Raw genomic sequence first — 69542 nt, 5'->3', positions numbered from 1 at the left:
CTGTTCAAGCCTGCTCTGCACTGAACACGCAGAAGAGCACCGGCAGCTCCACCTGTGGCCCCCCTGGCCGGGCCTGGGCCACGGCGTTTCCAGCACCAGAGAGACTGATCAGAGACTGAGTGAGCCGAGCTGCAACCTGGGGAGGGGACTGTTCTGAGTTTGCTTTCTTTGGAGCAGTGAGAAGTTTTATTGTTAATATTGTTTGGTTTCTATTGTTTAATAAACAGGTTTCTTTCCACTTTTCTCCAAGGAGATATTTTCTCCCGAACCGGTTGGAGGGGGGAGGGGCAATTGAATCTGCTTTTGTAGAGAAGCCCCTTTGGGCGTTATCTCCCAAACTTGCCCTAAACCAGGACAAATACAGTTAGTGGCGCCCAACGCGTGGCTTGAGAAAGTGGAAAAAAACCCTTTATTGATTGCCGATTGGTTGTGCTTGCTGTGCAGTAGGTTAAAGTACCCAGTAGCCATGTTATTTGAATTTGTAATGTCTCTTGGGGAGGCTTTTATGTGGCTCTGGTCTCTAGACCTTTTTGAGGTTTCAATACCTTTCTGGTCACTAGGATTATTGTCCCTACCACGTAGTTTTTGCGGTAAAGGGGCACGGATTGGATTAGCTATTGTGCTGGCCTTGGTGATAATGCTTTATAGGGCGTTTACAAAGATACTGGCGTCTGTTTACGATATGTATGGTTTATGGTTTCTTCGTCCTACCCTGCATCCCAGTTCTAGCAGTATGTTTTGGGAATTTATTAGTAATTACACCCAGCTAGTTAGAGGAGGAGCAGGGAATGAGGCTTTCCAGCCTTTCCTTTCCTTCTTCTCCTTTGAATCTGTTATGTCACTTTTGGAGAATGTTCAGTTTCCCCTGAATGTTAAAGAGACCATCTTTCTGGTATTTAATCTGGTAGGCTTCCTCTATATGGTCTGCAGCTTCTCTAGAATGAGGGCCGAGATGTCTAGAAGAGCTGATGAGACCCCTGACCCAGAAGTAGACCCACGTGTGGAGAATCCTGAGTGGGGTGGAAAATGGGAAAATATGGGCCAAATCCTGAAAGAATTCTCTGACCCTATAGTCTGGGACTTTCCCCATGAACAAATTCAGAACCCAGCTGAGGTGGGGAAATATCTGAAAGAGAAATATCATGATGACCCTAAGGAGAAAAGGATCATTGCAGTGAGCTGGGCCCTGGCGTATGCTTATCGCACACTGCTAGATACTGTAGTGCAGCAGACAGAGGAAGGGGGGCAGGGAGATACATCATCAGCTATCCCAGTCGCTCAGGTTGCAGCCAACTCCCCAGGCTCAAAGCCAGCAGCTAAACCACATAGTGAGCCTAAGCCAGCAGTTAAACCAGACAATAAACCTCAACCAATAGCTGTTGCTACTAGCACTAGAAGTGGGAAGTGCACAGACAAGACCGATCGACCAGTGGATGATGATGATGATGATGATGCAGGAGAAGGACCCTCAACATTTCCTGACATAAAATCAGGAGTCAAGGCAACTGGCACAAGATCAGAAGCCAATATTGAGTCCTTCTCCCTGAAGGACCTGCGTGGCCTAAGGAAGGATTACACCCGACGATCTGATGAATCCATAATTAGCTGGTTAGTCCGTCTTTGGGATGCTGCAGGCGAGGCTACAATTCTGGACGGCACTGAAGCAAGGCATTTGGGATCCCTGTCACATGATCCTGTCATCGACCAAGGCATGATGAGGGGGGCTAACCCTCACAGCCTCTGGGCACGGGTCTTGGACAGTGTAGCACAAAGATACCTGTGTGCCGATGATCTCTACATGCAGCAAACACAGTGGAAAACCATAGAACAAGGGATTCAACGCTTGAGGGAAATGGCAGTGGCGGAGATTATCTTCTCAGATGACATAACAACTAGGAACCCAGACTTGGTACCATGCACATCTGTGATGTGGCGAAAACTGGTACGACTTGGGCCACATGAATATGCATCTGCTCTAGCTATTATGAAGCGGGATGACACAGATGAGACCGTGCTTGACATGGCAAGGAAGCTCCGAGCTTATGCAGATGCTGTACATGGCCCAACACATGCCAGAATCGCAGCGGTGGAAACACGTCTGCAGAGATTAGAAGATAAGATAGAGGAGAATCATAAGAAGCTCAGAGAGGAGATTAAAGAAAACCTTCTCCAAATCTCGGCAGTACAGATCAGAGGTTCTGGTACCCAACGCAGACGTTCCCCAGATGGAGAGAGAAGGTACACCCCACCAGCTGAGCTGTGGTTCTTCCTGCGTGATTGTGGAGAAAACATGAGGCTATGGGATGGAAAATCCACCGCTGCTCTGGCCCGAAGGGTGCGTGAATTGAAGGAAGACAGGGCTCAGAGAGGAAGTTCCACCACAAGGAAAGCAGCTCCAGTTGCCCATAGCCGAACTGCCAGGTATGATGATGATGATGACATGTCTAATCCCCTTGAAGGAACCTCTAAGACATATGCCCACGGAAAGAAGGATAACCAGGCTTAGAGGGGCCCTGCCTCTAGCCAGGTAGAGGCTAGGGAAAATCGTGTTTTCTGGACGGTGTGGATTCGTTGGCCTGGCACATCGGAACCACAAGAGTATAAAGATTTGGTCGACACTGGTGCACAGTGTACCATAATTCCATCAAGACACGTGGGGACAGAATCCGTTTCTATCGCTGGTGTGACAGGGGGATCACAAGACTTCACTTTGGTGGAAGCTGATGTGAGCTTGACTGGGAATGAGTGGAAGAAACATCCTATTGTGACTGGCCCAGAGGCCCCATGTATCCTGGGCATAGATTATCTGCGAAGTGGGTATTTCAAAGACCCAAAAGGACTGAGGTGGGCATTTGGGATAGCAGCTGTAGTGACAGAGGGCGTCCAGCAATTGAATACCTTGCCTGGACTGTCTGAGAATCCATCTACAGTAGGGCTTCTGAAGGGAGAAGAGCAACAGGTACCAATTGCCACTTCCACAGTGCATCGTCGACAGTATAGAACCACTCGAGATGCTGTGATTCCCATCCATAAGATGATCCAAGAGCTAGAGAGCCAAGGGGTGGTCAGCAAGACCCACTCACCCTTCAACAGCCCCATCTGGCCTGTGCGTAAATCTGAAGGAGAATGGAGACTGACGGTGGACTACCGTGCATTGAATGAAGTGACTCCACCACTGAGCGCTGCTGTGCCAGACATATTAGAGCTCCAGTATGAGCTTGAGTCCAAGGCAGCGAAGTGGTATGCCACTATCGATATTGCCAATGCATTTTTCTCCATTCCGCTGGCAGCAGAATGCAGGCCTCAGTTTGCCTTCACCTGGAGAGGTGTGCAGTACACTTGGAACCGGCTGCCCCAGGGGTGGAAGCACAGTCCTACCATCTGCCATGGACTGATCCAGAGTACACTAGAAAAGGGTGAAGCTCCAGAACATCTACAATATATTGATGACATCATTGTATGGGGGAAGACAGCAGCAGAAGTGTTTGAGAAAGGAGAGAAAATTATCCAGATTCTCCTGAAAGCCGGCTTTGCCATCAAGAAGAGCAAAGTCAAGGGACCTGCTCAAGAGATCCAGTTTCTGGGAGTGAAGTGGCAAGACGGACGGCGTCAGATTCCCACTGATGTCATCAACAGATAACAGCAATGTCTCCACCATCCAACAAGAAGGAAACACAAGCTTTCCTGGGTGCCATAGGTTTTTGGAGAATGCATATTCCTGAGTACAGTCAGATTGTGAGCCCTCTCTATCTAGTCACCCGTAAGAAGAACACTTTCCACTGGGGCCCTGAACAGCAGCAAGCCTTCGTCCAGATCAAGCAGGAGATCGCTCATGCGGTAGCCCTTGGCCCAGTCAGGACAGGACCAGATGTGAAGAATGTGCTCTATTCTGCAGCCGGGAACCATGGTTTGTCCTGGAGCCTGTGGCAGAAGGTGCCTGGGGAGACTCGAGGCCGACCACTGGGATTTTGGAGTCGAAGCTACAGAGGGTCTGAAGCCAACTATACTCCAACAGAGAAGGAAATTTTAGCAGCCTATGAAGGAGTCCAAGCCGCCTCAGAGGTAATAGGCACCGAAGCACAACTCCTCCTGGCACCCCGACTACCAGTACTGGGGTGGATGTTCAAAGCAAAGGTTCCCTCTACCCACCATGCCACCAGTGCTACATGGAGTAAGCGGATTGCTCTCATAACACAGCGCGCCCGTATTGGAAAGCTGAATCGCCCTGGGATTCTGGAAATAATTACAAACTGGCCAGAAGGTGAAAACTTCAGTCTCACTGATGAAGAGGAACAAGAAGTGACACGTGCTGAAGAAGCTCCTCCATATAACCAACTGCCAGCGGAAGAAACACGCTATGCTCTTTTTACTGATGGTTCCTGTCGCATGGTAGGAATGAATCGGAAGTGGAAAGCAGCTGTATGGAGCCCCACACGACAGGTTGCAGAGGCCACTGAAGGAGAAGGTGGATCAAGCCAACTTGCCGAACTCAAAGCTGTTCAACTGGCCTTGGACATTGCTGAAAGAGAGAGGTGGCCAAAGCTCTACCTCTATACTGATTCATGGATGGTAGCCAATGCTCTGTGGGGATGGCTGGAGAGGTGGAAAGAGGCTAATTGGCAGCGTAGAGGAAAACCAATTTGGGCTGTTGAAGAGTGGAAAGACATCGCTACCAGGGTAGGGAGGCTACCTGTGAAGGTCCGCCATGTAGATGCCCATGTGCCCAAGAGTAGAGCCAATGAGGAGCACCAAAACAATGAGCAGGTAGACCAGGCTGCAAAGATAGGGGTGTCCAAGATAGACCTAGATTGGGAGCACAAGGGAGAGTTATTCCTAGCTCGATGGGCCCATGATGCCTCAGGCCATCAGGGTAGAGATGTCACCTATAAGTGGGCACGAGACCGAGGGGTGGATTTAACCATGGACAGTATTTCTCAGGTTATCCACGACTGTGAGACGTGTGCTGCCATCAAACAGGCCAAGAGGGTGAAGCCCCTATGGTATGGTGGGCGGTGGTCCAAGTATAAGTATGGGGAGGCCTGGCAGATTGACTACATCACACTGCCCCAGACACGCCAAGGCAAGCGCTACGTGCTCACAATGGTAGAAGCCACCACAGGGTGGTTGGAGACCTATCCTGTGCCTCATGCTACTGCCCGTAACACCATCCTGGGCCTTGAAAAGCAAGTCCTGTGGAGACATGGTACCCCGGAGAGGATTGAGTCAGACAACGAGACTCATTTCAAGAACAGCCTTATCAGCACCTGGGCCAGAGAACATGGCATTGAGTGGGTGTACCATATCCCCTACCATGCACCAGCTGCGGGAAAAGTAGAAAGGTACAATGGGCTGCTAAAAACCACCTTAAAAGCCTTAGGTGGGGGATCTTTCAAAAATTGGGAGCAGCATCTGGCAAAGGCCACCTGGTTAGTTAATACCCGAGGCTCTACTAACCGAGCGGGCCCTGCCCAATCAGAGCCTTTGCATAGAGTAGATGGAGACAAAGTCCCAGTGGTACATGTCAGGGGTTTGTTAGGGAAGACAGTTTGGATCAATCCTGCCTCGAGTACAGACAAACCCATTTGCGGGGTTGTTTTTGCTCAGGGACCAGGTTGCACATGGTGGATAATGCAAAAAGATGGAAGAACACGATGTGTACCTCAGGGAGATCTGATTGTTGGGTGAGAACCATGTATAAATATCACTGTTTGCTGAATGTTGCCACCATTGTCTGTGTATAGCTGTATATTAGATGTATAATGTATGTGTTTGTAGAGTTAGAATATATATATTAGTTTTAGTAGTAAGGTGACGATATGGGGATAAGGGGTGGAATGTCCTGGGTTGACTATATGATGCTTTTATCCCCAATCGTCTTGTTCTGTTTATACTGAATAATAAGTTTTACACCTTTAAGACTCTCTTCCAGACAGTGAGGAGGGGAGGGAAGAAGCGCGCAGTTTGTTTTCAGACTGCTCTCACTCTTCCACATTCCTGCTCCTGGACTGTGTTGTCTGCGGATGGACAGACAGCCGGACAGAGCTCCTTTTTTCCCTTTTTCTTGCTTTTAGTTAGTTTTAGCTAGCTGAGGCAAAGAAGTTCTCTGCATTGTGATTTTTTTCCTTTTTTCTTGGACCTGTTCAAGCCTGCTCTGCACTGAACACCCAGAAGAGCACCGGCAGCTCCACCTGTGGCCCCCCTAGCTGGGCCTGGGCAGCAGCATTTCCAGCACCAGAGAGACTGATCAGAGACTGAGTGAGCCGAGCTGCAACCAGGGGAGGGGACTGTTCTGAGTTTGCTTTCTTTGGAGCAGTGAGAAGTTTTATTGTTAATATTGTTTGGTTTCTATTGTTTAATAAACAGGTTTCTTTCCATTTTTCTGCAAGGAGATATTTTCTCCCGAACTGGTTGGAGGGGGGAGGGGCAATTGAATCTGCTTTTGTAGAGAAGCCCCTTTGGGGGTTATCTCCCAAACTTGCCCTAAACCAGGACAAGGGAGCAGAATCCCAGGTATCAGCCATTGGTTTATGGGGAAATCAAAGAGTTTTGTACGGCAGCTAAAGACTATAGGCAGGACTCACGTTGTTTTAATGGCATAATGAGGGCCATGTTTACAGCACATGTAACCCCCTATGATTTAAAATATATTATGACCATGTTTCTATCACCTACAGAATACACCCTGTGGGAATGGGGGATGGAAATGTTTACTAAATCAATTAATAGCAGACTATGCTAATAATGGGGCAAGGGCGCAATTGACAATCAACCACCTAGCTGTAAAAAGGACAACACAGCCTGCCAGATGATCAAGCAGCAGGTATCCCCAGAGAAGTATTGGACGATATAAAAGAGATGGCTTTGAAAGCTTTAATCCAGGTACCGGATGGTAGCACCCCCAGTTTGGACTATGTAAATATAAGACAAGAACCCAGAGAGCCCTGCATGGAATTGATTGATCGCCTTAAACAGGCACTAGAGAAACAAGTCCGGGATGAAAAGACTCAAAATTAATTACTAAACTCATTGGGGGTAGTCAATGCCAACCTGGAATGTAAGAAAGGGCTGTGTGCCCTTCCACTAGAGATAGAACCCACACTCCTGCAGATGATTGAGGCTGTAATTGCCTCAGGACCACAGAAGACAGAGTGGCTGTACAAGCCCAGGCCATTGGGAAAGGAGTTGCAGAGGCCCTAGTGGCCATGCCATTCCCCTTTAAGGGGCCCTAGCAACAGTTACAGGGCCCAAAAATATGTTTCCAGTGTGGTCAACAAGGACATTTTAGAAAATATTGTCTCTGGCGTAGGGGGGTATCCGGTCCCTAACAGAAATCAACGTCAAACTAGGCAGAATTTCGCTTTTTGCAATGGCCCAGTGCAGGTTGGGATGATGATCCACCCTCACAGCTGGCCCAGGGCAGGCCAGGAGTGGCCTTGGTAGCACCTTGGTGGCACCTTGGGCTTGGCACAGCCTTGAGGAGGGTCTATGTTTTCAACAGAGAAACTCAAGAGATATCGATTGCTTCAAAGTATTAAAAAGACAAAACCCCTCTTTGGCTGTGTGCAGTCAGATCTCCAAGCAAAGCAGATCCCAAGTGAGTGAGGAGAGACAGGATGGGGCTGGGGAATGTGGAGCAAGGTTGTCCACACTGGGTCACAGCTCAAGGCACAGCTTCTCTGACCAGGCCAGAGCTCCTTTAGAGAGTCCCTGGATCAATATCAGTCACAGAATGCTTCAATCACCTCTTGTGTAATAAGAAAAATAATAAAAGACATCCTTGAAAATAGGAATACATATTTCCTAGAAAATCTTTGAAATATTTCTCCAAGAGGAAAACTTCCTGATGAACAGCACTAGACCAGAGGGAAATCAAGGCAGAGCCATGGTTTGTCAGGACTTTTTTGATGTTCATAAGGCCCATGGTGAATTTAGAGCTGAGCACTGGAACCTCAGGCCCTGAGAGGAGATTGTACAAACCTGTCCAGAAGTCAAAGACAGAAGAAAACCCCAATGTGTGTCAAAGCATGAATGGGTCCCACTAAAGTCCATCCCCAACACAGGCTCCTCATGGACTCCTTGGAGGAGAGAATTGGAAGCCAGGATGGCACAAAAACTTCTCAAAGACTCAGTGTGAAAAGGAAAATTCCAAGTATTTTAAAAACCTTGAGTATCTCAAAGTATTAATGAGCCCCACTGAGTGTCAGTACAAAGCTCTCAAGGGACTCATTAAAACAGATATTTGAGGCCAGGATGGCACAAACCTCTCCCAGAGTCTGTATCAAAAGGGAAACACCAAGTACCTTCAAATAACTGAAGTACCTTGAAGCATTAGTGAGCCCCACTGAGTGCTGTTACTGACAAAGCCTCTCCAGGGACTAATTACAGCAGATAATTGGAGGCCATGATTGCACAAAGCTCTCAGAATCCCCAAGGCAAGAACAAAACCCAAAGTCCTTTGAAAAATCTGCAGTCCCTGGGAGCATTCAGGAGCCCCCAGGGCCATTGCTGAGCAAGCCTCCCCAGGGACTCCTTCCAACAGATCCCTAAGGCCACTGGGATGTGGGCTAGGGGGGGATGCTGAGGGCAGGACAAGGGGCTGACACTGCCCAGCCTGGCTGGGGCTGTGCCAGGAGGCCCCAGGGCCTCAGGACAAGGTGTGTCCTCCCAGCCCTTGGTGGCACAGACCCTGCTGTGCCCCAGGGCACCAAGACCTGGCTTCTCTTTGTCCCCACCTGTCATCACTGCCTCCAGTTCTCTGCTCTGCCTGGGGCCTGGGGACACTTTCTCAGTCGTGTCTCTCAGTGGGACCCATTAAAAGTCCAAGAAACTTTGGAGTTGGATTGTGACTTGGAGGTCTGGAGAGGTTTCTTCAGCTGCCTCTCAGGGACTGATGTTCAGGGCCTGAGCACAAAGTCCCAGAGGATCATTAAAGTCCTTGTGCTGTGTCTGTGCTGCTGAGCTGGGTTGGGCTCCTGGAACAGAGGCAGCTCCTGGTAAGCAAGAAGAGCTTCAAAAGCACATTTCTCTTGATGAGCAGCTCTTCTGCCAGCCCAGCAGGGCTGGGGCACTGCCTGCAGCCAGCCCGGGCACAGCCCAGAGGCACAGAGAGCTTCAATCAGTCAGGGCTGGGAAGGTGCTGAGAAGTGCCTGGGGCAGAATCACTGCCAGCCCTTGGCACAGGAACCTCTGGCTGCAGGACAATGCAGCTGCAGCTCCTGAAGCCATCTCCTAAAGCTGGAACATCCCAATGCCTACAGACTCTGTGAGTACATTCTCTGATTCTCTTTTGTGCAGAGCAGCCAGGGGTGCCCAGGGCTGTCCTGCAGAGCAGGCTCCTGCAGCCCAGGATGCTGTGCTGGGGCAGGGACTCTGCTGCCTGCCAGGGACAGCTCTCAGCCGGCCCGGGGAGCTGCTCCCAGCACTGGGGGACAAGATCTGGGTGGAGGGAGACAGATGGTAAGGCTTGGAAGTGTTCTCCTTGTGTGGGGAGGATGCTGCATTTTTCAGGGCTGCTACCAGAACCACATTTAACTGCAGAACATTTCCAATGTAGGTTATATAGAGAGCAGAGCAAGGGAGGGACTGCATAAAAGGGAAAATCCTGCTTTTTTAATCTACAGGTCTGGGTTACATGGTTGGGAAATTGCACACAGATATTAATCTCAGTTCAGGGTGAGAAAAACTTTAAAAATTTTTTCTCAGATCTGAGAAAACCACGCAGTGACAGAAATCAGCACAGGACCCCTTAGAGACAGCATCAGTGATACTTTTCCAGCCTCCTCAATGTTGCTCTGATGTTGCCATCAGAGCCTGCAGAGCCAGAGCTGCCCCTGGGCAGTGCCAGAGCTGGGAGGGGTCTGCAGGGCAGATCTGAGCCCCCAGGGCTGGGCTGGGCTCTGGCAGCACTGGCAGGGCCCAGCCCTGGGCACAGGGAAGCAGCTGCTGGCAGGGACAGCTCCAGGCAGCAGAGCCCTGGGCAGGCAGTGGGGGAAAGTGCCCCCAGGCTGTGCTGGGATAAAGTCCTCTCCAAATGCAACTATTCCATGACTACTTTTTTTACAGATCCCCATGCCAAGGCACCACAAATGTCCAACAGCAGCTGCATCAGCCACTTCCTCCTGCTGGCATTGGCAGACACGTGGCAGCTGCAGCTCCTGCACTTCTGCCTCTTGCTGGGCATCTCCCTGGCTGCCCTCCTGGGCAACGGCCTCATCATCAGCACCGTAGCCTGCGGCCAGCACCTGCACACGCCCATGTTCTTCTTCCTGCTCAACCTGGCCCTCAGCGACCTGGGCTCCATCTGCACCACTGTGCCCAAAGCCATGCACAATTCCCTCTGGGACACCAGCACCATCTCCTACAAAGGATGTGCTTCTCAGCTCTTTTTTTTGTATTTCTTCCTGTCAGCAGAGTATTTCCTCCTGACCATCATGTGCTACGACCGCTCTGTGTCCATCTGCAAACCCCTGCACTACGGGACCCTCCTGGGCAGCAGAGCTTGTGCCCACATGGCAGCAGCTGCCTGGGCCAGTGTCTTTCTCTATTCACTGCTGGAAACAGCCAATACATTTTCCCTGCCCCTGTGCCATGGCAATGGCCAGTTCTTCTGTGAAATCACCCAGATCCTCAAGCTCTCCTGCACCAAATCCTACCTTAGGGAACTTGGGCTCATTGCAATTAGTGCCTGTTTGATATTTGGCTGTTTTGTGTTCATTGTTTTCTCCTATGTGCAGATCTTCAGGGCTGTGCTTAGGATACCCTCTGAGCAGGGAGGGCACAAAGCCTTTTCCACCTGCCTCGCTCGCCTGGCTGTGGTCTCTCTGTTTGTCAGCACTGTTATCTTTGCTCACCTGAAGCCCCCCTCCATCTCGTCCCCATCCCTGGATCTCTCAGTCTCTGTTCTGTACTCGGTGGTGTCTCCAGCCCTCAACCCCCTCATCTACAGCCCGAGGAACCAGGAGCTCAAGGATGCCCTGAGGAAAATGATGACTGTATCTTTTCAGAAACATTAAACTTGTCTTCTCCAGAACCTTCAGAATGTAATTCTTGACAATCTTGGCCTTTTTTTCCTATTTGTCCATTTTGTCACTGGGAATTTTTCCTATTATTTTTCTGGTGTTATAATGCTTTTTATAAGATACTGCAGTACTACTCTGAGTAGTAGTATTTCTACATGATATTCTCTTTTTTAACACAAAGGCTTTTAGGTGGCTTGTTCCTTGTGCATGTGAATAAAAAGAAGTGGCTGTCCTGAGCTGTGTGCCCAAGGCATTTCCTCAGCCCTTCTCTGGCTCTGCAGGGGCTGTTCCTGTGAGCAGAGGTGGAGGGAAGGGGCTCCCAGAACAGCAGCATGTCCAGGGACAATGGCCCTGGCTCTTTCCACATCTGCTCCTCCCAGCTCCACACTCCCCTTCCCAGCCCTGCTGTGGGTGCAAGGCCGGAGTGCTCTGGCAGCTTGGTCACTGTCCTGCTGCGTGTCCGTGCTGTGCCCTCAGGCAGGGACAGGCCATGGGCACTGCTGGGACACAGCTGGGCTCCAGCACAGCAGCTCCACCAGCAAAGGGCATCTCCTGAGCACAGGGCAGGAAGGCTTTGCTCCCCTCCAGAGTCACTCTCAGGACTCTCAAGAGGCTCCTTGTGTTCCTGGTTCTTCCAGGCCTCAGTGGGATGAGATCAGGGTCTGACCGGGGCCTTTGGGGACTCAAGTCGGGGTCAGGTTTTGCTTGTTGGTGGTCAGTGCCCATCAGATGCTGAATGGTCTGTGCTGAACCTTCCTGGGGCTCTGCAGCTTGTGCCAGGGCTGATGGCAGGAGAAGGTTTGTCTGGAGAGCCTTGGGAGCTGCCAGGAGAACACAGGGGACCTGCAGGGACAGTGTGTGCCAGGGACCAGCAGGGAGTGGAACTCACTGGGCACAGGCCTGGCCAGGCTGGGGTCACCCCGAGATCAAGGACTGAATGTCTGCTGTGAGCCAGGAGAGCTCTGCAGCCCAGGGACACAGCAGGCCCAGGGAAAGGAGTCTGGGCACTGCCTGGTCTGACCCTCAGGGAACTCCCCCAGGAGGATCCAGGGCAGCCCCAAGCCCCTCTGGCAGCCCTGGCACAAGGCAGGCACCTCTGAGCCCCCTCCATCCCCGCAGAGCCTGTGTGGGAGGGGGTCAGTGCAGGGAGCACCAGCAGCTGCCTCTGTGTGCCAGGCTGAGCAGCAGAGCCCAGCAGAGGCAGCCCAGGGCCCCGGGCAGCACAGCCCCCGTGCTCTGCAGAGCAGCAGCCCCAGCTCGGGGCTCTGGGCAGCAGGGCAGGGGCTGCAGCAATGGCTGCTCGGGCCAGCCCAGACGTGTTCCCCTGGGAAGGGCTCTGGGGGCAGCTGGCATGGGCCAGGAGCAGAGCAGGAGCCCGTGGGTGTGCAGAGGAGCCCTGGCAAGAGGCTGCCCTGTCCCTGGGCCAGCAGGAGCTGCCTGAGGAGCCGCGGGGCCAACTCTGCTGCTGGGCTGGGCAGCGGGGCTGGCCCTGGGGCTGCAGGAGCTGCCCGAGCTGAGCATTCCAGACCCAGAGTGGCTGTCCTTGACCTCCAGTGCCTCCAGTTCCTGCCACAGGGCCAGACCTGACTCTGCTGCTCTGCTGGGCTGGGGCAGGGGCAGGGAAAGGCTGAACGGGGCAGGGGCAGGGAAAGGCTGAACTGGGCAGTGCCAGGGAGAGGAAAACAATGGACCCTTGTTGCCACGAGTCCCCCGCAGTGTCAGAATGGTCTCCATGGTTCCATGAGGCCCCAGTGTCACAATGGCCCCTTGGATCCATGAAGCCCCACAGGGTCACCATGGTCCCCTGGTCACACGAGGCCCTGCAGTGTCACAAGGGCCCCTTGCTTCTGTGGAGCCCACAGGGTCAGTTTTGCCAGTGGGCAGGGTCAGCACCAAAGACACAGACACCAACTGAAAGAATTGTGTAATTTATATAAGGTAAATCTACAAAAATTACAAAAGTAAAGCACATAATTATTTGAAAATAATTAAAATAGGAGCGGCTTATCAATGCGCTCAATCATCACCACCAAAGACCAAAGATTGCAGCAGTGATTAAGAAAGATGCAGCACCAGTTCCCCTCAGCCTTTACCATCCCCCAGATCCACACAGCAGCTGGGGGAAGCTGTCCCAGCCAAGGGCTGCAGAGCCACTCCTGGACACTGGGAATTCCTGCAGGTGCCTCCAGCCACAGGTGAGGCTCCAACCTCGCTGTGAGAGGGCCCAGCTCTGACAATGCTGAATGAACAAACTGACAGCACTTCTACTGCGGGAACATCTGGTTTCATCCTCCTCTTGGGTTCCTCCCAAAGCCTGGCCAGGGCCCCAGGAGGAACCAAGGAAGGTGACTTTGACCATTCATTCCCAAACAAGGCCAGATGGGGCCTTGTCTGATTTTTAAATACAGAAAGGTAAATTCACATTTCACCAATGAATAGATACAGAGATCATATTGCTAAAAATTATTCATTAATGAGCAGATACAAAGATAATCTTTGGTTGGAAGGTTTATCTAGAGGTCAGCTTTGGCCCAGGGCCTGTTGTTCAGGCCTCAGTCAGGGCCTGGTGTTAAGGACTCAGGACTTTAATTGGGTCCTTTAACCTGCAGATGAACTACAACCTTTATAACAATTTTTTCAATAACACAGTTTAGATTTAGATATTAGGCATACAGGCATTGCCTCTTGTTCTTCAACTAAGTGCTGTTCAAGTTATTTACTCAGAGCTATAATTCACATTCCTTTTAAAACAACCCTCATTAGTTGCTATTCTCCGTTAGTTTATCAAATCCCATTTTTTCTTGAGACTGTGTCTCTATTTAGACAAGTCTCAGTACTCCATTTCCAGCACACAACAGCTCTAACATGGAATCATAACACACCAAGTGCTCACACTGCAATGACAGACACTGTCACAAATTCATTTTGCAGCAGCCTCCAATTTGGCAGCCATGAAGCCAATCCCACCCAAAAGAATTTTCTTCTTTTTTCCCCTCTTCTACTGTTTTTTCTGTCAAGGTGATTCCTGACTGTTTGACTTGAAACCCAGCACTGATAGCAGTGCAACATCCCTGTACCATTATAACCCAGGTTCCTCCTTGGCCATCAAGCAGATAATCCAAGGCCATCCGGTTCTGTGGAGTCCCCATTCGTGTTTGTTGGGGCTCACAGGATGTGCTATTGGATATTTTCATAGTATCATTTCCTATTTCTTCTAATAATCAATTTATCTTGTTACTGTAAACTCCGCAGTATAAGGCAGTGCCCATGGGGCAGAGCGTGAACTAGAATCTTTGGCTTTCTAGAAAACCAAGGCACTCCTTGGGGGAAAATTCTTCTCTGGGCCCCAGCTCTTCCTTGTGGTTGTTGCTGAAGGACCCTAAATGGTGGCCCTGCAGCTGGGAGTGGTGTGACACTGACATTGACCTGCCCCACCATCCCAAGTTCTACTGACATTGGGAGTGATGGTGAAGCACAGAAATCCTCTCACACTGTGGCCTCTGTAACTAGAACAGGGTTCAGTTTCTCCTGAAGGGAAATCTTAGTGAATCCTGTCAAACTGATCATTGTATTCTTGTGTTCCACAGCACAGTTTTCTGTAACCGTCCCTTGATTGACTCTGTTATGAGGCAGAGCCCATGGACAGAGTTCTGGCCACCCCACACAGTGGGCCCTCCAAGGGAGCCCCATTCCTCCCAGCTGCAGCTGAGAACATACTCAGCAATTAGCAACATTGAGTACTTTGGCTATTTTGATATTGAAGTTTTCATAACAATTTTGATGACCAATCCCTTGGTGAAACTCTAGAGATGTTTGTGGCAAACAAAGATTCTGGCTCACTCTCAAGATACAACTTACAGACATCAGCAGTACTTCAGTGCCATGGTTATTCATTCTTTTTCCTCAGTCTCATTTGGGATAAGAGCAATAATTCTGTTGTCCATGGAGCTGGCACCCTTTTAATTTCAGAATAATGCCCCCAAGTCCTTTGCTGTTCAGCTTTAGCACGGTGTCTGTGGGTAACAAAGCTTGGTGGGGCCCTTTCCCCTTTGGCTGGAAGGGGGCCAGATCCCAGTCCCTGAGGGCACCCAGGCTCCTGGATGGAATTTGTGTGCAAGTCCCTCAGTGTCACAGCAGCCTTCACATGGAGCCCTGTGGATCAGAGCATTTTCCAAAGGAGCCATTGGGGCAGACAAGGAGATTTGGTCTGGCAGCATGTGTAAAACAACATCATATCATATCTGCTTGTTCTCACACAGAATACTTGGCTGCAGGGACATTCCCATTGTTCCTGCCCAGGTTTCAGGATTCAAACAGTGCTGTCTTTCCCAGGAGCTGTTATTCCTTCAGCTGCCTCAGGAGGCCCTTTTGGCCTCTGGAACCACACTCTGCCTCCATTATTAGGACTGCTGCATCCAAACCCTTTATCTCCACAAATGGTAATGACTGGAGGTGGATGTCCTTTTTTCCCAATTGTTTTAAAACCTGACAATATCAATAATTGTGCTACCCTGCCACAGGATTGAATAATCCAATTTTCTTCACTGTTGTTTAACACATTTCCTTTAATTTCTCCTTGACAATCTGCATCAGTTCCTTCTCCCATGACATGAACATTTTCCAAGGCCAAGGTGCAAGTGGGCAGTTACCAAACTAAAATGTCCTGGAGGAATCTGAATTCCTGTTCCTGTATGGATAACTCTCATTTTCTTCTCATTTATGCTAATTAATTCCAAAGCAGGAAGGTCCAGCCCTGCAGCCTCTGGGCTGGCCCTGCCAGGGGCCATCACACCCACAACAATTTCCCAGGCAGTCCAAGTCTCACTGTCCATGGTTGTAGTTGCAAATTGGGTGCAGCTGTGCACAGCCAGGGGGTTTCCATTTCCCCAGTGGGCCACTGTTAAGGGCATGGAGCACATCTGGGAGATGGGTTCTCCATGGGGACAGGTTCCCATCTCCTCCTTTTTTCAACTGCTCTTTTAACAACCCCTTCACCCGTTCAACCAGTCCTGCAGCTTGAGGATAGTTTGGTACATGAAAAACCCTGCAGGCTTAATCACGGTATTTTTCACAGTAACAGACAAAGCATTCTGCATCACAGTATCAGCAAACCCTGTAAAAACAGACAATTTCATCCCTTCCTCCTTTTTTCATTGTATACAATCTCACAAAGTTTACCTCTGACATTAGGGTCCTGGCCAATCCTTTTCTGTAGAGTATTTAGTGTTACATCCCTGAGCAGCCAAAGCTAGCAAATTAGTATTGTCAGCACTATTTCACATTATTACTATTTTATACATAGATTTAGGTACTGATATAGAAATATAAATATAGACAGATAGGTATAGACATATATATAAAATATATATATCAATATATATATTAAGGTCTTATTATAGTATAAATATGTACATAGTTATTTATGATATTAATATTTCACTTGCACAAATGCATCGGAGCTCAAGATTAAAACCTTCTTCTGTTGCTCCATGTGGGAACATTCCAACAGGAATTGTTCCTTCTGAAGGTTCTGTTTCCAATGTACTGTTAACAAATTCATCTTTGTCTGCCCAAACCGACAAGTTCTTTCCTTTTCCGTATGCAATTTTTGGATACATTTTAAGACATCCAGGGGTTCAGCTTCTTTAAACCAACTGCCCCACTGCTCACACAGTGCTGCGACCTCAGCCCACTCCAGAGCCAGCCAACTCCAGGGAAGGGCTTCCCATCTGGGAATTTCTGATGCCACTGATTCCTCACATTTACATTTAACAAGTGACATTTTGCTGTGATCTGGCCAGACTCTGCCAGTTTTGTTTTACCAGTGGGCAGGGTCATCACCAAAGACACAGACTGCAACTGAAGGAATCAGTGTCATTTACTGCAGCTCAAAGCAGCAAAGAATCACAAAAGGAGCAGCTCAGCAATGCAGCCAATCGTCAGCACCAAAGATTGCAGCAGTGATTAAGAAAGATTCAGCACCATTTACCCTCAGCCTTTACCATCCCCCAAATCCACAGAGCAGCTGGGGAAGCTGTCCCAGCCAAGGGCTGCAGAGCCACTTCTGGACACTGGGAATTCCTGCAGGTGCCTCCAGCCACAGGTGAGGCTCCAACCTCGCTGTGAGAGGGCCCAGCTCTGACAGTGCTGAATGAACAAACTGACAGCACTTCTAGTGCGGGAACATCTGGTTTCATCCTCCTCTTGGGTTCCTCCCAAAGCCTGGCCAGGGCTACAAGGAGGAACCAAGGAAGGTGACTTTGACCATTCATTCCCAAACAAGGCCAGATGTCAGATTTCATAGTCTTGTCTGGCGTCTAAATACAAAAAGACCAATACATGTGTCACTAATGAGTGGCTACATCTATCACAGTGCTAATGACCATGCATATTTCATCAGTGAGCAGATACAAAGATAACCTTTGGTTGCAAGGTTCATCCAGAAGTCACCTTTAGCTCAGGGCCTGGTGTTCAGGCCTTGGCACTTCAGGGACGTGGTTTAGTGCTGGGCTTGGCACTGCTGGGTGAACAGCTGGACTGGATGAGCTCAGTGGTCTTTTCCCACAGAAAGGATGCTGTGATTCCATTATTATATCCGCTGCATTCAGCTAGGTCTATTTGAGCAGCATTACTTTGCTCCAAAAGTTCCCTCTTGCTCAGCTCCTGTGGCCTATGGCTGCAGCTCCTTCAGCTCCTGGTGCTAAGCTGCTCATGCTGAATGAGACGACTCAAAGAGATGAATACAGTCCATGCAATTCCTTCTGGGACACAGAGAGGGGAGGGTGTGGAAACAGGAGCATTTTTCAGTGTGGCCTCCTCTCTGCCTTCCACACCTTTCAGCACTTTGAACCAGCCAAAAGCTTTCTCCAAGAGTGCAGTGAAGCAGCTGTTCCTGGTGCTGGCTCTGGCTCTCTCCAGTCTCTGACCTCGCCTGGTTTTGTCCCTCTTGCTGTGCCCTCTGTTCCCCCAGGGCTCAGTGGCTGCTGCCCAGGACTCTGGGACTGGCACAGATCCAGTGGTCGAGACTGTCCTTTCTCTGCCCTTGGAGCTGCCTGGCCACAGCAGCCTTTTCCATCTGGAAGCTCCCCATGGACAGGGAGTTCTCTGTTAAAAACACTGGACAAAAAAGAAAAGAAAAAATATGAAAGATAAAACCAAAAAACAAATGTGTACTGAAAATCTTCGGTAAGTTTGGATTCAGAGGCAACTGATCTTTTTAAGAAGAGAAATCAGTTACTCTGTAAATGTTCTGATGGCATGGATTCATCTTACTGACCTCAGCATCCCTTTTTAAAAACATTCAGGGTTTTGTTTACAATATTATGTTATTCTAAATTGTGATGGAATCAATAGGAAATTGAAAGATCTATTATGCATTTATGCATTACTGTGTCTTGAGTGTAAAAATATTGCAGTTTGAAATTTGGATTTAAAGTGTTGCAAATGAAAGTTATAAATCCCAATAGATTGTCTGACAGCAGCTTTTCCTAGAGGATGTGCTGCATCACAAAGACTTCATCAGTGGGGTTTGGAGTGCTTGGATCTTTGTCCTGTGCCACTCTGGGATGTAATGGAATGGAACTTCACCTGCCACCAAAGCTCCTTGGACCTTGTGTCCCCCAGGCAGGCACAAAGTGTTTGTGCTGCTCCCCCTTTTACACAAACCCACAGAGAGCTGGGATTTTTCCAAGTCTCATGTCTGCATTGGGCCAAATTCCTAAAGAAGCAGCAGCCCATCCCAATGAATATGGCGAGTTATATGGATGGTTGTGAGCTCCACTTCCTGTGTAGAAATCCTGAAACTGCTTCTGAATGCTGCTCCTTCAGCTCTTGGACATCTTCTCACACAGAGCTGGGGAAAAAATCCCCTGGTCTCTGGCTAAAGGGTGAGTTATGCCAAAGTTAGACCTCTGTGCGAAGTCTCTATCCATTCCTATCCTATTGATATACCAATATGTGGGTGTGTGCATGGATTTGTCTTGTGTACAAAGGAAGGAGTGTGCAAGCAATATGACTGACACTTTCACTGTCCATGTTCATCCCATACCCATGGGTACAGAGACATTATGGAAACCCTGGCACAGACAGAGCCTTCTGTCCATGGATGCACAGACATCCAAGAGCCCCTGGCACACACAGACCCTTCTGTCCCTGGATACAGAGACATTCAAGAGCCCCTGGCACACACAGACCCTTCTGTCTCTGGAGGATGGACCGTGGCGGGTGGGTGCAGTTGGTGGTCATCGAGTCCCGGACAGCAGGCCAGACCCGGCTCCAGCCCTGCCAGGCCCTGCCAAGGTTCAGTACCAGCTCCTCTGGAATGGGAAAGCCCTTCAGCATTGTCCTAGCCCAGAGGGGCAGTGCTGGCCTGGCAGCACAGGTTGTTTTCCCCTCAGGCTGCAGGAGATGAGAACACACCACTTGCCAACACTGAGTGCGAGGCACAGCTGCGGGTGCTCCCCATGAACCTCAGCTCTGGGAGCACTGTCTGCCCCAAGCTCCAGGGGCTGCAGTGGGAGCCCGGCTGGGCTCTGCCCTGGGGCCATCCTGCAGGGACAGCTGGAAACAGGGAGCATTCAGCTGCCACAAACAGCCAAGCCAGGGCTGCAGGGCAGCTGCTCCAGCCTGGACTGCACTGCTGTATGCTGTGCTCTGGGGCTGGGGCTCCCCACACAGGGGACTGGACTGGTGTGCCAGAGGAGACAGAGAAGCTTCAGCTTCAGCCTCACTGAGGTGGCTGCGTGGGCTGGGAAGAGTGGGGAGGCTCAAGGGGATTCACAGAGCTCATCCTGCTGCAAGGATGAAGAAAAGGGAGTGGGAACTCAGCAGTGAGGAGAGCTGAGGGCTGGGGAGTGGCTCTGAATGACACTAAAATCCTACTGGACCTCTGAGACATTGCTGCTCCTCAGCCAGTGACAGCACGAGTCCCTAAACCTGGGGCTCGGCCTTCCTTGTGGTCAGGGGCAACACGGAAGGCCAGCAAGTAAAGGAGACTGCGATGGGCTGGGAATTCACTGGGGGAAAAAAGGGAGCAGTTGAGAAGTAAAAGGCAGGTGGGGGAGAGAACTGTTCAGAGAAGGGCTGAGCTACATCTTGAGCAAGCTGAAAAATGTCATTTGGAGTCATCCCAGATTGATTTGATTTCAGAAGGTATTGAACAATTTTAATTTTTGGGAGGTGTCATGTTTTCCCTTGGAGGTGTCCACGCTGCAAACTTGAGCTGCGTTGTCAAAATGCTCAAGCAAGTCTGTGCTGCAGGTGACACCATTTCTTCTTTGGCTGATTCCAGCCCGGTGCTGAGCTCCAGCAGAGCCCTGCCAGAGCCCAGAGCAGCCTCAGCATCCGCAGAGCCCGGCTGCAAGGAGAGAAAGCAGAAACTGCCCATCAGCTGATGGCTCCTGTCCCCTTGTCCCAGCTGCCCACAGTGCCCAGGCCGTGCTGGCCGGGCTCAGAGCTGTGCCCAGAGCTGCCCATCAGTGCTGTCTTTGGCAGCAGGGCAGGAGGGCAGGACATGTGCCCAGCCTGCAGCCAGCCATGGCACATCCAGCCCTCAGCAGCTGCCCAGAGCAGGATGCTCCTGTGCTCGCTGCCATCTCCCAAAAGCTCTGATCCCACCCAGCCAAGCAGACGGGCACCCACCTCACGCCATCCACGGCTGGAAGAAAAGCTGGTCCCAAACGATGTCCTCAGCCTGCTCCAAGGGCACGGCCCATCCACGCTGCAGCTGGTCCCAAGCACTTGCCAATCCAGACTGGACCACCTAGAATGCTTCCTCTAGAAAAAACAAGCAAATTGTTGAAAAGAGGTTAGAGACAAAAAGGGAAAAGAAGAAGAAAGGTCAAAACTCTTAGCTCTGTCAGGACCTTGAGGAAGGCCCAACCCCTACATGCTAGGGAAAAATCCAGCCATGGGTGAGGGAGGTCCACACTTTCTCTCTTTCCCTCTGCACTGGCCCCCAAAATAACCATGATCCCAAAGCAAACAAGGACAGTGGAGCAGCCCAAGGCCTTCCTTGCCTGCACAGCAAAGCAGCCCCTGCACAGGTTCTGGAGTCCCACCTCTGCTCCCACCACGGGGGTTTGTGTCGGGCTGGCTGCCCCAGCCCCAGCCCCAGCCCGGGGCACGGTGGGTGCTGGGGGCTGTTGGCAGGGCCAGGAGCCCACTCCCATTTCGTACCCACTCCAGCCCATCCCACCAGCCCTGCCAAAAAAGCAGCTGGGCAGCTGACTGAAGATTTAGTTCCATCTGCCCCAGCAAACGGGCAACCTTTGCTTCCCAGCCAGGCTGGGCAATACCCAAATCTGGGAGCATTTCCCCACGTGTGGACTCATCTGCAAACTCCCTGTGGAGTTTGGCTTTGAAGAAGGTGCCACAATCATAGTGCATCACCTTCAACTGCTGGTGGCCAGGTTGAGGAAGAGGTTGTCATCCTTCATGTCATCCTCGCTGTCTCCTGCAGCAGCAGCCCCACCCAGTACAGCTTCTCCAGGGGCTCCTTCTCCTTCCCTGGGGTGAGACCAGGCTGTCAGGGCTCTGCCCAGGGCCCCAGCTGTCAGGGAACCAGGACAAGCAAAACCTGCTTGGATGACAGCCACCAGGGCTGGGCAGAGCAGCTCAGCTCCAGCACAAGGGCTGCGTGTTCCCATCCCATGACCCTGGTGCAGTGACACAGGCTGGGTTCCTTTGCTTCTCATTGCCAAGGCATGTGTGCAGCTGTAACTTACCAGGGCCCTGGATCTAAGTGTGCCTGTGGCTTTCTCCCTTCTTCTAGGGCAGAGGAATATCCTGCATCCAAGGATGACTGAACACCACTTCTCATGAGGGTCTGGCCAAGGGGTGCATGGATAAACACCACCCGATCAGATTTTGGCACTCTGGGGAGAGAAACCAGAAACTGCCCGTCAGCTGGAGAAGGCTCCTGTTGGTTTTGCCCCACTATTCCCATGCCCAGGCCATGCTGGATGCGCTCAGAGCTGGGCCTGAACTTTCCCATCAATTCTTGGTTTTGGGGGAGAGCAGGGCATGTGCCACCTCCTCAGCAGCTGCCAGAGCGGAATGCTCCCGAGCCCGCTGCCGTCTCCCAGCACTGGTATTGCACCCATGCCCAGAGAAGAGGATCCACCTGGAGAGAGCCGTTGTGGCAGTGAGAGCTGGCCCCAGCTGAAGTTCCAGCCCCTCCTGAAAGGCATCTTCCCACAGACCATCTCGTGCAGCAGGATGCCCAGGGACCAGATGGTAGCTGGCTCGCCATGGTACCAGCCAAAGCGGGTCCATTCCGGGGGGCTGTATGATGGTGTTCCTGTGGAATACAGATGGAGTTCATCAGGGGGATGCTGCTGCTCCCAGAGCCTGGCCCCAGCATCCCTGGGCAGGCGAGGGCTGCATCAGTGGCACACAGGGTGACCACTGTCCTCTCACCAGCACCTGGGACTGGTGTACAAACTTGGGATTGCAAAAGAAGCCACTGGTGTGGGAAGGGGACAGTGGAAGCCCTGGCTAGGCCTGACCAAGACATGCAAAGGAAATACCCACTGCGTGCTGGGGAAAAACCATGCCCTCATTCTCCCTGCCTGCATTGCCCCAAACATATTATAAAGCCAAGACAAACAGAGCAAGTGGAGCAGTCCAAGCCCTTCCTCTTGCCTGCACACAAACTGGCTGGGACACAGGTTCCAACCTCCCTCTCTGCTACCCCCACCCACGGCTGTTTTTGTCAGGCTGGCTGCCCCAGCCCAGCCCCAGTCCTGGGCACAGTGGTGGGCAAAGGCTGCCAGCAGGGCTGGAAGCCGGCTCCCCACCCACCCCTGCTCTAAAGCAACTCAGCTGCAGATTCAATCCCCTGAGTGGCAGCAAAAGGGAGAATCCCCGCTGCCACAGCCAGCTTGGGCTGAGAGATGTTGGGCCATGAGATGCCAGGAGCGGGAGCACAGCCCTGTGTAGGCTCACCTGCAAAGTGAGTGTAGGCTGTGTCTTGCAGGTAGGTGCCACAGCCAAAGTCAATCAGCTTTGCCTGCCCGGTGGCCAGGTCAACCAGGATGTTCTCTGGTTTGATGTCGCGGTGCAGGACCCCGCAGCTGGTGCAGTGCCGCACGGCCTCCAGCACCTGGCGGAACAGCGGCCGCGCCACCTCCTCGCGCAGGAACCCCCGTGCCCGAATGAAATGCAGGAGGTCCTGAGACTGCTCTGGCCGCTCCAGCACCATGACAATGTCGCTGGGGAGCTCAAGCCATTCCAGCAGCTTTACGACACCGGGGAAGCCAGTGGACACCTTGTCCTGCAGCACAACCTCCAGGGGAGCGCTGGTGCCGTCGGGCTGCGGGAGGAGCACGATGCCATCAGTGGGGCTGATGCTGGGCCAGGGCTGGGCAACCCCTCAGCCAGCCCGGGATGCTCTGCGCCCTGCGCTGGCCCCACGCCCGCTCCCCCTCGAGACGTCCTGGTGGCTTCCACCATGCCAGGGCTTGGCTCATCCCCGCTCGGCACGGCCCGGCTTCTCCCACTGTCCCGGCTCACTCACCAGCTCGCTCCAGTGCCGGATGCGGTTCCGTGGCACCCTTTTGATGGCGACCTGCAAGCCAAGGGGAGCAGCGGGCTGAGCTCAACGCCCGCCCTGCCCAGCCCCATCCTCCTCCGCCCGCTGCCGGCCCCGCCGCTCACCGGGGCGCCGTCCGAGAGCCGCGTCGCCGAGCAGACGCTGCCGAATCCTCCGCGCCCCAGCAGGGAACCCAGGCGGTAGCGCTCCTGCAGGGCCTCCTGCGCCTTCCCTGCGGGCGGGACGCGGCTGTCAGCGCTCGGCCCGAGGCCAGCAACGGCCCCCGAGCGCCCCTCACCTGCCCCGGCCCGGCCAGCCCCCGGCGTTCGGTTTTCGGAACGCGACACGGGAGGCTCGGGGCCGGCGGCTGCGCTGCCGAGCGGCGGAGCTCGGGCCGGGCAAGCCGCAGCGGAGGCGGCGGGAGAGGCAACGCCGCCTGTGTCCTCCGCGGGCCCCGGGAGGAGCCGGGGCCGGGGCCGGGGCCGGGGCCGGGCTCGGGCTCGGGCTCGGGCTCGGGCTCGGGCTCGGGCTCGGGGTCGGGGCCGGGGCCGGGGCCGGGGCCGGGCCAGGCGGAGCCAAAAGCCGGCGAAGCCGCCCCAGCCCCAGGCATTGACGCCCGCCCAGCAGCGCCAGCGCCAGCATGGCCAGAGCCGGGCTGAGGCCAGGCGGCGGCGGGACGGCTGGGGGCGGGCACGGGGCAGCCCCGCCCGGGGCCGGGGGCGGGCCGGGGGCATGGCCCGGCCCGGCACGGGGAGAGGGAGGCGGGGAGAGGAGAGGGACGGCGGGAAAGGGAGAGCGGGAGAGGCACGGGGCAGCGGGAGAGGGAGAGGAGAAGAGAGTCTAAAATTTCTTTTGTCGCTGCTGCTGCAGCTGCTGCTGCCGCTGCTGCTGCCGCTGCTGCCGCCGCTGCCACTGCTGCAACTGAAGCTCCGGGGCCGTTTGTCCCCGTGTCCGTTTGTCCGTTGCCCGCTCGCCCCCGCCCCGAGCCCCACGTTCCCCGAGGGCAGCCCCTGAGCCTGTCCAAACACGGGAACTTTGCCGAGTTCAGCCCAGAACCAGAGTCTGGACTCCTGCACAGTGGCTCAGGAATCCCCTCGGTCACTGCTGTGCATTGTCCCTGCTGAGGGTCAAACACTCTCAGAGCGCATTCCCTGAATGCAGAATTTGTACCTGACCCAAGCACTGCACTTACCTCTCCAGCATTGATTTCCAAGAAAAACAGGGGAAGCCAAAGTGTGTCTAGGTCATGGTATCTTAAAATGTCTAAAACTTGCCAACTCATGGATCTTAGAAGTGATCTTAGAAGTGAGATGTGTTTGGAATTAATGGGATGGACAACTAGTGCAAGATGGAAAAGGGGAGCATAAAAACAAATCGAGAAAAACGTCTTGAATTGTTTCAATTTTCATTTAATTTCTTAAAAGCTCTTTCAGTTTTTCCAGAATCTTCTCCTCAGTCCTGTTTGCTTTTTCCAAGAACCTTTCCCGGAGAACGAGGAGCAGCTTGTGTCACAAGGTGTGCCACCAACTGCAGCTTTCCACACTGTGGGTGCAGCACAACACTTGCAGCAAAGCAGAAGAAATATGTGAAGAATTTGACAGCTTGTTCTTTTCTTTTCCTTGTGGGCTGGGCAGTTGTGCCATTGGTAAGGTTTTCATTGTTACTGTTCTACCCTAAGAAAAGATGACAGGCTACCAAGAACTCTTAGGGAATGCAAGCCTGACTGAATGCAGAGAAAGAAACTCTAGAGCCTGCAGCCAGAAGTGGAGAGGTGTGTGATAATCATTCCAACACCCCCAAGGACATCTTGAAAATGATCTAGAAGATGAAAATGGGCTGACAGGGAGTTTGTTTCTGTCTTCATTCCAGATTCTTCTACATCTGAAAACAATTCCACAGTCTCCATCTAAATCAAGAGTACAATCAGTTCATAAAAAGCACCAGAACAAACTGTAGCTCTCAGGAGATGACTGAAAGAATCTGAAAAGGGAAAATGCAGGAGAAATGTATTTCTCAGCACTGCAGTACTTGCCTACCTGAAACCCTCCTCCATTTCCTCTGCATGCCTGGATCTGTTGGTGTCAGTTCTGTATTCGCTGGTGCCTCCAGCCCTGAATCCCCTCATCTACAGCCTGAGGAACCAGGAGCTCAAGGCTGCAGTGAGGAGACTGATGACTGGACATCTTAGGAAGCATTAAACTGATTGCCAGTTTTGGCCAATCACTTGTAATAAAAGTCATCTTTTCTAGCTCTTTTGGTTTGGTTCTTTGATTTCCCTGTCGTTTTCCTTTTTAAATATTCTTCCTAAAGCTAGACGATTGTTTCTGCCATCTCTGACTTTGTTTCTCTCCACCTTCCCTGTGGCCACAGACTGTGCCAATGAGGGGCTGCAGTCTCAAAGGTTTTAAAGGAATTAAAGGATATCCCAGCAAAGTTTTCTGCAGAGATCCCTCTATTCTTGCCTTCTCTGGAGCTGCAGCAGCAATGTCGGTGTGCAGAGCTGGGGCAGATCAGTGCTGGCACAGCAGCTGTGCCCAGCAGCAGCAGCAGCACTTGGTGTTGCCAGTGCTGCTGCCGTGGCCCTGCCCCGCTGCCCTGGTGGCCCTGGTGTTGCTGCAGGGCCTGAGTGCTCTCGGGGCCGGGCACAGTCCTGGGGGTGGCAGTGCCGGGGCTGCAGCAGGGACAGGCCATGGGCACTGCTGGGGCAGCGCTGACGCCTCAGGCCAGGCCCTGGGGGCTGCAGGCTCCTTGCCCAGGCTCTCTCAAGAACACGGCCAGGCCAATGCTCAGCACAGAAAAGCCCCAGGGTGAGCAGCCCCAGGCTGGCCGTGGGCAGGCTGGGGGCAAACAGCATGGCTGGGGCTCTGCAAGGGCCCTGGGGGAGACGGGAAGGAGCAGCAGAGCAGGGGCTGATCCATCCCCAGGGTGCTGCACAGCCCAGGGTAGCATCCCAGAGCGTCCTCATGGAGCTGCCAACAACATCCCCCCTCTGCAGCCCTGGCCTCTCCCCCAGCTCACAGAGGTGCCGCATCCTTGCAGGCACAGCCACGGAAGCACTGGCTCAGGAGCCCCTGTTTGCATTGCACAGAGCAGGCAGGAGCACCCCCATGCTGCTGCTGTGGGGACATGAACCTGAGGGAGCACAAATGCCATCAGCCCCTGGGGCCAGCAAGGGTGGGGGACAGCAGGGAAACCACTCAGCTTTGTCCTGGCCTCTGCAGTCAGACAGAAACTTTGTTCCCATTAGCTAGGAGTTTCCTGTCCCACTGCAGATGCTGTTGCTCAGAGCCAGGGCAGCCTGGCAGCCACCCCCAAACTGCCCTGAGCATTTCCTTGGCTTCACCTTTGCTTTTTTTCCCCTTTTTTTTGGTACAAATTTCTTCCTGTTGCCCACCCCTGTTCCCTCCCCTGCAAAAAACCCATCCCTGTTTGCCCTTTCCTCTCTGGCCCCACTCCCCATTGCAGTTCCTGACTTGGCACCATGGGAACGTCCCTTGGGGAGCAGGATCATCCTCCAAGTGCTGCAGGAATTGTCTGCAGGCTCCTGCAGTGCCTGATGCTGCTCCCTTGCCAGAGGCACCACAGGCCAGGGGGGCACATCTGGGCTGCTGTGTCTGCCTGTGGGGCTCCCTGTTCTGGGCAATGAGGAGGAGCTGCAGAGGCTCTGCAGGACTGACAGGATGGGCTTTGGGCCTGGGAGGAGAAGCTGAGGCACCTGGGCTGCTGGAGCTTCTGAAGAGGAGGCCCAGGGCTCATCGTGCAACTGCTGCAAGGGTGGTTTCAGAGAATCCCAGAATCAGCAAGGTTGGAAAAGACCTTGGAGATCATCAAGTCCAACCTGTGCCCTGACACCACCTTGTCTCCCCCGGGCCTCCTCTTCTCCAGGATAAACAACCCCAGCTCCCTCAGCCTCTCTTCACAGGATTTTTGCTCCAGAGCCTTCACCAGCCTTGTTGCCCTTCTCTGGACACACTCCAGCCCCTCCACGTTCTTGCTAAATTTGGGGTCCCAGAACTGGACACAGCACCCGAGGTGCTGCCCAACCAGTGCCCAGCACAGGGGAAGAATTGCTGTCCTGGTCCTGCTGGTGACACCATTCCTGGTCCATAGGAGTGCCAGGGGTTGGATGAGGGAAATGGTTGGGAGGGGGCAGGAGACACAGTCTGATTGACTCTCAGCCATGAAGGGTCTTGATTTTCATAGCTATTCAGTCTGCATTAGAAGGTGCTGGGGGTCAATATCAACTGGATATTGCTGATATCGATCTATAAACAGGAAAAAAAAATAAACAGAACAAACTGTTCTCTCTGCATTGTTTTCAAGACAGTATATACACTTTGAATACACTTCAGATATCTGTCGAATTAATTACAGAAAACTAGAAAACTTCTGTTATTCCAAATGGCTTTTCTTCTTTGGGCATGTTGAACAAATGTTTATGAGCTTTTCTCACTGAATTCCTGAACTGAAGAGCTCAAGAAAGAAGAGGCCTTGGGAGTAGGAAAATTCATCATCAACCTCCAAGTGGCTGAGGATCCATCCCCATCAGAGCAGCAATGAACAGCAATGGGCACAGCTTTGTGGCTGCCCCAGCTTTGGGATGGGCCCTGGGCCTGGAGCAGGAGCAGCTCTTGAGGGCCCCAAGGCCAGGGCTTTTGTGCTGCCCTGGGCACATGGGATGGCAGCAGGGGCTGCAGAGCTCTCAGCACCTGAGCCAGAGGGGAGCAGGGCAGGCAGGGAGCCTCCTTTGGCCTTGTCCCAGCACCTTCCCCCATGGCTGGGGCTGAGTCCTGTGTGAGCTGCAGCTGCTGCTGTGCCCTTGGCAGGGGCTGAGGCCGTGGGGCCAGTGGCCAGAGCAGCCTGGCCTGAGCAGAGCTGTGGGGCCAGAGCCGGCTGGGCTGGGCTGGGGAGAGGCCCTTGGTGCTGCCCAGAGCTCAGGGCAGCTGGCAGAGCTTGCAGGGAGCTGGGCTGGGCTCAGAGAGCCTGCCCCAGAAACCATCAGTGTCCATCTCAGCCTGGCTGAGCGTGCAGGGGCAGGACTCAGGCCAGGCCTTGTGGGGCAGGGCCAGCGCCTGTGCAAGGCATTGCAAACAGGCAAGTGCCCCAGAGAGGAGGCTGCTCTGTGCCCTTGGGGGCACGGACAGAGCAGGGAGGGAGCCCAGGACATTTGTCACCGCCAGCCTCTGTCCCCAGCCTTTGGCAGCCCTGGCTGCTGAGCCCAGCTTTGCCCTGGGCTGAGTTTGGCTGTGGCCCAGCTCCATCCTCCTGCGGGGCTCAGGGCCTGTTCCCGGCCATGGCCAGCCCTGGCCGGCCTCTCTGCTGGCCCAGAGGCCGGCAGAGCCCGGGGCAGGGCTGTCTGTGCAGGCCCACAGGTGCCTGGGGCTGTGCAGGAGCTGGCAGAGGCTGCCCAGCAGGGAGGCCATGAGGCACAGAGCCCCAAGGCTGCTGTGGGCAGCACGGCACAGGGGCCGTTCCCAGCCGCAATGCTCCTGGCCTGGGCTGGGCCTGCACAGGGGCTGGGCCACCATGGCTGGGCCAGCACAGGGCCACCAAGGGGCCACACAGCCGCTGCCGAGGCTGACAGATAGGCCAGGCACACACAAGCAATTGCTGAGCATGGCCTGTGCTGGCCAGGGCTGACTGTGCCACAGGCAGAGCTCAGGTGCCCTTGGGGGCTGCAGGAAGAGTCAGGAGCCCAAAGAGCCTCCATGGCTGTGCTGGAGACCAAGGCTGGAGCAGGGAAATGCAGGGCTGCTGCGGCATGGGGAGAGCATGGAATTCCAGCACACACCTCAGCTCTCTGATGATCCCAGCACCATGCTGGGCCCTGTTACAGACTGGAGCAGAGCAGATGTTAATGGGACAGGAGCCCTGCAGGGCTCTCAGGGACCTGCAGCTTACAAGGTGCTCTGCTCTCCCTCAGGTGCTCTCAGAGAGATCCAATCCCAGCTGAGCACCTCAGGGTACAAGTGGCACTGCCTGTTTATGGGCACACAGCTGATGTCTGCCTGGAAAGGGGCACAGGTTTTAACACTTGTTACTTTCATAATAAACAAGTGAATCTTTATTATCTGGGTCACTTGAGTGCTTTGAAGAAATGACAAAGTATTCCCACCAGGAGCAGGAATTTCCTGGATCTTCTGGATTCTTCAACTGATGGCAGGAGAAGAAATTCTGATCTTCCCTTCTACATGAGCCACCAATATTCACTCTAATATTTCATGACCCTGTCCTTCAGGTGTTTGCAGCTCTCCTGTTAAAATGGCCATGTCTAAGGACATCTCTTCATTAGGGCAGCTGGATCTATGCCCTTCCCCTTGCTCCCACATTTCCTCCTGCAGCTGTTCTCAGGTCATTCCAATGTGCATCCCAGGCTTCATGCTTCGAGCTTCAGGGACTTGCCCAATTTCTCTGAAGTTTAAATACCTCTCTAGTCAGCATCTTAGTTGTAGTTTTATCTTTTCTATCACCTCTTCTTAAGTCTCTGTCTAAAATCCTTCCTGTATGGCAATCCCTTGTGGATGGTGGACATGTCAGATGTTGCTGGGATATCACAAGGTAGTTAGGGAAGGGGTTTGATATTTCTTAAATTTTATCATGTTCACATATTTTATATTGGCCATGAAGAGAAACCCTTCTGTGCCTCTGAGTCTCACCAATTCCTGGTCCCTCAAAGGGCACAAACCTGATGAGTTGTGGTTCCCACTCCAGTGGCTGCACTTGGATCTCCCTCCATAGCCAAAGCAGAGCTCCCTTGTCCCAGAAAGTGCCTGACAATGCAGGGATGAAGGAAACAGGACAGGGATGAAGGAAAGAGGACAGGCTGCGGGAATCAGGGGCAGGGCAGAGCCAGGGAGAAGAATGACTTTTGCATTTGATGGAGCTGTGCCTTCTCTTGGCTTTGTTGGCTGACAATAAATGAACATCCCTCTGTGTCTCAGGCAGATCCTTCTCCAAGGAAAGCAGGTGGGAGTTGGAGCCAAGCAGCTGAAAGCTGCAGGTGCAGCCTGGGCTGGAGGGAGCTCAGATTTGCACAAGGCTGCTCTGAGTGCCAGGGCTTGGATGGGGGAAATGGTGGGGAGGGGGTAGGGACAGAGTCTGATTGATTTTCAGCCATGAAGGGTGTTTGCTATATCTATTCATATCTATTCAAACTGCATGAGGAGGTACTTGGATTCAGTGCCAATTGGAGATTGCACATATCAATTTATGATCAGGAAAAAAAAATAGGACCTAAAAAATGTAAATATTCTTTGTAATATTGTAAATATTCTCTCTTTGTAAATATTCATTCAATTATACATTCACTTTGAATACACTTATGAAATGTGTTGAATTAACCACACAAGATTTGAAAGCTAAAATCAAATTATTCCCAAAGGCTTGGCTTGTTAAGGTGTTCTGAATGTCAGTGAGCCCTTGGACACTGAATTCCTGCACTGAAGAGCTGCAGGCTGAACAAGCCTCTGGAGCAGTGAAATCCAGCAGCAGCCTCCAAGTTGCTGAGGATGTCAGCAGCCCCCACTGAGGCCATCCCTGCCCAGAGACCGTGGGGGAATGGGCAGACAAGGAGAGCGTCCCTGGGGCTGGGCCAGCAGAACTCAGAAGCACCAGCGGCTCCAGCTGGGCAATGGAGAGTGGAATGTGGCTGGGAAAGCCCTGCCTGTGCTGTGCCAAGCAGGACAGACAAGCCCTGACTCCCATCCCCCAAACAACTGTCTCAAGGAGACATTTAAAAGGAATTACAATTGTTTGTGTCCTCTGAGTTGGAGGCACTGGAGAAATACCAGTACAAGAGATTTTGAGGAGCTCAAAGCAGCTTTTATTGGCAACTCTAGAAAATCAGAGAAACTATGGCAAAAGGTTTAATATGACACTCAATCAACAAAAAAACATTTCTGAAGCATTAACTTGGCCATTCCACTTGACAAACTCTAAGCCTGATAAACTTTAAGTTCATCAAAATTCGACAGAGGAGAGAAATAGAAGTCGACATAGAAAGAGAGAAAAATAAGATTTAAGAAGCACACACAGAGATACCAACTCCTGGATTCCAGCAGCGTTCAGACAGAAATTCCAAGAGGCTGCAGGGTCAAGATGTGTGCTTGCCTTGTGGTCAGCCTTCAATACCCCTTGGTCTTGCTGGGCCCTTCCCCCAGGTGGGACTTGGGCTCATTTGGTCACTCAGGAGCTGGGCGGGGGCTACAGAGGTGGCTGTGGAGCATTGCCTGTGCTGTGCCAGGGACTGGCAGCCACAGCTGGGCTGGGATAGAGGCTCTGGGGGGATTGGGGTTCCAGGGCAGGACAGCGCTGGGGTTTCAGGGCAGGACAAGGTGGACCTGCTTCTTCCTCCCCCACACACAAGATGTTTCCAGCCAACAATCTCCTCCAGCCTGTCACAACAGGGAATGTTGGAGGTGAAACTTCAATTTTGGCAATGATCACCTGGCCAAGAGGGACAGTCCTTTTCCACAGGATTGAAAACCACATTTTCCATCGGATTTGTTACTCATTTCTGGTTTGATTGCCTGGGTTTGGTTTGGTATGGTATGGTTTTGTTGTTGGATTGTTTTCTCGGTGTGCCTGAAGTGTCCAGTCAGGAGCAGAGTGACTCTTGCCGAGGAATTTTTGTGGTGCTGTCACTTAATATCAAATATGTTTTTTGCTGATATCTTTCCTGGGATTTTTTCAGTGCTCCCAAGCCCTCGTTTGTAACAGGGTGAAGGAGCCCTGCCCAGGGTCTGGCCCTGGGGGATACAGGGATGCTGCCGGGGGTCCCTGTCCCCCTGTCCCACCCCCCAGGGCCTCGGCCCCCCGTCCCCGTGTCAGGCTCTGGGGTCGATCTCATGGAACATCCTCTGGGGGAGGCTGCGGCGCTGGGTGTGGGGAGACAAGGGTCTATTGAGAGTCTCTTGTATCATGTGGTGGAAACCCAGAAAAATAACGATCAGGAGAAGCAGGGTTTATTGAGAACATTCCTGCATAGCAGACAAGATATAGCCTTGTGCAAATTATTCCATGCAGCATTCAAATGTTTAATTGCTTCTTTTCATCTTCCTGGGGAAGCAGAGTTGCTTTATTTACTACAAGCAATATTTTCTCCCTCCTCCCTGGCAAAGAACAAGCTCCCATCCTGACAAGTGCTCACAGGTTTACTTAAGGCTCATCACACCCATGCTCAAGAGAGTGGATCAGGTTAATTTATCACTTGTTCCAATGATTAACTTGCCCAACTGCCAGGTTCAAGAGCCCCAGAGTGCTGCCTCAGGTTGTACAGGATCACAGAAGGAAAAGCTCCATGGAATTAAGCTGCTGCCACACTGGCCCTCTTTGCCTGTCAAACCCATTCAGCTGCTCTTGCTCTGCCCTGTCAAAATCCTCCATAAAATACAAGTGAAAATCCCTCCTCACCTGCGAGAAAAAACAGTTGGGTTCTGCTCAGGGCATTTCAAATTAGGTGGGGTAGTTGTGACCTCCCCTTGCAAAGGCAGCATTTCAGGAAAACCAAAAGTTTCTTTTCAGGGACTCACCAGGCTCAGGACACCTTCCGCTAACAAGGTTGCTCCAAGCCCCATCCAACCTGGCCCTGAACACTTCCAAGGGTGACACAACCACAGCTTCTCTGGAACCTGTTTTGCTCCTCCCAGCTCTAAAATCGCACCCAACTTAGCAGCCTCAGAGATAGATTTCTATTCAAGAGCTGCATTTTTCTAGGAAGGAAATATGGCAAACCTTGTTTGCATCTGACTTGGCAAAATCAACACAATCTCTGAAGAAAGGGCTGCGGCCCACTTTTCTTCCTTTTCCCCATTTGGTGGAACATTTTCATTCTGTTGTTGTTTGGAGCAGTATTTTAATCGATCTGGCTGAGGCTGCTGAAAATAGTACAGCAAGTTACTTGTGTGAGGGGTGGAAAACTGAGCTCTTGCACATCCAGTGTTTCTGTTGTTGGAAGTCTTCAATCCCACCTCTCGCTGGGATGAAATAGGTGCTACTCATCCAATTTCTAAAGTATCGTGCATCGAGCTGACACTATTTGAAGAATTAAAAATAAGCGCAAATTTAAACAAACCTCTGATCCCTTCCATTTCCTCTGTTCCACAGTTGATGACAAAAGACAGGAGAGAAAGATTGTTTTGGGAACAATGTTTTCAGGAGTCTAAAAAGAATATCAAACCTGCTCTGCCACACTCTCAGCTGTTACAGCCCCAAAAAGCACCGGTTGTCTTTGCTCACAGAGTCACAGTTGTGATGGGATTTCTACCACACCACAGGACAGCCAATTTTTGTTTGTTTTTTTTTTTTTTTTTCCCTGGGAATAACTACAGCACTTCTGGGTAGCAAGGCAGACATGTGCCTCTTCTAATGGCCCTTGAAAGTGGATGTGTGAAATGAGGTAGACAAAGCCAAAGGCCAGCTGAACCTGGGATCTCTGAATGGGTCTTGACATTCTTCCCAGGAAGATGAGTGGCAATCACTGTTCTGCCAGGGAAACGGCATCTGCTGGAAATGTGGTCTAGAAAATATGCTTTCTGCTCCTCTCAGAGCCAAAATTCCTACACATTTCTTCGAAGTCCTTCTTAGACAAGGACCATGTTCAGCTGAGTGACAGTGAAGCAAAATGGCAAGCCAGGAGTACATTGCCCTGCACACAACATCCTCCATTCCCATGGATGGTTTCTCACTGGCACACAGGAGGAAGGGAGGAACCCAAATGCATCATTGTACACCAAGTCAGACGTGTTGAGGGATGAACAGATCTCACGGGGATATGGAAACCTCTCCTAAAAAGCAGTTCAGAGAAATCCTGAGCTGTTTTGTGCTGCTAGGCATGAAGATGCTCAGGATCTTCCACAGGTGCTCAGCAGGCAGCAGGATTGTGGCTGCATGTCACTCTGCAAATGCCAGTGGCTCAGCTGAGAGCTCTGGGAGTGAGTGACACTGCACTGAGAGGGGCCACAGTCCTGCAAGGGGCTTTCATCAGCAGCAAAGAGCAGCCTGGAGGGTGGGCAATGCTGGATCTGTACCACTGCGTGCTCATCCTTCACCTGAATGTGGAGCTGCCCCCAAAGTTGCCATGGATCACTTTTTCTTTTTCTCCTCTTGGGTATATTTTGGAGCAGCTGTTCTATGTGGCTTTTGATGATGATCCTGTGGGAAGCAGCCATTTGCCTGCTGTGCTATCCTCACAACTAGTACTAACTCTTCATTCCCTTTGGTTTTATTTGGGGTTTTTTATCTAGTTGTTTGATTGGTTTGCTGCATGGGTTTGTTTGTTTGTTTGTTTGTTTGTTTGGGTTTATGTCTGATTTGGCTTGAGTTTTTTGTTTGCTTTTTCATAAATGACTGGTGAAGTTGGCAAAGCCAAACTCAAGATAATGTAAACCAGGATCATCTTTTCAGAAATTCCTTTTGGCTGGGTTTAGCTGCATCCCCTAGGCTCAGGATCACTAGTATATTTTCAGGTTTTGCTCTGCATCATCAGCCTGCCCAGACTCTGCTTGGTGTTTCACAAATGGAGAAGACAATGGACATTGTGCCAAGCTTCCTTTCAAACAGAAAAACCTGGGGCAGCATGACAGAAAAGAAGAAAAATAAATCACCAGTTAGAACAGAACCAGTGTCCCACCATCTTCCCATCCACTGTTATTAATTTTGTACATTTAGAGACAAACCTGGGTCTAAAGCTTGCATCTCTCAGTTCCTGATGCTATTTGCTACCCTTCAGCCTGGACTGGCCCTGATGTGACTGACTGCTGGGCAAGTGGGGCTGGGGATGCTCAGCCTGGAGAGAGGAGACACTGGGAGGCCTCCCTGTGGCTGTGCAGGACTGGAAGGCTCCCACAGGAAAGAAGGGGACAGAGTGTTCAGCAGGGCCTGTGCTGACAGGACAAGGGGGATGGCTTTCAGCTGCAGCAGGTTGATTGAAGCTGCATCTAAGGAAGCTGCTCTTTTCCACTGGGGGTGGTGGGGCACTGGCCCAGGCTGTGCAGAGAGGCTGTGCATGCCCCATCCTTGGGAACAGGACTCTGAGCAGCCTGCTCTGGGGGAAGATTGCTCAGCTTGGAACAAGATGTTGTTCTTCAGGCTCCCTTCCAAGCCCAACCATTCAGGGACTCCATCATTCCATGGTCTCCACTGTCCACTTCAGATGGAGCCTGGGAACTGTGATGTCACAGCCCAGGCTCCAGCTGGAACGTCCAGCGCCCAGCAAAGGGCACAACACAACCCTTGGCCGCTGTGTTGACACGCTCTGCACCTTGCTCCTGCCCTCGCCTTTCACTCTTCTTATCCCCCCGATACCCCGATCATTCCTGACAGCTCCTGAGTGCCTGGATTTCATCATCCAGCCCTGCAGGATGCTCCCATTTGTCCTGAGGAAGGTATGGTGCCATTCCATGGAGGTGGACACCCCCCACCTGCCCGGGTGGGCTGGAGCTCTGTGGGGATGGAGTGGGACAGGGAGCCCACTCTGAGGTTTTGCTACCTCTGCAGGCTGTCCCAGACGGAGAGGAGGAGATGGAGGTGGATACAAAGATTGATATGGATGAGGAGATGGAAATTGACGGAGAAGACTCTGGAGAGGAAGAGATGGACGTGGATGTGGATGAGGAAGAGGAGATGGATGTTGATATGGAAGAGTCCATTGAGGACATGGACATTGATTGAAAAGGTGAGGAAGAGGCCATGATCTTGGGCTGAAGAGCAATGCCAGCAGCAGGACAGGCAGAGTGGGTCTCCTGCTGCCAGGCTGGGGCTGGGCTGGGTGCTCCCTGCTCAGGGACATTGTACCCAGGACACTGGATTCTGGTGGCCATCCACAGCCTGTCCTGTGCCTGCTTTGCTCCGCACAAGCTCCATCCCAGACCCAGCCAGGCTCAGTTCTGGTAGCAGAGTCCTGCTGCTGTGCCAGTGTCTGCCAGCCTGGGGGCACATGCAAGAACCCTCTGTGCCTGACTGGAGTGACCGTGGCACTTGCTTTTCTTCCAGGAACAGTGGACATCACAGACAGGGACACCTGCAATCAATAAAAGGTTTTTTTCCATTTTCTCAAGCCACGCGTTGGGCACCACTAACTGTATTTGTCCTGGTTTAGGGCAAGTTTGGGAGATAACCCCCAAAGGGGCTTCTCTACAAAAGCAGATTCAATTGCCCCTCCCCCCTCCAACCAGTTCGGGAGAAAATATCTCCTTGCAGAAAAATGGAAAGAAACCTGTTTATTAAACAATAGAAACCAAACAATATTAAGCAATAAAACTTCTCACTGATCCAAGGAAAGCAAACTCAGAACAGTCCCCTCCCCGGGTTGCAGCTTGGCTCACTCAGTCTTTGATCAGTCTCTCTGGTGCTGGAAATGCTGCTGCCCAGGCCCAGCCAGGGGGGCCACAGGTGGAGCTGCCGGTGCTCTTCTGGGTGTTCAGTGCAGAGCAGGCTTGAACAGGTCCAAGAAAAAAGGAAAAAATCACAATCCGGAGAACTTCCTTGCCTCAGCTAGCTAAAACTAAGTAAAAGCAAGAAAAAGGGAAAAAAGGAGCTCTGTCCGGCTGTCTGTCCATCCGCAGACAACACAGTCCAGGAGCAGGAATGTGGAGGACTGAGAGCAGTCTGAAAACAAACTGCGCGCTTCTTCCCTCCCCTCCTCACTGTCTGGAAGAGAGTCTTAAAGGTGTAAAAATTATTCTTCAGTATAAACAGAACAAGACGATTGGGGATTAAAGTGTCATATAGTCAACACAGGACATTCCACCCCTTATCCCCATATCGTCACCTTACTACTAAAACTAATATATATTTTAAGTCTACAAACACATACATTATACATCTAATATACAGCTATACACAGACAATGGTGGCAACATTCAGCAAACAGTGATATTTATACATGGTTCTCACCCAACAATCAGATCTCCCTGAGGTACACATCGTGTTCTTCCATCTTTTTGCATTATCCACCATGTGCAACCTGGTCCCTGAGCAAAAACAACCCCGCGAATGGGTTTGTCTGTACTCGAGGCAGGATTGATCCAAACTGTCTTCCCTAACAAACCCCTGACATGTACCACTGGGACTTTGTTTCCATCTATACTGTGCAAAGGCGCATATTGGGCAGGGCCCACTCGGTTAGTAGAGCCTCGGGTATTAACTAACCAGGTGGCCTTTGCCAGATGCTGCTCCCAATTTTTGAAAGATCCCCCACCTAAGGCTTTTAAGGTGCTTTTTAGCAGCTCATTGTACCTTTCCACTTTGCCCGAAGCTGGTGCATGGTAGGGGATACGGTACACGCACTCAATGCCATATTCTCTGGTCCAGGTGCTGATAAGGCTGTTCTTGAAATGAGTCCCATTGGACTTGCTTTTCAAGACACAGGATTGTGTTACGGGCAGTAGCATGAGGTACAGGATAGGTCTCCAACCATCCCGTGGTGGCTTCTACCATTGTGAGCACGTAGCGCTTGCCTTGGCGTGTCTGGGGCAGTGTGATGTAGTCAATCTGCCAGGCCTCGCCATACTTGTACTTGGACCACCGCCCACCATACCATAGGGGCTTCACCCTCTTGGCCTGTTTGATGGCAGCACACGTCTCACAGTCATGGATAACCTGAGAAATACTGTCCATGGTTAAATCCACCCCTCAGTCTCGTGCCCACTTATAGGTGGCATCTCTCTGCCCTGATGACCTGAGGCATCATGGGCCCCTCGAGCTAGGAATAACTCTCCCTTGTGCTCCCAGTCTAGGTCTATCTTGGACACGCCTATCTTTGCAGCCTGGTCTATCTGCTCATTGTTTTTGTGCTCCTCATTGGCTCTACTCTTGGGGACATGGGCATCTACATGGCAGACCTTCACAGGTAGCCTTCCTACCCTGGTAGCGATGTCTTTCCACTCTTCAACAGCCCAAACTGCTTTTCCTCTACGCTGCCAATTAGCCTCTTTCCACCTCTCCAGCCATCCCCACAGAGCGTTGGCTACCATCCATGAATCAGTGTAGAGGTAGAGCTTTGGCCACCTCTCTCTTTCAGCAATGTCCAGGGCCAGTTGAACAGCTTTGAGTTCAGCAAGTTGGCTTGATCCACCTTCTCCTTCAGTGGCCTCTGCAACCTGTCGTGTGGGGCTCCATACGGCTGCTTTCCACTTCCGATTCATTCCTACCATGCGACAGGAACCATCTGTAAAAAGAGCATATTGTGTTTCTTCCGCTGGCAGTTGGTTATATGGAGGAGCTTCTTCAGCACGTGTCACTTCTTGTTCCTCTTCATCAGTGAGACTGAAGTTTTCACCTTCTGCCCAGTTTGTAATTATTTCCAGAATCCCAGGGCAATTCAGCTTTCCAATACGGGCGCGCTGTGTTATGAGAGCAATCCACTTACTCCATGTAGCACTGGTGGCATGGTGGGTAGAGGGAACCTTTGCTTTGAACATCCACCCCAGTACTGGTAGTCGGGGTGCCAGGAGGAGTTGTGCTTTGGTGCCTATTACCTCTGAGGCAGCTTGGACTCCTTCATAGGCTGCTAAAATTTCCTTCTCTGTTGGAATATGGTTGGCTTCAGACCCTCTTTAGCTTCGACTCCAAAATCTTAGTGGTTAGCCTCGAGTCTCCCCAGGCACCTTCTGCCACAGGCTCCAGGACAAACCATGGTTCCCGGCTGCAGAGTAGAGCACATTGTTCACATCTGGTCCTGTCCTGACTGGGCCAAGGGCTACCGCGTGAGCGATCTCCTGCTTAATCTGGACGAAGGCTTGTTGCTGCTCAGGGCTCCAGCGGAAAATGTTCTTCTTACGGGTGACTAGATAGAGAGGGCTCACGAACTGACTGTACTCAGGAATGTGCATTCTCCAAAAACCTATGGCACCTAGGAAAGCTTGTGCTTCCTTCTTGTTGGATGGTGGAGACATTGCTGTGATCTTGTTGATGACATCAGTGGGAATCTGACGTCGTCCGTCTTGCCACTTCACTCCCAGAAACTGGATCTCTTGAGCAGGTCCCTTGACTTTGCTCTTCTTGATGGCAAAGCCAGCTTTCAGGAGAATCTGGATGATTTTCTCTCCTTTCTCAAACACTTCTGCTGCCGTCTTCCCCCATACAATGATGTCATCAATATAGTGCAGATGTTTTGGAGCTTCTCCAGGTGAAGGCAAACTGTGGCCTGCATTCTGCTGCCAGCGGAGTGGAGAATAATGCATTGGCAATATCAGTAGTTGTTGGGAGCTTTGTAACAAGCTAGCTCCGAGCTAAAGGTCACAGTGAGATTAATTTGACCGAGATAGAGAATGAGGGGAGTTGCCATTCCAATTAAACTGTGTCCTTGGCCCACAGATGAAGAAATGCACAGAAACAGGTGGTAAAGCAAAACAGCTTGGGAAAAGTAGTGATAGTTACACCAAAACAGCACGTTGATAGCTGATAACTAATTAGCCAATGGTGAGCTGGGATTTGCACTATGCATGAGCTAATTAAAGGGTGTATAATAATTGGTGATTCGGGAATAAAGACGAGACATGTAGATCATCATCTGGTGAACAAGTCTTCCTTCTCCATCAAATGGCTGACCCCGACGTGAACCCGTAAGACGACTACGGACGGACACGGCTGCCACGGATCGGGAAGTAGGAGCGGGTCCCTCTGAAGCAAGGGGGGGACGGCAAACGATCCACTGCGAGTTCGCGGCCCTGGGAGCTATATAGATAGTCCCAGCCTACGTGCTGCCGGAGTCTGAAAGCCTTGCAACAGCGCTGATTAGAAATGGAAAGGCAAGCAGCATATGATTTATTTACTTGCTTTTTAAAAAAGCAGCAGATTAAGGACATAGACTTGCAGAAAGAGCTCCCACAGTTGTTAGCTTACGAGTATGCACAAGGAGTTTCTCAAAATCCTTATATAGTACATGAATTAACAGAGTGGCGTAAGTTCGGGACCAGGAAAGCGACAGGGGCCGCGGGAGAGCCCGGGGCGGACGCGGCGGCGAGAACGCGTATGGTGGCGGCGGCATGCTCGGTGCTGGCGGCGGTCCCAGCGGTGCAGCGGCGGAGCGGACCGAGCGCTGCGGAGGCGGCATGCTCGGTGCTGGCGGCGGTTACGCGCACCATGGGTCCAGTGACACACACGGTGACAAAAACTCGCACGGCAGCTGTCCGTAGGGAAAGAGCACAGATCGCGAGGGAAGTGCCAGCCGGGGCCGGGCCAGCCAAGGCGAGACGCGGGGGCCGAATACGCGGCAGCGTCAAGCGCAGTGCCGGTGGTAGCGGCGGCGGACGCGCACCAGTAACGTGAAACCCGAAAGCTGGAGCTGGGAGGGCTTTTTCACTTTTTGCAACAGCACAAAAGCACCAGCGGTGTGGGACATGCTCCCGCAGGCTGCGGGTGTTGGCGCAGAGCCAGGGGGAACCAGCCCGAGCGGAAATCCAGGCAGAGCGGAGCCCAAAGGAGATCACGGCTGCGCGGGTCCGGGCGAGGGCGTTCCTTTCCGCACCCCCGAGGTGGCGCAGGCTGAAGCTGTGCCCAAGCAGGCGGGGACGGGCGTGGGCAGACATTCCTCAGGGCACCGCCCTGTCACAGCTGCCTGGCAACCACAGCAGCCAGCCCATCACAGCAATTCAAACAAGTGTCTGAGAAAAAACAGGTCAGGAATTTTCTTCAAGATCAGGATGGAAAACTTCTGCAAATTCACACAGTGCTTCATCATGCAGCAGATGTTATACGGGGCATTTCACCCAACTGTTCCACAGGCTTTACAGTTAGTTTACCAGGTTTTTTTGTAAATGTGTTTGCTTTTCTAAAAGTGATTGAGTATTTCGGTTTGATAGCTTTAAGTTTGATGACTTCATTGCCTTTCCCTTGCCTGAGGCGGGAGCAAACTTTTAGCGGGGCAGAGTCTAAGTAAACTTCCTAGTTTCTGTTTGGACTACATGTGAGATTTAAACTGTAATATTTCTGTATACTATAGTCTTTATGGTCTTTGCTCTCTTCTATTCATTAAGAGATGGCATTAGATAAATGGATGTAAATGTGCTAATTGTTTTTGTACTGTCCTTATTTTAAGTGAAATTATTTGTGTTTAAAATTATCTGTCATCTTTCTCAGTTTTGTTTTTAAATATCTATGCAAACTGTCCAGCTTTACCAGCCTGTTATCCTTCAGTTAATGATTGTTGTCAATCAGTAAGAAATCTCAGTGTAACAAAATGCCAGAGGAACTGCTTTTATTGTAAAAAATTATTCCCAGGGAAACAAAATGTCATGTAAAGATGAAAGTATTAGTAAAGATTCAATTACCCAAGGTGTCTTGGAAGACAGAGCATTTGGAAAAGGTCAATCAGACCCTGTTATGGGGTCATCAGTCGATTCCCCAATGATTCAAAGTTTTAAGAATTATTTATATTAAGTTTATAACCTTTGTTATTTTTAGTTTTTATAAGTAATGCTGATAGTGATTGTTGTTAATATTACATGAATGCTTAGAAAAGGGGTTGTCTTAACTTCCTTGAACACTTGCTGTTGATAAATTGATTACATTATGTGAATTCTCTGATTTTTGTGATAAGAATTATTATTAAGGTATTGTTGTAGTATTTACAGCCAGCTTTCATGTGTTTTTCTATTTTTTTTGTGTGATCACCTGCAAGACACGTGTCTCTTCAAGATCCTGTCTTTTATTTCCTAACTATTTAGATGTTTCTGAAAGTTTTTATCCAAATTGCCAGTTTTGTGGTTCTTTTAATTATTATTACAGGAATACTCCAGCAGAGAATTCAAGAAGTTTGCTGTGTTTGGAAAATCTCTGTCTTGACAGAAACTTCAGAAAGATTCAATGGTTTGATAGTTTGATTAGTTTGTAACCCTAAGTTTTCTTGTTTATAACAGTTGTTTTTAAAAAGTCCTGTTTAAAAAATGTGTTAAGTGACACTCACCAATTAGAGTTTGGGCTCTGGCCAAGCTCTAGCTCTATTTGGATGGAGTGACTGACAATCAACCCAGATGTTTTCTGCATCAAATAGTATTCAAGTTCTTTTGGCTTGGCGATTTGACCATCTATGATAGCTGAGCTATTTTCAGAAGGAGTTGGGGGAAACATGAATCCGGACATGATTTCTCCAATTCTCTGTCATTTTAAGGTTTATCAGCTGTCGCAGACACTGGGATAAAAGTTCAGTGTTGTAGTGTTTAGTAATTTTCTGATCTTGTATATGTTGTTGATTGTGTGTATTATCTAAATTGATTCCTAATTACTCTTATCTTAACATTTCTCTATGTAACATTGCAAAATAAAACCAGGACCCAATCTTCACCTCCAGGATTTTGAGAAGATTCTTCAGTCCTGCAGGGACGTGGGATTTGTTTGTGTTTTAACAGGTGCAAAGTCCAGATGGATTTCAATGAAGAATGTGTAACTCTATCAAGAGCAAGAGAAACGTTGACCATTCAACAAGCAAAGAAGACAGACAGATATTGGACATGCTGTCTCAAGATGTACAAAGTGTAAATCATGCAGTATTGCAGAATAGAGCAGCAATGTATGCTATAGGGATATTAGGTGTAATAGTATTGCTAATGCTGTATTACCATGCTTGCTTAATTGCGTATAAAGAATAGTGAGTCAGATGATGGGAAGGGCTTGGAAAACAACACTTCTGGCCCAAAAAGAAAATGGGGGAAATGTTGGGAGCTTTGTAACAAGCTAGCTCCGAGCTAAAGGTCACTGTGAGATTAATTTGACCGAGATAGAGAATGAGGGGGGTTGCCATTCCAATTAAACTGTGTCCTTGGCCCACGGATGAAGAAATGCACAGACACAGGTGGTAAAGCCAAACAGCCTGGGAAAGTAGTAAGTAGTTATACCAAAACAGCACATAGATAGCTGATAACTAATTAGCCAATGGTGAGCTGGGATTTTGCACTATGCATGAGCTAATTAAAAGGTGTATAATAATTGGCGATTCGGGAATAAAGACGAGACTTGTCGATCATCATATGGTGAGCGAGTCTTCCTTCTCCATCAGTTCTGCCCTCTTCCTGATGATGCTGTGCACGGATGGAGCCCTGCCGTGCTTTCAGGATGCTATTCTTGAAAACTTCCAGCATTCCCAGCCCCTGTGCTCTCCATGGATGCCTGCCATGGAATCCCTCTCAGCTGGGTTCAGAGCATCCTCAGATTGGCTCTTCTAAAATCAGGGGTGGCACAGGTTCTGGAGGATTTCCATGCAGAAAGACTTAATTGTACTTGTGATTGGAAATCCAGTTTTGTTTGATCAGCTGCTCTTACAAAGAATATGTACCAAACCCTGGAATGGTGAAAAGCCACTGAGCAGGAGATGCAGCATGGTGCTTCATTGGGAGGGGCAGGCAGGCCACGCACATTCAGGGCATCCCCCCCATCAGAAGGACATGCATGTTGTCCCTCTCATCCCTCCACCCCACAACCAGGCCTGACATCTCCTCCTCTGGAGTGGAGTTTTTCCTGTTATAACGTCATCTCATGCTTGGTCAGCACGTGAGAAGAGGCTGCAATGGCTTCTGATGCCACCTCCATGCCAAACACAGCTCCATTGGGTGCTGTTCCTCTTTCACAGGTTAACTTCCCATCAATTGACCAATCCATTGTCTCCTAAGGGTCACATTCCCACCAGTTCATCCATAAGGTTTCCTTCACTGTCTGTTCTTCATTGTCTTGCTGACGTGCACAACAGCGGATCAAATGTGGCAAGGACTTAGACACGACTTCACTCCTGACTCACAGGCTCCTTGTGCCACTGCTGGCCTTCCGTGTGCTCAGCAAGATCTGTAACTGCACAGGGTTGTGGAACTGCAGCTTCAGCACAGGGACCGTGCCAGCCTGACCTGCCCTCGTTCCTGTGCACAAAACACGGTGTGGCAGAGAATGGCAGCAGGGGCCTGTGTGTCCCAGGGCCCCGGATTTGCGGCGCTTCAGCTCCACAGGGATGCAGGCAAAGTGAAGAAGCCAAACCGTTTATTAATGAAATCCAAAAACAAGGGGTGATATGGGAGGGGAAGAGGGAATGGGCAGTGTCTGAGGGCTGGAGGGAGGGAGGTATCTACAGGAAGGGAAGGGCCAGAAGCCATGTGAGCTTCCCACAGGCTCAGCTGTACCAATCATCAGCTGTGCCTGGAGCTCCAGCGGCAATGGGAGATGGTGTCCTGTTCAGTGTCTCCTGGTGCTGTTCTTGGGACACTGGTTCACCGCATCCTGAAGATGGACCTAATTCTTCAGCTCTTCTGGCAAACCGGGCGTGAATATTCAGGTTTCAGTGGGACAGACTAGTGTCTTTCCTTGGGACTGAAATGGCTGGAACAAAGAAGAGAGCCACAGTCAGCACCCACATCTGCATGAATCCTAGGAGACCCTCCTGCCAAGGTGTGCTGCTTTGTGCACCCCAGACATCATGTTTTGGGAGAAGCTGCTGGCAGCTTCCTCCGTGTCTGCTAGGAAACCAATCAATGGCTGCCTTTGGGAATTGATAATCTGGAAAGCTGTACACAAAAGCCTCTGTGAAAAACACATCTTAAAAACAAAAGAAACTCGGGGAACTTTCTCTTTTCCCTTCTGGCCGACAAAGAGGTAACACTGCTGGCCCAGCCAAGGCCTGGCTGAGGTCTGTGAAGAAGAAGTCAAGCCCTAGATGGGAAAGATGAGGAGATGCCTTTAGTTTTAGGCCAAAATTCTCTTGTAATTCTCCTGTATATGGAGAATGATAGTTTTTTCCCTATAACGCATGAAGGTATGGGGAGATGAAAGTGTTCAAATGGTAGGTATTGAGCAAAGACCTCCATGCTAAAGTCAGCAGATGTTAAAGTAGCTGTGATTCTTGGAGAAGTTTCAACAGAGACAGAGAGAAGAGTGATGAAGATCCTGTGCCCCCAGGAACAGAAGATCTCTCTTGCTAGAGATGAAGATGATTTTAGAGAACAAGAACTTTGCTTTTGAACAGCTCATCTTTAAAACAGTAGCCCATAAGTTGACATGCCACATAAACCCAGCTGTGGGAAAAGCTTGTGGAAAATGGGAGTGATTTCAGCATTGCACATTTCCCTGGGTGGCTGCTATTCATGGAAATTGAGAGCCACGAGAGAACTGTTTTCTTATGGAAAAGTCTCCATAACATTAATAAGAGGGACTTCTCTCCTTAAGCAAAGAGACAAAAGACTATTGCAGAGGTAGTAAACTGACTCAAAATTTGGGTTTGGTCTCTTTACATTGTCAGTGGGAAAGAAAAGGTTGTAGGGGGAGGAGAAGTGTTCCGAAGGTTTTGTTCTGACTCTTATTACTCTTTCTTTTAGTTACTCTTAATAAATTGTTCTTCATACCCTTTTAAAGGCTCGAGCCTGCTTTGGCTTTCTCTTAATCCTATCCAAAGGGGAAATGAGTAAATACATTCTAGTGAGCGAAATGCTGATTAACCAGCACTGAACCCACCACAGCAATTGGCACATTGGCCAGGAAATCCTAAATTGGCAAACCAAAACCACTACATACATCAAGGGTGTCCCACTCAGCTCTTCTATCGGCCAGAAGAGAGGAGGGGCCCACGGGATCAGCCACAAGACGCTGGCCACGAATCCCCCCAGCAGTGTCCCTGCAATCGCTCTGTGTGCTCTGGCCACGCCATCCCTCATGCACACAAGGAGCGAAGCCCACCGCAGCCGGGACAGGGATGGCAGCTCCCTGCCCGGGCATTGCAGCTCTCCCTGGCAGCCCCGCTACCAGCCCGCTGCCCTCACTCACCCTGACTGTGGAACTGGAGCTCTTCCCTCTTCCTCGACAGGTAGCGCGCGGCCACCCCTGTGAACACAGAGCCTGTCAGGGCGGCAGCGGCACAGCTCCCTGCCAGCGGCGCTGCCAGCGCTGCGGCCACACGCCCTGCTGGCCCGGCAGGGCTCAGCCCGGGCCCTTGCCGCACGCTGCCGCCCAAGGGCACGGCTGCCAGAGGGCGGCAGCAGCGCCCGGGCCAGGCGGGGCTCCACGGCGCCGGGCCCGGATGGCGCTGCCGGGGCAGCGGGCGGGGCTGGGGCCGAGCTGCGGCGCGCCGGGGAGGGAGCCCGGCCTCATGGCTCACCGATGATCCTGAAGGCCGCCTCTCGCAGGGACTCCTGTGGGCTATCCAGGAACCACAGGGCCCATTGCATGCGCTCGCTCGCTTGTCTCCTGTCCTCTAGCAGCTGCAGAGAGCGGCAGCAGGGAAGGCTTGGCGCGGGCTCAGCCCCTGTGGCGGGCGCTCCCTGCGCCCAGCCCCGGCCTCCCCTGCCCGCACAGCCCTGAGGCGCGGCCTCTGAGTGCAGCAGCGGGCAGGGGCACAGCTGCCAGCCCCGCACACTGAGCACCGCGCTCAGGGGCCTTCTCCAGGCTGAGCCTGGGGCTTCCAGGCCCTTCTTACCAGGCACTCATCAATTTTCAATGACTGCTCTGTCTTCAGAACCCTCTGGAGATCCGTCTTCTCCAAGAAGCCAGCCGCACAATACAGCGTTTTCATAGAGGCCTGGAGAGCAGCAGAGAGCCAGAGATGGCCCCACAGCCCAGGGCACCGGACTCACATCCCTGTGCCAGGGCCTGGAGGAGGCTGCAGCCCACCAGGCACCGGGCAGGAGGCAGCCGAGCCCCCTGCCAGAGATCCACCAGCATCACACAAAACCTCACCTCTGCCACATGCTGGTTCTCCTCATGGCAGTGCAAGAAGAGTGGGAGCAGGCTCTGGCTCACAATTCTCTTCAGGGGCTTTTTACCCTCTTCCACTACCAATTCCATCACCTTGCAGAAGAGGGAAATGGAGAGCAGCTGCAGATGGCTGTTGTCCTGGAGGAAAGAAGGAGAAAAAGGCCTAAGCATCACATATCCAGTACTCCTGGGCAAAGGCCTGAATATCCAGAGAGCACAAAATTTCTGGCCAGCGGCCAGTGCCCATGGCTGGGGCCACAGAGCCTTACACGGTCAAAGAGTGGCAGGAGTGCCTCAGCTAGCTTTGGGGCAGAAGTGCTGGATATCATGAGATGTTTTTTCTGGAGCATCTTCTTCAACAGAGAGAGGGACATGCTGACCACCTGTCCATCTGCATCACCCAGCAGCTCCAGAAGTCTTCGAGACACGCTGCGTATAGGTCTGGCCTGTGTGGAACACAAGGCTGAGCTGGGAGCCCATGGACGGCTGCACCGCCAACAGCGCCCGGGCACTGCGACCCCAGCCTGCTGCTGCAGGGCCCACAGGCCAAAGGCCTGACCCAAAGCACTGGGGCAGGTGAGGCAGGAGAGCTGGGAGCAGCTGCCTCAGCTGCTGAAGCCCTGCCAGCCCATGGGGCTGCTTTCCCCAGCGCAGCTTCAGCCGCTGCCCCTTCTCACCGTTGAGGGATCCTTGCTGAGCACCACGAGGCCTCTGAGTGCCAGGCGACGCCTCTCCCTGCACTTGCTGTGCAGGCAACTTGACATGATCTTCAGGACAGTGTGAGCACATTTACTCAAGTCCAGGCACTGGAGGACCTGAAAGGCACAGGCAGTGACAGGGCACCTGGCCAGCAGCAGCCCGGAACCGCACAGGGCTGGGCCCAGGCAGCAGCACAGGGCACGGGCACCGTCCCAGGCAGCTGTGGCTATGAGAGGGCAGAGAGCTGGGAGGCAGCTCAGCGATGCAGTGCTGGCCACCAGGCTCACCTCCACAAGGAATGCCAGGAAGGGCAGATCCCACCTTGGCTTTTCACAGCTGAGCACGAGGAGAAGGCGGTATGCGACATGGGAACACATGGAGGTCAAGACATGGCGCATCTCCCTGGAAGGGGGAAAAAGGCACCAAGAGCCTGAGGTGGGGGGACCAAACCTCTGCCAGGACTGACTCACGGAGGTCTGGTCTTTCCCCAGCATCCCTGGAGGGGATGTGAGCGCTGTGGGAGGTGGCCCCTTTGGGGAACTCTCCTCTCCCAGCCTTTTCCAGTCTCCTTGGCCGTCCCTCGGCATCAAGGCCCTCTGGCCCCTGACCACAGGGACTGTGTGGGGCACCCGGGCACAGGGCAGAAATGCTGAGGGCAGTGTGGAGGAGAAGGGGGTCTCACCTGGCCAGCAGACCCACGGCATAGTGCTGGGTGTGAGCAGTCAGCAGCGTGTCCCAGCCACACTTACGCTCCATATCCATCACCTCCTGGTCACACTGCAGTCGGTAGAGCAGAGCCTTCATGGCCTGCACTGCAAACCTGTGTGCAGAGCAAAGCCCAGATCACACTGGGAGCACTGGTACTGGCCACAAGGGCATGGGAAGGACAGGAGGACTGGGACCTGTTGGGCCTGCAGGGAAGGCGATTTTCCTCCTGGCATGCTCTCCAGAAGTTTTCAACTTCCTCTGGTGGCATCTGCTGTGTGGTGATGACAACGTGGAAGAGCAGAGCCGTAAACAGAGGGTAGAAAGAATGAATCCTTGTCTCATGGTACAGAGGCACCTGGACAATCACCCAGATCACCAGAGTTGCCTGCAAGAGAAGCAGCCCAAAACGGAGCTCAGTGCCGAGGTGTCCTTGGGGCAGGGCCCAGGGGCAGATGCAGGGGGAGCAGTGGGCCTGGTGGCCCCTGAGCCTGGCCCTAGCCCAGGTTTCAGCCCAGTGACTGAGGCAGGGAGAGGATGGAGAGCTGCTGGAGAGGCATCCGGGGGCTGAGAAGAGACCAGTTCCAGAAACTCACAGCCAGGGCAAAAACATCCTGATTGTCCCCATCGGAGGTGCACATTTTGCTCAGAGGCCAATCCTCCATTACACGGACCAGTGTTGGCAGCACTTTCTCCATTGTTAGTCTTGATGAAGCAATGGCTCTCCACATCATTGCAGCAGCTCTGTGGGATCAGGGCTCTGTGTCAGGGGTGTCTCAGTCACAGTACCATGCCCTGTGCAGCTGTGGGGGCACAGGTGACAGAGCCCCAGTGCCCTGAGGGGCAGGGAGGGAGCATTGGCAGCAGGCTGGGCAAAGAGAGGGGCCCGAGGGTCCTGGAGCTCTCTGCCTGTCTGGCAGAGCCCATTGGACGGGCTGTGATGGGCCACGGGCCCTAAAGGCTGGTGAGCCCTGAGCTCTCAAGGCACGTGGGCCCCGTACCTGTCACACGTTGGGGCACAGCGCAGGAGGGTCAGCACCACATCAACAGGATGTTCTTCAGCCAGCCTCACAATGTCAATTTTCAGCCTGGCATCCACAGTGTCATGGGACACCAGCCTCTGGTGGATGTTCCTTACAATGGCTGGCACCTGGAGGACACCTGGGGGAAACTTGGAGCGCTCTTCAAGGGAGCAACTTCCCCAGCTTCCCTTCCCGCCACACTGTGCTGGCCTCAAAGGCTGAGGGGCCCCAGTGATCACGGCTTGAGGGGGCACAAAGTCCTGGGAGGCCTCCAGGCCTGATCCCAGCCTGCTTAGCTGATCCTGAGACGAAAAACAAGGGTCCCTGAAATACTCTGGTATTAATTCCTCGATCAGAGTTGGAGTGGGCGTGGTGTCAGGATTTGCGGTGGCTTCAGTCTCTCCAGTGTTGGCATTTGTCATGGCCACGTCCTCAGTCACTGCCTTGTCTCCGTTTGCTGTGTCCTCATTCATTATGGTGTCAGAGTCTTGAAAGTGCTCAGCTGAATCCAGGCTGACATCAGGCTCTGCCTGGAGCTCGGTCAGCCCCGAGTCAGGCTCGGCTGGGCCCTCAGCTGCACTGGTCCCGGTCTCTCTGCGCTGAATTCGCAGAAACTTCCGGAACATCTGCAGGACAGGGAAGCCAGAGATGCTGCATGGCATTCTCCAAGCGTAGTGCTCGGCTGAGCAGGGACAGCAGGCCCAGCCCATGGATGGGATGGCTGCAGGTACCTTCAGGGTTCTGTGGAAGCGGCCACGGCTGGATTGCTGCTCTTGTGTGCGCTCCACGGCTGCATCTGGCAAAGAGCGAGCACAGCCAGAGCTGAGGGGCTGCGGGAGAGGCCGGAGAACACAGCCCAGCCCTGCGCTCCCCAGGCAGGGACAGCCCCGGGATGCCCCAGGGGGATGGAGCACGGCCACTGCGGGGTGTCTGCCTGGGCCCTCTTCCGTCCTGTCCATGGGCATGTCCCCAGGGGATGGGATGGGATGGGATGGGATGGGATGGGATGGGATGGGATGGGATGGGATGGGATGGGATGGGATGGGATGGGATGGGATGGGATGCCATGGGATGGGATGCCATGGGATGGCATGCCATGGGATGGGATGGGATGGGCCCACACTGGCTGCAGCCATCAGCCCTGTGGCGCAGCTCTGACACTCACCATCCTGCAGTGTCTGGATCTGCTCCGGCTCTTCAGGCTGTTCTGCTGGGGCAGCTCCAGGGCCTTTGTTTTTTTTCCCCCTGAGCACTTTGAACAAGCCAAGGAATCTGCCTGCCATGTCAGAGTCTGGCCTAGAGGGCACCTTAAATAGAGGTTCCTCAGGATATTGCCAAGTCAACAAGTCTTGCAGTTGCTGAAAGCACCAGCAAGAGAGAAGCCTCAGGAAGGCAGCAGGACAGCAAGCAGCAAGACCTGCACTTTGGTCTTGAGGACTCCTGCCAAAATCACAGGAGACTCCTCAACAACGATTCAGGTCACCAAATCCCGCGGTCTGGCCTGGAGTGCACAGGCCACAGGGATAGATGTCTTGGAAAAGATCCGAGTCACCAAATGCCACAGTCTGGCCGCAAGGCCAGCTGCAGGAACAGCGTCTGGAAAAAGCTCCGGGTGGGACACAAACGAGTGCGCTGTGCGGGGGCTCCTCACAGCACCGCTCTGTCCCGTCCTGTCCCGTCGCCTGCTCTGTGCGCTGTGCCGTGCTCTTGTCACTGCCAGCTCCTATGTCACCACGTGTCACAAAGGACACACTCCTCCATTCCATGCCACCGTGACCGTGCTGCAGCGTGTCACAAAGGAACCTTGCACACACTGACACCTGCCCTGGGGCCGTCCCCAGCCCACCCACAGTGGCCCAGGTTGGAAGGAATCCCTGGCCCCAAGTGTCTAAGGCAGCCCGACAGGATCTTTAGGAAGGGCTCAGCCCATCAGCAAACGCTGCCCTGCTCTGCGGGCTCAGGGCAGCAGAAGGAGCCCCCAGGGCTGCCGAGGCAGCCGCGCTGGCAAGGGCACGGGGCCTTCCATGGAAGCTGGCACGGCCTCCTTGGGACACGTCCTGGCTGCTGGCCATCCTAAACCCGCGGCTGTGACAGGCACAGGGAACGTGTGGGCCAGGGCACCAATGGTGCTCTGAGCCCTGGGGCCTGGGCAGCGCTGCCATCAGCAGGTGTGGCAGAGTCCCCGCCCAAGCAGAGCTGCCACCCCCCGAGCCCTGGCAGCGCTGCTGCCCCTCTCCTGCCCCAGAGACGTGTGCCCCAGGGGGCTTCTGTGCCACAGGGAGCCAAAGCCCACGTGCACTGGGAGCTGTGCTCCTCCCTGCAGGGGCTGTTGGCAGGAGCGCCTGGAGCACTGCTGCAACACTTGGTGTCTGGGAGAAGGCAGAGGCTGTTAGTCATGATTTTTTTCATAGAAGGGATTGCAGTGTGAAAAACAAGGTTCACTCTCCTGTAAAAAAATTAGAAAATGTAATAAAGTACAATAGGAGAGAATAAAGCAAATATTTTTGACTGGATGCCTTTTGCCATTCAGCCTAGACTATCCCAGCTATTTTGAAAACACTCTTTGTATACCATTTCTATTGCATCTGCCTGTTACATATTCACAAACAATTATGCATGTTGAACTTTTCTCCAAACCAGTTTCCATGTTTCAAGAACTGTTTAGCATGGCTCCTCCTCATGTCTGCCTTTTTAGAGCATGCGTATTCCTTGTTTGTGCTTTTAGTCCTTTCTTATCATCACCTCCATTTACGGGCTTTTGTGGATACTGACAGCCTGGTCAGTGAGAAGGCCACATAAACATTCCCAGGAATTGTTCTGGGGAGTTTTGAAAAGGCTGAGAGAAAGAATGAAAACAATCTTGCGGTTGGTGTTTTGAACAGTTGTTTTCTGATAAGATGTTTACCAAAGGGCATCTTCTTAATTAGCCAGTGGTGACGGGGTGTTGATTAAATGACCAGTCAGGTCCAGCTGTATCGGAACAGTGTATAAAAAGGAATGGCTTTCTAATAAACTCAGCATTAACCTGCTGAAGAGAGTTAATGTGTCACTTCACTTCGGTTCCTGACTCAACGGTGACAGGTTTTGGACCACATTTTCTTCAGACCGTGAGTGCTGATAGTTGACATATCTGTAGCAGGTGTCCTCATCACATGTTCATTGGATGGTATCCCATGCAAGCAGGCATTTTAACACAAGCATACTACATCAGCTGTTTCTAAGTTTTAGTTAACAACAGAAATGAAAACAAGATCTTTATAGCAAAGTTCTTTTAACACCACACATATAGAATCCATTTCAACATTTGAAAAGGCCAGTATTGTACTGTGTATCTATAACAGCAGCAGCAGCACCTGAACACCACCAGCTGCTGAATTTCACAGGACAGTCAGATTATACAGAGGCACTGCCATGTTTCCTTGTGTTCTGGGAAAAACGTCAGCTCAGTCTTTGATGTTCAATGCTCCAGCTGCTGCGTGTCTGACAGTGGTAGCTCATGTCCAAACACAACTGGGTGCCTGCTAAGCACGGCACTGGGGAGCCACAAACAGGGAAGTCGAGGCATTGCAATATATCAAGCTTCCAACAATCTCTTCTCCATTTCCAGATGCAAACATCAGCAAACACATGCTGAAAAAGTCAATGAGTTCCAACATTACCAGGATACAAATTTCACTACCGAAACCAAGCAAGGATTGCCCACAAAGCCTTTGGAAACATTTCCTGGATGAATTAATGTCTCTCCCATGTAGGGCTGTAAGAGCTGAACATCTGCAGTGCTGGAAGATTCCAGGTAGAGTGGGAACAAGTCCACAAAATTTCTGTACAGTCTGAAATAGGGATGCAGGGCTGGACCAAAAGCTTTCCTGGGATGATGCTACTGAAATCCATTGCGTAATGATGCCCAGAAATTAATCAAAGCAAACAGTACTGCGTAGTATAAGGCCTATGGGGCAGGAATTTAATTTATTCGACATGGGGAGTGAGGGGCTTTAGTCTACCACAAATTCATTCTGGAATGAGACTCCCGATGGAGCCCCAGTGCTGCGGGGCGGCCCCGCGGCTCCCCGGGCAGCAGCCGGCCCTCTGCCCCCTGCGGAGCCCGGCGCCAGCGGCTGCTGGCCGCGCCTCAGGGCTGTGCGGGCAGGGGAGGCCGGGGCTGGGCGCAGGGAGCGCCCGCCACAGGGGCTGAGCCCGCGCCAAGCCTTCCCTGCTGCCGCTCTCTGCAGCTGGCAGAGGACACGAGCCGAGCGGCCGAGCAGCTGCGCCGGGCCCTGCGCTACCTGGAGAGCCCCCAGGAGCCCCTGCGAGAGGCGGCCATCAGGTTCATGGGTGAGCCCCGAGGCCGGGCTCCCTCCCCGGCCCGCCGCAGCTCGGCCCCAGCCCCGCCCGCTGCCCCGGCAGCGCCATCCGGGCCCGGCGCCGTGGAGCCCCGCCTGGCCCGGGCGCTGCTGCCGCCCTCTGGCAGCCGTGCCCTTGGGCGGCAGCGTGCGGCAAGAGCCCGGGCTGAGCCCTGCCGGGCCAGCAGGGCGTGTGGCCGCAGCGCTGGCAGCGCCGCTGGCAGGGAGCTGTGCCGCTGCCGCCCTGACAGGCTCTGTGTTCACAGGGGTGGCCGGGCGGCTCCTGAGGGGGCAGCCAGGAGAGCTCCTGATGATCTACACTGGTGAATGAGGGCAGCGGGCTGACAGCAGGGACTGGCACGGGGTGCTGCAATCACTGCCCGGCTGGTTTGGGCAGAGCACACACAGATTTCAGGGCCACGTGGAGGATCCATAGCCAGCAGCTTCAGGCTGATCCCCTTGGTCCCTGCTCCCTCCTGGCCATGGCAAGAGCCGGCTGGGATGGCCCTGGCAGGGGGCTCTGCTCGCATCCCTGCAGGTCCAGCTTCTGACCGTGGCTCTGTTTCTTTCTCTTGCAGCCCTTGAAGAAATGACAGAGGACATCAGTATTGCCATGCAAAGTGTGGCAATTGAAACATTGTGCATTCTCAAGGCAGCAGAGCGGGCTCCGATATCCAAGTTCCAGAGACTGCAAGATCAGCTGCACAGGGTGTGGAAGGCTCAGCCTCATCTGTAACATCTCAGCAGGCAGAGCTGCTGGAGCTCTGTGGACAATTGATCCCAGAGGCTCTTTTTGGTGCAGCCACCTGAGTACTCAGGAATTTTGTTTTTCTTTTAGAATGTTCTCCTTTTTATTTTTTTTTTCTATGTAAATATAGAATGTGTTATAATACAAATACTCCAGGATTTCTCTTTTGCTGCCCAGGGTCCGTAGGGGATAGGGTAGGAGGGGGAAAATGGTGCTTGCACTCAGCCAGCTGCCCAGGCGTGCAGTGCTGCAGGGACAATGGCCAGAAGCCCCTTGGCCTGTGGTGGTTCTGCTGAAGCCTTTGTGCTGCCAGCAGAGCGGGTGGGCAGGGCCGGAGCTGCGGGGATCCCTGCTGGAGCGGTGCCTGGAGATGGCCACAAGGCCTGTGGCAGGCAGGAAGCGCCATCCGTGTCCTCCTGGCCGTGTGCTGCTGGCTGCATTGCTGAGGGCTCCCAGGTGCCTCTGGCTGGGGCTCCTCTGGAGCTCCTGTGGGGCTGCGGCGCTGCTGCCAGGCAGCTTGGCCGGGCTGGGGGAGAGCCTGAGGGGCTGGGGCACTGGGAAGCCCTGAGCAATTGGGTGTGAGAGGCCATGAGCAGCCCCCTGGCAGCCGCCTTGTTCCTGACAGCCGGCTGCTCTGACGCTTCCTCAGTGGGCGTTTGGAGGGAACCCCTGGCATCAGGTGTGGAACCCTGGTCCCGGCCTTTCAGGGCTGTGAGGCCAGGAGTTGTGGGGCTGGGCGTGTGCCCTCCCTGTGCTCGAGACTGGAGCCCGCGGCCCCTCAGCCTTAGGCACTGAGCTCCAGTGCCTGCTTGCCGAGTCTTGTTCCTGTTGCCGTGGGGGAGGCCGAGCTCTCTGGCTTTAGGCAGGATTGAGCCAGAAGAGCAGCAACTCTGAGCCCAGAGGGGCTGAAGAAAGGCAAATACAACAATTTTGGTGCCGACACCCAGGAAGGCTCTCCAAGTCCCGGGGAGATGGATAGCCCTCGGGAAAGGAGCTCCCCACCACCAGACTTTTAAGTGGTCCTGAGACTAGACCAGTCTCCCTTGGAAAAGAGAGCCTTAATTACAATAACACATAAGCAAATTAGTTATTATGAGCGCGCAAATGAGGCTCCTATCAGAGTGGCAGCTTAGAGGAGAAAGGGAGTAGCCATATAAAACTTCTTTGTGCACCAAGACCCTCGTGAGGAAAGGAGGCTGTGAGTATCACGAGGTTTTGGGTCTGGAGGGCTGCTGTGTGCATGTGTGAGTGTGTGTGGAGTATCTGAGACGGGGGCTGGGCAGCCTTGGACCCCCAAAGTGAGTGGGAGCTGCCGGTACCGCGTTTGCGAGATCTCCGCCAGGAGACCGGCCGAGAAAGGAAGAAAGCAAGAAGGAGTGAACAAGGGAGGCCCTGGGAGGGATTGACCAAGGAAGGAAGGGAGTCCCTGGTCCAAGAACCTGTGGGAAGGTCCTTGAGCAGCAGAGAGTGACTCAGTAAGGAGACTAAGAAGAAGAGTGATTGAATTAGTTCAATTTCCTTTGAAGAGTTGATAGCTAGAGGTTTAGTATGTGATGAAATAGTGAGAAGAGGTAACCAGAAAAGTGTAAAATAAATGAAGAAAGGAAGGTAGAAATAGATTGAGAAAGAAGGAGAAAATTAAAAAAGAGAAGTGGAAATAGATTGAGAAAGAGAGAAAAATAAATAGATGTAGAACAAGTAGTTTGAGAAGGTAGTGTGACAGAGGAGTAAGTGAGGCAGTGGAACCACGGGGTGAGTGTGAGAAACCAAGATTCTCCTGCTACTGGAGTTTGGTGCCGCAAGGGATAAGTCAGGGAAAAAGTAAGTGCCTAAACCCAGGGGCTGCGGATTGTGTGAAAAATTCGCAGGAATTTGGAGGATCTGAGGACAGTGAAGGAAATTCTCAAGAAGAGAGCATTCCTCAAGACAGCCTGCTGGGGATGATGATACAGTTTTAAGATGAATGAGAATCCCAAAGGGGAAAAAGTCAGCAGAAAATGATTAAGTATTGTATGTTTGAATAGACAAAGGAAATGATCCAGAAAAATAATTTCTATTGGCCTAAATTTGGATCATTTGAGGATTGGATTTTCCAGGCTCTAAATATATATGTGAATTCCAAAGAGCCTGTTAATCAGGAAGAGAGTGAGTATGCTGCCTTACAGATCCCTGAGGGGAGAAGTGGGTTTGTTGTTCAGAAGCAAGAAGGTAAGGGTTACCCGTTGTATCCTTTATTAAGCAAAGAGCAAGCGGTCAAATGGAACAGGCAGGAGCTGTGAGACCTATTGAATCATCTCCCACCCCCCTATGGACAACCTAAGCAGCTAGCTCAGCCTCAAGTCCCTGAGGGTCCCCCTGTGAATCCAAAGGCACCTCTTATTCAAGAGGAACCAGTGGCACACAGCACCAGAGGCAGGGGGAGGCAAGGGGAGGAGAATGATGGAGATGAGGGGGAAGAAAGGGAAAATCGATTATTACCCACATAGAGGCGTTCCAATGGCAAATGCAGGACAGGGACCACCTATTAGTTATGTGAGTGCTCCCATAAATACAGGGGATGTCAGGGAGTCTAAGAAGGAGATGGGCGAGATGCAGAGGACCCCGTTGGAGTGGCAAAATAGTTGGATGAGGTTTTGGCACCAAACACATATACCCGGGTGGAGTTGCAGTCTATCCTAGGAATTTTGTTTACCAGAGAAGAAAGAGAGATGATCTGACAGGCAGGGATGCGGATTTGGGACAGAGAACATCAGGGACCAGAGCGGGGTGATCAGAAATGGCCTGTGCAGGATCCAAATTGGAATAATCAGGATGTGGGGCATAAGCAGAATATGAGTGATCTTCAGTGGACAATTATTCGAGGAATTTGGGAGGCAGTGCCCAGGGGACAAAATATGGGAAAAGCTTTGAGTGAGCATCAAAGAAAGGATGAGTCCCCGGCAGCATGGTTAGAGAGATGAAAGGAGGACTTGCAATTATATTCAGGTATAGATGCTGATTCTGCAGCTGGGCAGGTTCTTTTCAAACCTCGGTTTGTGGCGAAATCTTGGGGAGACATCAGAAAGAAGCTGGAGAAACGAGAAGATTGGCGGGACAGGGGGCTTCAGGAGTTCCTGAGAGAAGCACAAAAGGTGTATGTAAAGAGGGATGAGGAGAAGCAGAGGGCAGATGCAAGAGTCTTGGTGGCAGCAGTTAAAGAAATGCAGGCAGCTTTGAATAGAGAAAAACCCTCAGGAAAGAACAAACAGCAGATGTCAGGTCCTCTTTTTAGAAACCCAGGACCCACGTGCTTTTTCTGCCATAAGAAGGGACACTTCCAAAATTCTTGCCCTGCCTTTATGTGTACAGGACCCACCTGTTTTTATTGTCATAAAAAGGGACACCTACAAAATGTTGTAGGAAAAAGCAGCAAGATGAGGAAAATTTTCAGGAAGATTAGGGTGGTCAGGGGCTCTATTAAATGAAGGGGACTGAAACACAACCAGAAGAGCCCTTGATAAAGTTAAAAATAGGTCCCCATAGTGAAGAAATTATATTTTTAGTGGACATGGGAGATTCTAGGTCAACAGTAAGGAAACTACCACAGGGATGTAAGATAAGTCAGGAGAAAATTCCAGTAATTGGAGTTAAGGGAGAGGCTTTTCCACTTCCTGTATTTAAAGGGGTGCAAATAGAGACAGATGAGAGATTTGGAGTGAGTGACTTATTGTTGCTACCAGAGGCTGAGAATAATTTGTTGGGCAGAGATTTAACAATAGCCTTGGGAATACAGATAAACCCCTGTGAAGGAAAACTCAAAATCTATTCTTTAAATTAAGAGGATAATCTGGAAATTAATAATACCTTTTGGCATTCAGGTGAAGTAGGGAGGTTGAACATTCCGCCCATTCAATTTAAATACAAAATCCAGAAATACCAATCTGAGGGAAGCAATATTCAATATCTCTGGAGGGCCGGAGGGGATTAAAACAAGTAAATGAAAATTTAATACGGCAAGGAATATTAGAACCTTGCATGCCACCCCATAATACTCCCATTTTACCGGTAAAGAAATCTGACGGGAGCTACAGACTGGTTCAAGATTTAAGGGCAATAAATCAAAGAAGTATTCCTCCTTTTCCCATAGTAGCTAACCCATATCCTTTGTTGAGTCAATTGCCCCCTAATTACACGTGGTACAGTGTAGTGGATTTGAAAGATGCCTTTTGGACTTGCCCTTTGGATGAGGGCAGTAGAGATTATTTTGCCTTTGAGTGGGAAGATTCGGATACAGGTAGAAGGGAACAGCTTGGGTGGACGGTGCTACCGCAAGGTTTCACGAAGTCACCCAATCTTTTTGGGAGAGCATTAGAAACTCTCTTGAAATCTTTTGAGTTGCCCAAAGGTATCTTCTTAGTCAGTGGGAATGGCCTAGAAGGGGGGGGGGGGATTCGTGGCCAGCTGATCCACTTGATACCCCCTCTCTTGTGGCCATGGCCAGAGCTGGGTGGGATGGCCCTGGCAGGACGGTCTCCTAGGATTCCCACCGATCCAGGCTCTGACCGTGGCTCTGTTCCTCTCCCTTCCAGCCCTTCAAGCCCTGAGGAGAGATGACAGCCCTTCCCAGGCATACATGTTAGTTCAACAGATAGTCAGTGGGAGAGCTGCAGAACGGGCTCAGAAGAACCAGAGTTTGTTGAAGACCTGCAAATGCCATGGAAGATGAGACTGCCTTGAGACCAGAAGAGACCAGCTGGAGCTCCAGGCACAGCTGATGATTGGCACAGCTGAGCCTGTGGGAAACTTGCATGGCTCCAGCCCTCTCCTTGCTTATAGATAGCTCCCTCCCTCCAGCCCTCAGACTCTGCCCATCCCTTCTTTTTCCCTCCATTCTCCCTCCCTGTTCAGGGCTCTTTCCCTCTAGTCCTCAGATCCTGCCCTTCCCCTTTTCCCCACCCTGCTCACTCCTTTGCTTCGCCTTCCATGAATAAACAGTTTGGCTTCTTCACTTTGCCTGCATCGCTGTGGAGCTGCAGCAGAACAAATCCGGGGCCCTGGGACACACAGGCCCCTGCTGCCGCTCTCTGCCACGCCGTGTTTTGTGCACAGACCCAGAGGAACGAGGGCAGCTCAGGCTGGCACGGTCCCTGTGCTGAAGGTGCAGTTCCACAACACTGTGCAGGTACAGATCCTGCTGAGCACACGGAAGGCCAGCAGTGGCACAAGGAGCCTGTGTGTCAGGAGCCAAGTCGTGTCTAAGGCCCTGCCACATTTGATCTGCTGCTGTGCACGTCAGCAAGATAATGAAGAACAGACAGTAAAGGAAACCTTATGGTTGAACTGGTGGGAATGTGACCCTTGAGAGAAACAATGGATTGGTCAGTTGATGGGAAGTCAACCTGTGAAAGAGGAACAGCACACAATGGAGATGTGGTTGGCATGGAGGTGGTATCAGAAGCGATTGCGGCCTCATCTGATGCGCTGGCCAAGCGTGAGATGACGTCCTAAGTGGAAAAACTGCAGAGGAGGAGATGTCAGGCCTGGTTGTGGTGTGGAGGGATGAAAAGGCCAAAATGCACGCCCTGTTGATGCAGGGGATGCCCTGAATGTGGGTGGCCTGCCTGCCCCTCCCACTGGAGCACCATGCTGAGATCCCCTGAGAGGAGCCCAGTGCTCCTTGCTCCTCTCTGCTGACACGTGAGCCTTTGTCTGGGTTCGGGGTGGCCCTGGCTGTGTGAGGGGGGCTACGTGGGCACGAGCCAGCCGGTCCTGTCCCGCTGGGTCCCAGCAGTGCCTCGCAGCTGTCCTGCATCCACGTCAGGATGCTGGCCAAGAGCAGTCCTGGAAGCTGAGGCACAGGTCAGGGCCCATGGTGTTCCCTCAGGATACAGCAGTCCTGAGGGGTCTCCCTAATTCAAAGAAATCTGCAGACAAATGCACTGTCCACCAAAAGCCCTTTTCTTGAGCTGACGGGAGGGCAGGGGTCTGCACCCCACCAAAATGCTTCTCTGCCATGTATAAATTTCAGTGGGTTGATGTAGGAATTGCATCAACAATACCATCCATCTTTACCCTGCTGAGGTGATTGCATAGGCAGGGGGTTAGAAATACATTCTGTCAGATTCCTGTCCTTGAAGCTGATGTCCAGGCGCTGGCCAGAGCGGTCTCCATGCCCTAAAGCAGCACTTCTTCCTCATGGCTTCCCTGCACAGGGCTCATTGCCTACTTGCCCTTCCTTCTTCTGCTAGAATGTGTCTAAAGCTTTTTTCAAGTCCCTCTCCTGTCAAGTTAGGCCCCCAGGTTTTTCTTATGCTAACTGGTGCTAAGTACTTACCTGGGTCTGTGCTAAGTACTTGTTTGCTTAAGTGAATTGCTTGTGCTTATGTCAAACAAAGGCCTTGTTTCATCTTCCCCTTCTCTTTATCCTGATGCAAATTCTTTTGCAAGATTCCCTCCACAGTCCACAGGACATATGTACTGTTATGCTGCTCTTTTAATTTTCTACCACATCCATAGGTTCATGATGGTTTAGAGGAGGGTTCATTTTTTTAAAAATTAGAACGGGTTTGCTGAGGAAGCTAAAAATCTGAGGAGCTGTTGGTGATTGAAGATTTGTCCATCACAAGAAGACATCTGACTCATGATGTTCTCTATCTTTCTCTATTTTAGTGATGATTTTGGTAACTTCTTTGATAGCAATTTGAGTGTCCATAAGGCTCTGTGAGATGCATTTTTGACTTCTGCCACTAGCCATTCTATATTAGGCTGGTACAGTATTTGTTTTGGAACATCAATGTTCCTTCCAGTTTGGAATTTGGGTGCTTCATGATACACATCGTACGCATTCTGCATAATCTCAAGAGAAGTTATTGTGTGGTGCAGCTCAAGTCACATCCACTTTTGGTTGTGAATTAAAAATAGAGAAGTTATTACCATTAGCAGTTTCATTTAATGAATCTGTTGTAATAGTTGTGCTAGCAGATCTCACCCAGGCACATCCCCTTCCCACATAACATACCTGTGACTGTGCATGGGTTACTGGGCTCATTTCACAAATACAAGGGCTGCCCTCAGTGTGCAGACACCGATCCTCTCTGTCAAGCCCTGCATTTTTGCACACAAAATTCAGTGCATCCCTTGGCACACATGCTTTGATACTAAGAGTTTGCCAGTTTCCAGTTTTCTTGTTGAAAATGACCCAGACATTATGCTGAACGGGACCAAGAGTTACATGAGTTCTTATAACTCCAAGGGCCAAAACTGGAATTACACAGTATTTTGTTGCATTCTTAATGGTTAATGTAAAACACTGCAGGGTTCTGTTCATTCTATGTGAAACTGACCAATTGCCACCAAGTGTGGAAGTCTTTTTCAAATTCCTTTGTGGTTTCATTTTTAGGCATGATTTAGTTAATTCTCTTGGCAATTTCCTCAGCTCTCCTTTTTCTAAGTTTTCCTGAGATTACAGACTGTAGCCACAGCTGAGCTTGTCTACACTGAAATACTAAAGAAATGTTACCCTGTAGTTTTCCCATAAAGCCAACAACTGCTGGAAACAATCCTGCTGTGTATTGTTGGCCAGGGTGGTTAATAGGTTAGCTGCCAGGCTGTGGGTTTGGGCAAGTGTTAGCAGGGCTGATCTGAGAGGAGTTTGTGTCTGTCCAATATAAGAACTCACAGTGCTTCATTTATTGGCTAAGACTTCTTGATCAATAGAATTTCATATTACCAGTTCAGACCCAAACCGTCCCCTTAAGCCTTTTTTTGACCTATGATTTGGTGTCTGGCAATGTATCCATGTCTCCCAGCCTTTTAGGCTTTGCTGTATGAACGGGTAGTATTGCTGTTTAATTTTGGTTCTATTAGCCTCTATCTTTACATCCAGCATTTTCAGAGAGTACTGTGGATCTAAAAGCAACAATTGTTCATTTGTTTTTCTTACCACAGAGTGAAAGACTATATTATTTCACATATGGGTCCTATGCTATGCCATTGTTTGCTAATGTAAAGTTGTTTGTTTTAATTTTAAATGCCTATTGTGTGACCCATTCTGTTTTGCTCCTTGTCGAGTACCCAAGGCATGGTAACAGGTTTCTTCAGATACATTGCCTGCCTTTAGGCAAGCGTTTCAGAAACCTTCAGAAACCTTACACTGGCCCCTGGTCGTATTACAAATTACACTTACTTTACTAAAGTTCCTACTACAAATGGCTGAGTATTCTGAGTACCTCAGCCCATAAGAGGATGTAGTTGTGCTGTCAGGAGTCCATGCATATCTGGGTTGCCATCACACGGTCATGACATTGGGCATGATATACCCTAAGAGGATGATTGTGCTCCCGGCTTCCCCTCCAACTGGATTGGTGACTATTTCTGATGGCCTGGAATATGCCAAGAATGAAATTCAGTTCTCAAAAGCAGATGCTCTGTGAGACCTGTTCCACGTACTAAGCATACCAACAGGACAATTTATTATTCTAGTGGCACAAGAACTGCCTGCTGGAAACAATATGTGTTGGGTTGCATTCCTGGCAGGCTCAATTCCTGTATCTCTGTGTGATGATGGTCCTCCCACCCCACCTGTGCCCTGCAGAAGAAGGGAACTATCTTGTGCTAGGTTATAGTCTCCCATTTTAATTTGCATAGCGCAAAATCCTGATAGGAATCACATGAGAATGGATTCACACGCTGCTTGTTAGAAAGGTCACGGATGTGCATGGTCACAGTAATAATCACAACTAAAAGAGGTTTGTGAGTTTCAAATTCACACGCCATAGAGGTCCTGCTTTCAGGTGGGACAAGAAAGGCTGGCATGGAGTCAGGTTTTCCTCAATCTTCAACTGCTCAGTCATTAATCCCTTTTAGCCAATTAGGTCCTGAATATTTTTGAGTGTTTCATCTAGCAGGATCTCGCAGGCCAAGGAGATCATGATGGTAGTGACAGTCACCTACTGTGGCTTGGATTCCCATCAGAAATATCAGGAAGACAATGATGGTGTGAAGCGCATCTTGGTTTCTTCTGTTCTTTCTGAGGTCCACTTGTGTACTCCTCTTGCCTTTTGCAGAAGTCTTTTAATTCTGGAATAGTGTAGCCAAGAGGTTAACGCTTCAAGCCTAAAAGGCTGTATAAGTGATTAAAAGTACTAAATAGAGTCCTTTCCATTTTGGGATAAGAGGCTTTCCCCCCGGGGATTTGATGTATACCTGGTCCCCAGGCTGGACTTGTGGAGAGGAGCATCCTCTTGCTCCTCTGCTCAAAATGTGTTGATTTATTTGATGCAGCTGTTTTGTCAGTTGCACAGCATGGTTCTGCAGATACCCCTCCCCAACTTGTACAATGTCTTCCCTTTGACAGTTATGCTTATATGGTCTTCTGTACAGTATTTCAAAGGGATTCAGATTTTCTTTTGTTCTTGGTCTTCTCAAATCCATAATAAAGCCAAAAGTAGGGCCTGGGGCCAAGGTATGTTGGCCCCTTGTCCAGTTTTGACTATTTGTTGTTTTAGGAGATAATTCCTCTTTTCCTCTTGGCTGCTGGCCTGCGGCCAATACAGCATGTGTAGGTGCCCGTTGATTTGGAGCTTATTGCAAAGTTGCTGTGCAATATTTGCTAGGAAACGTGGCTCTCGATCAGAGGAGATGTCTAAAGGCACTCTGAACCAGGGCATTATGCTGTTTAACCAAATGTTGACAACTTCTTTAGCTTTATTTTTTTGGGTCGGGAATGCTTCAGGTGACGCTGAGAAGGTATCAGTGAAAGGTGAAAGGTATTTATAGCCCCATTTTCTTGGCAATTGAGAAAAGTCAACTTTCCAGTGCTGTCCAGGATATTGTCCCTTGTCTACTATGCCAAGCTCAACTCTAGTCCTAGTTTGTGGATTGGTTCTAAGACATCATTTCACACCCTTGGGTTACCAGCTTTCCACTAGAGTACAGGTTGCATCTTACTCTTGTCCTTCTCAAATAATTCTGTAAGGCATCCTCTTCCCAGTGTATACAATTATGTTCATCTGTAATTAATTTTCACAATGCTTTTTCAGGTATAACTGTCTATACCTGAGGAGTTGCGAAAACAATATGTTTCCATTCTGCTCATAAATTCCTTGCTAATTCTAGATCTTTCTGATTATACGACATACATCATTGTCATATTGTTCCTTACCTTTGGGAATTAGTGCCCAAAACTCAGCATGGCTTTGTTCTGCTGCTCTTTTTGCAACCTGTTACCCCTTTTGGGGTCTCTTTCTCCTTTCTGATGTCCTTTGCAGTGCATAACTGCAACCTCTTGAGGTACTAGTACTGCCTCCAGCAATTTTAAGATTTCTTCTTGATGCTTAATTTGCTTTCCTTGAGCTGTCAATAATCCTTTTCTTTCCAAACTGCTTCATGGCACATATTACTCTGAAGGCATACTTGGAATCTGTTCATATAGTGATCCTTTTTCCTCAGGCTGGTCAGAAGGTACAGCTTAAAGTGATTATCTCTGCCTTCTGAGCTGACTTGCTCCATGCTAATTGTATATCCTGATTTTCACTGATCTGCTCTTACAAAGCCACTCCCATCTGTGTACTGAGATTCTGCTCCTGGATTTGGGCTTTCTTTAAGATCTGGGCAGCTGGAATAAAGTGGACTTCATGGTCTTGATAGAGTCATGCTACAAAGGTTCCTTGTCTGTCTGGTGAGTGGCCAGGAATGCTGCTGGATTAACTAGAGAAGAGATTAGTTTGGTAATACCACATTGTTCCACCAAAACTGCCTGATGTTTAAGCAATCTGGAGGGTGAAAGCCAACGCCCACCCTTTTGCTCAAGAAGTGCTGCTACTGAATGTGAGATAAATACAATTATTTGTTGACCTCGAGTGAATTCTCAGGCTTCTTGGATGTTTGAAACAAGAGCAGCAACTGCTCACAGTCAGGCTGTCCCCTACTCACTTCATCCAGTTGTTTTGAGAAGTAGGCTATTGCTCTCTTCTATGGGCCAATTGTTTGGGCCACTACAAGGACTACAATCTCTACGCCCCCTACACAACAAACAAGGGACCAGAGGGTTACAAGGAGCATAGGGCATCAGCCACTTTGCTTTCCCTGCCACTCCCGTCATCAGAAAATGGAAATGCAGGTAGAGCTCCTGCACTTGGTTCCTGTCAGACTGTAAGTCTCATTCGTGTCAGAGTCACTCTGGCCTTTCTCACCATCTACTTCTTCCTTGTCCCTCACCTGCCAAGCCCCTCTGGGTGACAATGCAAATGCAGTTCCACATATTCACACTCTTTCATACAACACAAAAGGGTACTTAGGGGCTTTCCCACAAACTAGAAAATTGTCTGAGCGCTTAAGGTGCTCCGAGCATCCAAAAATATCATCCTATTGCTGGAAAAATTCCCCGCTAGGCTGCCAGGGACCTATGTCCTCCAGAACCTCCTCAGAGTATTTTAAGTTCTCTAGACAATCAATTTCAATTTCCAATCTGCAAGACCATTGTCCTGGTTCGGGGCTTGTTTGGGACATAACCCCCAAAGGGGCTTCTCTACAAAAGCAGCTCCAATTGCCCCTCCCCCCTCAAACCAGTTTGGGAGAAAATACCCCCATGGAGAAAAAGTGGAAAGAAACCTGTTTATTAAACAATAGAACCCAAACAATATTAAACAATAAAACTTCTCGCTACTCCAAAAAAACAAAAAAAAGCAAACTCAGAACAGTCCCCTCCCCGGGTTGCAGCTCGGCTCACTCAGTCTCTGATCAGTCTCTCTGGTGCTGGAAACGCCGCGGCCCAGTCCCAGCCAGGGGGCCACAGGTGGAGCTGTCGGTGCTCTTCTGGGTGTTCAGTGCAGAGCAGGCTTGAACAGGTCCAAGAAAAAGGAAAAATCACAGTCCAGGGAACTTCTTTGCCTCAGCTAGCTAAAACTAACTAAAAGCAAAAAAAAAAAAGAGGAAAAAAGGAGCTCTGTCCGTCTGTCTGTCCATCCGCAGACAACACAGTCCAGGAGCAGGATTGTGTAGGAGTGAGAGCAGTCTGAAAACAAACTGCGCGCTTCTTCCCTCCCTTCTTCACTGTCTGGAAGAGAGTCTTAAAGGTGTAAAACTTATTATTCACTATAAACAGAACAAGACGACTGGGGATAAAAGCATCATATAGTCAACCCAGGACAACCATACAACGCTGTTTCCCTCTGAGACTGTGTCTCCACTTCTTGCATTCTTAGAGATGAACCTTGGAACACACACTCAATTTTCTGACTACTTCTACTCCAATTAATAGCATTCCATCCCCAAAGGAAAAAGGTAACAGTGTTGAGCACATTCCCTTCCTTATCTTCACATAAGGAAAGAATAAACGATGATGCATTGACAGATTTAACACATGGACACACACACGATATTATACCAGACTTAATAAACTCTCTAAACCAGCTCCCAATCCAAATTCCAGCCACATTTAATCAATGCCAGTTAGCACACCACTCCCGAACTCTGGGACTCTAACCCACCAAGGGGACGCTCGCCCCTGACCCGGGACCGTGTAGGTGGGACTCCATGTGCCACCTGTGCAAGGCACCCATCAGACTTGAACCCACATGGTGTGAATGAGCTGTGTAGGCGGGGGCCTCTGTGTATGACAAACGAGTGAGTATTGCTTTATACCACGGGTAACAAAGGAACAGACAGAACAAATGCGAGCGGTTAGTGATAAAGAGTTTTTCCATATGACATACTTCACATCCTTGTCTGTCCCAGCATGGATCCAGGGTCTGTGGAGGCACCAGTTTCTTGCCTGTGGAATGTTCTACCTCCCCCAAGAGGAAAGAGGCAGCTGGAGGAAGAGCTTGCCAGGCTGCTCTCCATCCTTTAGCAGCAGCCCTGGCTGAGTGGAGAAGTCCCAGCCAAGCGCAAATGTGCCAAGGGAACAGCCGTGCACAGGAAGGCTCGGTGGGAAGGATGATCCAGGAACCATGGGCCTGGCAGCCTGAGCTTGCTCCCGGGAAAGGCCTTGGAGCAGATCCTCCTGAGGGCCATCCCACGGCACGTGCAGGGAACCAGGGGGTCTGCTGGAGGCTGGGAAAGCTCTGCGGAGGGACAGGGACAGCTGGGGGTCCTGGCGGGGTGTTGAGGGCTCCTGTGCGGGTGTTTGGGGGGATTAGTGTTGGGGGGCAGGTTGGGGAAAGAGTTGTCTGGAAGGGGAGAGGTCTAGGCTGGAATTGGAGTCAGTTTGAAGACAGCATCTGTGGTTTGGTGGAGCATTGGTTGTGGAGGGCAGAAAGAATACCTGTGACTATTTCTGTTCATGGTCCTGATTATCCTGCAGGGAAGAAGAGGACTTGCATTCTTTTAGAGCTTCTATTCCTTAAGGGAATGAGGATGTTACCATCCGTTCATTGAAAACCATTTGAAAGCAAAGAATGGCCTTCTGTTCACCTCTGGGTAGTGTAATGTTTGTAAAGTGACTCCCAATGCATGACATCAAGGCACATGAGTTGCTGCTTTGAGAGGGGAAGGCAATTTCCAACTCTCATGTTCTCAGGCCATCACAATTGACTGGGGGAGTTTGCAACTTTTTTGGAACTACTTGAGTTGAGAAATGGAAAGTAAAGCTTTCCTGAAGTGAGGAGTCTTTAATGCCAGATTCTTCTGTGTCATCACGGTAAAGAGGCTTTTGTGCTGCAGGAAATTACTTTAATGAGAAAACACTTCCAGCATGTAGTACGAGCTTCTGACAGACACCAAGTGTTGCAGCAGTGCTCCAGGTGCTGCTGCCAACAGCCCCTGCAGGGAGGAGCACAGCTCCCAGTGCACGTGGGCTTTGGCTCCCTGTGGCACACAAGCCCCCCGGGGCACACGTCTCTGGGTCAGGAGAGGGGCAGCAGCGCTGCCAGGGCTCGGGGGGTGGCAGCTCTGCTTGGGCGGGGACTCTGCCACACCTGCTGATGGCAGCGCTGCCCAGGCCCCAGGGCTCAGAGCACCATTGGTGCCCTGGCCCACACGTTCCCTGTGCCTGTCACAGCCGCGGGTTTAGGATGGCCAGCAGCCAGGACGTGTCCCAAGGAGGCCGTGCCAGCTTCCGTGGAAGGCCCCGTGCCCTTGCCAGCGCGGCTGCCTCGGCAGCCCTGGGGGCTCCTTCTGCTGCCCTGAGCCCGCAGAGCAGGGCAGCGCTTGCTGATGGGCTGAACCCTTCCTAAAGATCCTGTCGGGCTGCCTTAGACACTTGGGGCCAGGGATTCCTTCCAACCTGGGCCACTTTGGGTGGGCTGGGGGCGGCCCCAGGGCAGGTGGCAGTGTGTGCAAGGTTCCTTTGTGACACGTTGCAGCACGGTCACGGTGGCATGGAATGGAGGAGTGTGTCCTTTGTGACACGTGGTGACGTAGGAGCTGGGGGTGACAAGAACACTCCACAGCGCTCGGAGCAGGCGACGGGACAGGACAGGACAGAGCGGTGCTGTGAGGAGCCCCCGCACAGCGCACTCGTTCCTGTCTGACCTGGAGCTTTTCTGAGGCGTTGTTCCTGCAGCTGACCTCGAGGCCAGACCTCAGGACCTGGTGACCTGTGGCCTTCCGAGGCTTCTGTTTGGCAGTGCCCTCGAGGGCAGAGCGTGGGACTTGGTGCTCCGGAGCTTTTCCAAGGCATCTGTCCTGCTACTAGCTCCAGTCACTGACATGGAGCAGAGACCCCCAAGAGACCCTAGGATGGCCTGGGTGGAGGAGGAGGAAGAAGGCTCTGGAGCTGACCCAGGACAGGAGACAGAAGAGGTGGTGCCATTCCATCCACCACAGGAGGGTGAGTGGCAGCGTTGGGCTGTAGGACTGGAGCCTGCAGCCAGCTTGGCCCCATCCTGTGGCATATCC

At 51.5% G+C, this 69542-nt stretch overlaps 1 protein-coding gene and 5 long non-coding RNA genes across 7 annotated transcripts; 2 read left to right on the top strand and 4 right to left on the bottom strand.

The window, feature by feature from the left end:
- Positions 1-20702: 20702 nt before the first annotated feature.
- Positions 20703-21890, bottom strand: LOC135292949 (uncharacterized). Its single transcript, XR_010355095.1, has 3 exons — positions 21743-21890; positions 21408-21524; positions 20703-20792 (listed from the first exon to the last, which is right to left on the bottom strand). It is a non-coding gene; the product is annotated as an uncharacterized LOC135292949 (long non-coding RNA).
- A 10703-nt stretch (positions 21891-32593) lies between these two features.
- On the bottom strand, positions 32594-35803 carry LOC135292935 (uncharacterized). The gene is made up of 2 exons (XR_010355084.1): positions 35226-35803; positions 32594-35115 (listed from the first exon to the last, which is right to left on the bottom strand). It is a non-coding gene; the product is annotated as an uncharacterized LOC135292935 (long non-coding RNA).
- Positions 35785-43491, top strand: LOC135292933 (uncharacterized). Of its 2 annotated transcripts, none has more exons than XR_010355081.1 (3): positions 35785-35933; positions 36046-36223; positions 42897-43491. It is a non-coding gene; the product is annotated as an uncharacterized LOC135292933 (long non-coding RNA). The 2 variants fall into 2 exon arrangements; XR_010355082.1 differs by lacking the exon at positions 42897-43491 and adding an exon at positions 36541-36939.
- Positions 43492-44494: 1003 nt separating this feature from the next.
- Positions 44495-46347, bottom strand: LOC135292936 (uncharacterized). Its single transcript, XR_010355085.1, has 2 exons — positions 46285-46347; positions 44495-44847 (listed from the first exon to the last, which is right to left on the bottom strand). It is a non-coding gene; the product is annotated as an uncharacterized LOC135292936 (long non-coding RNA).
- A 257-nt stretch (positions 46348-46604) lies between these two features.
- LOC135292913 (maestro heat-like repeat-containing protein family member 6) lies at positions 46605-51319 on the bottom strand. Its single transcript, XM_064406970.1, has 12 exons — positions 50803-51319; positions 50369-50433; positions 49617-50263; positions 49212-49359; positions 48813-49003; positions 48593-48730; positions 48198-48312; positions 47889-48026; positions 47481-47657; positions 47194-47349; positions 46934-47035; positions 46605-46718 (listed from the first exon to the last, which is right to left on the bottom strand). Exons 1-12 carry the CDS (start codon positions 50918-50920, stop codon positions 46605-46607), a joined length of 2109 nt encoding a protein of 702 aa, XP_064263040.1. The 5' UTR covers positions 50921-51319.
- Positions 51320-51435: 116 nt separating this feature from the next.
- Positions 51436-54819, top strand: LOC135292930 (uncharacterized). Its single transcript, XR_010355079.1, has 3 exons — positions 51436-51497; positions 53245-53430; positions 54556-54819. It is a non-coding gene; the product is annotated as an uncharacterized LOC135292930 (long non-coding RNA).
- Positions 54820-69542: the final 14723 nt, after the last annotated feature.

Source organism: Passer domesticus, unplaced genomic scaffold (assembly GCF_036417665.1).
Source record: "Passer domesticus isolate bPasDom1 unplaced genomic scaffold, bPasDom1.hap1 HAP1_SCAFFOLD_58, whole genome shotgun sequence".
NCBI classification, from domain to species: domain Eukaryota; kingdom Metazoa; phylum Chordata; class Aves; order Passeriformes; family Passeridae; genus Passer; species Passer domesticus.
The sequence above is the reverse complement of the archived record's forward strand: the minus strand, read 5'-3'. Positions and strand labels throughout refer to the sequence as shown.

Bases quoted from the DNA above. Each gene is read 5' to 3' on its own strand.
- LOC135292913 (XM_064406970.1), bottom strand. From the start codon at position 50,920: ATGGCAGGCAGATTCCTTGGCTTGTTCAAAGTGCTCAGGGGGAAAAAA. The intron at 50,434-50,802 runs GTGAGTGTCAGA...GCTCTTTGCCAG, and splicing joins GATCCAGACACTGCAGGATG to ATGCAGCCGTGGAGCGCACA. The intron at 49,004-49,211 runs GTGAGTTTCTGG...CTTCTCTTGCAG, and splicing joins AGGATGTTTTTGCCCTGGCT to GCAACTCTGGTGATCTGGGT.